This window comes from Dreissena polymorpha, chromosome 7 (assembly GCF_020536995.1).
Source record: "Dreissena polymorpha isolate Duluth1 chromosome 7, UMN_Dpol_1.0, whole genome shotgun sequence".
Lineage (NCBI taxonomy): Eukaryota > Metazoa > Mollusca > Bivalvia > Myida > Dreissenidae > Dreissena > Dreissena polymorpha.
In genome coordinates, this window is record NC_068361.1 from 99,324,926 (window position 1) to 99,397,014 (window position 72,089).

Consider the following 72,089-nt stretch of genomic DNA (forward strand, 5'->3'; position numbering starts at 1 on the left):
TGAAAACCATAAAATCGCACATAAAAAACTTCCTATCTGAAGAAAAATTTAAAAACTTACACTGTGTTGAAAAGTGTACGAGTACTTATGTGGAAATATGTGGCAAAAAACTGACGATAAAACAGACAGAAAATCATATATAATAACGAAACAACTAGAACTGAGGAAAATTATATGATAACTAATTAAGCGAAAGTAACCAGCTATTTAAACAACACAATTTCACAATGTTAATATCAAAATTAATAAAGTGCAATAAGTCAATAATGTGGAGGCTAATGACGATCGAGCACTGCACGTTCCCTTAATAAAATGTATATGCCAAAGATGTATCACCAAATCATTATTTTATTTTTGAAGTGAAGGGGTATAATAATGAGCTTAAAACAAATCTCAGAGGAACAATTTCGTCACGTTTACGGGCTCATTTATATCTGCGGAATCCATAATACATTGTAGTTAAACAGAATGCAACATTATAAACATGCATTTTTGTGGAATTCCAAGGTTGACTTAATTAAATCTAACTTAAATCAGGTTAGCACAACTATTGATTGCATTATTCAAATGTATGTCAACCTACCCACGCTGAAGGTAACACGTGTCGAAAAGGGACGCTATTCCCATTCTGACATTTACCGGAATATATCAATATAATAATGGCATGCTCATTTGCAATCTACGACAAAGATTAAGATTTCATACATAAGATAACATTACAAATAATGCAAACACCATATGAATTAGTAAATAATTTTTAATATTACCAACGCTACAGTTAATGTTAGTCCACCCATGACCACATTGCTCATCGGGACAGTTACCGGAGACATGGTTACAGTTGCACCGTGTAGGCAATAACATTCTGAGGAGCAGTTCAAACCAAATAACGCTTCTCCACATGCTGTAAAGCTGGAACAAGAGGAAGTAATATTAGTTGCTATACAGTAATAATTAACAAGGTTAATCTAAAATCATGTATCAAAAACAGTAAGAAGTATGCTTATTATTCAGGTTTTTCATGCAATTTTATAAACACCGTAGCAACGTTAAAATATAACGTTTAGCTGTCAGCTTTCAAAAATTTTACTCTTTCCAACGCTACAGTTACTATGAACATAAAGAACAGGCCTGAATCGCAAGCTGTAACATATTATTATATTATTAATATAGTTTAAATTAAGATTAAAACAGTAAAGGTCTACCCGGCATAACTAAACTACGATGCGAAATACAATTTCAAACTGTTGAAGTATAGACACTGTTTCCGACTTGAGAAAACATTATATTGAGAGACGACGAACCCCCACAAAAGTTAACGTCGTAATATTGATCGCGCGTTAAACACGACTTTAACAGAAACCTTTAATATTCCTTATCATAATTATATCTAAATTGCTCGCTAAAAAGTCGAACACGCTTGGTTTACTTGTTTTTACATATTACACAAACATTACTCCGACATTCGCTGAAATATAAATTATAATAATAAATAGTGCAAACATATTCACATTTAACCTTTAATATTTTTGACTTTACTAGTCTTAAAATAATACTTCATCGAGTAAATAAGATACGAAACCGCATGTTTTTACATACCTTCGCTACAGTTGCCATGCGTCCATCCAGCTCCACATGTGTTATTGGGGCAGGTACCATCAATATGATGGCAAGTTTCATTGTTGTAACAATGGCATATATATGAGCAGTTAACACAAAAAGTGCCAGGGTTGCAGGCTGTAGTCATAAAATGTCGATTCAGCTATACAAAATCAAAGCGTTGAACGCTGGAAGACTGAGACTTGCTTTAACTTTAGTTTTATATGAAGACAAGATGAAAGGAAGTTTTCAAGAAAAATGGTTCTTTATCAATAATAAAATACAGGTTATTTATATATGCAAAGTTGTTAACATTATTTCTGATAAACTTTGCATTTGTCAAGTTGATCGTCAACGGTTCTGAATTGCGTTGTGTTAATTTCTCTACCTAGATAAATGTTATATTGAAGACAGTGAAACAGAGGTGATCGCTTGGTAATTGACATATCGAATTCTATACATGTCTTTTTTCTTTACATAAGATAACATTTACAATTATACGAACACCATTTGAATGAGTAAAGCATCGTGGTAGGATAAATTTTGTTTGTAATCTTACCAACGCTACAGTTACTCTTAGTCCACCCAGGCTCACATTGCTCATCGTGACAGTTACCGGAGACATGGTCACAGCTAGCTCCGTGTAGGCAATGGCACTCTGAGGAGCAGTTCAAACCAAATAACCCTTGATCGCATATTGTAAAGGTCAAACAAGAGGAAGTAATATGAGTAGTTATACAGTAAGAGTTAACTAAGTTAACCTTAAATCATGTCTCGAAAACAGTAAGTAGTCTGTTTGTATGTTATTATACAGGTTTTCCACGCAACATTATTAACACCGTAGCAACGATAAAATATAACTTTTAGCTGCCAGCTTTAAAAAAAATGAACTCTTACCAACTCTACAATTACAGAACATGCCTGGATACAAGCTTTACAATATTATTTTATTATTAATATATTCTCAATTAAGGTTAAAACTGTAAATGTCTACCCGACATAACTAAACTACGATGCGAAATACAATTACAAACTATTGAAGTGTAGACACCGACTTGTGAAAACATTATATTGAGAGACGACGAAAACCCAAAATGCTATCGTCGTAATATTGATCGCGCGTTAAACACGACTTAAACAGACACCCTCAATATTCATTATTTTTATTATATCTAAATCGCTCGCTAAAAAGTCGAACACGCTTATTTTACTTGCTTTTCCATATGACACAAACATTACTCCGACAATCGCTGGAATACTAATTTTTCTAATAAATTGTGCATAGATATTCACATTTAACCTTTAATATTTTTAACTTTACTACTAAGTCTTAAAATGATACTTTGTCGAGTCAATTAGATACGGAACCGCATGTTTTTACATACCTTCGCTTCAGTTGCCATGCGTCCATCCAGCTGCACATGTGTTATTGGGGCAGGTACCATCAATATGATGGCAAGTTTCATTGTTGTAACAATGGCATATATAAGAGCAGTTAACACCAAAAGTTCCAGGGTTGCAGGCTGAAATCATGAAATGTCGATTCATCTATACAAAATCAAGTCTGCGACTTGCTTTAACTTCAGTTTTACGTCCAGACAAGAAAGAACGTTTTTAAGAAAAATGGTTCTTTATTAATAATGAAATACAGATAATTTATAAATGCAAAGTTGTGAACATTATTTCTGATAAAATTTTCATTTGTCAAGTTGATCTTCAACGGTTCTTATTGGCGTTGTGTTAAGTTCTCTCCTTGGAATGAAGTTTAATTGAAGACAGTGAAACAGAGGAGATCACTTGGTAATTGACATATCGAATACTATACATGTCTTTGTTCTTTACATAAGATAACATTTACAATTATACAATCACCATTTGATTGAGTAAAGCATCGTGGTAGGATTAATCTTGTGTTTAATCTTACCAACGCTACAGTTACTCTTGGTCCACCCATGCTCACATTGCTCATCGTGACAGTTACCGGAGACATGGTCACAGCTAGCATCGTGTAGGCAATGACACTCTGAGGAGCAGTTCAAACCAAATAACCCTTGATCGCATATTGTAAAGGTCAAACAAGAGGAAGTAATATGAGTAGTTATACAGTAAGAGTTAACTAAGTTAATATTTAATTATGTCACGAAAACAGTTTGAAGTATGTTTGTATGTTATTATACAGGTTTTTCATGCAATTTTATAAACACCGTAGCAACGATAAAATATAACGTTTGGCTTTCAGATATCAAAAAGGTCTTACCAACGCTACAATTACTATTAGTCCAGCCAGGAGCACATTGATCATCTGAACAGTGGCAAGAAACATGGTCACATCTTTCCCCATGTAGACAATGGCATGGGAAGGAGCAGTTGTTACCAAAAAAGCCTTGATCTCAGGCTTTGAAAGTCGAACAAAAGAAAATATCTTAGAGAAAATATCATATTGTAATAGGCATTTGCAAACACATTTGCTTTGCATTCAACATTTTAATACATTGCTTTCGTGCATACACATCATAATAGACTACATAATTAATCATCTAGCTGCAAAAGAGTGTCAATATCAAATCTTACCAATGCTACAGTTGCTTTCAGTCCATCCAGGTGCACACAGGTTACCAGGACAGTGACCAGAACTTTTGTCACAACTTGCTCCGAGCAAGCAATGACAACGGGAGGAGCAGTTCTTACCAAACATGTCTGTATCACACGCTGTGATAGTCGAAGTAAAGATATTATTATAATAGATTAGTTGAGGAAATGACAACTGTTGTACATGAGAAAGTATATTTGCATTCCTGATTTACCTGAACAATGAACGTAAACGGCTTTTTCTATAACACATGCTAATACATGCCCTTATTTATTCTTTAGCTGGCGCCAATCGTCAATTAAACTCTTACCTACGCTGCAGTTACTTTTAGTCCATCCAGGTTCACATAGACCATCAAGACAGTGGCCCAAAACATTGTCACAACTTGAACCGTTGTAACAATGGCATGCATATGAGCAGTTCTCACCAAAGAGCCCTCGATTGCAGGCTATAAAATATTATACTTAAAAATATTAGTAGCGATTAAGCAATAGTTGTTGATACAGTTTACCCTGAACTTTGAATAGAAGCAGAAAAAATGAGTATTTGTACCGTAAGAAAAACATGTATTGGTAGTACAACTATAATCAAACGAAATAATAGAGATTGGGCATTTTAAAGTTGTACCCACTGTAAGTACATGCATGAAGTTGAAATCTATAACAAAACTATTTACTCTCGCTACACACTATTATGAACACAAACATTTGCCCTAAAGACGACACATATCGCAAATTGCGATCTTATCTACGCTACAGTTAAATTGAATCCACCCAGGCGCACATATACCGTTGGGACAGCGGCCAAATACAGGGTCACAATCGTTCCCTTTTGGGCAATGACAGGGGAAGACACAGTTCAAACCGAACATGCTTGGATCACAAGCTGTGAAATATTATTTTAATATTAATATATTCTCAATTAAGGTTTAAACTGTACAAGTCTACTCGACATAACTTAACATCGATGCGAAATACAGTTAGAAGCTAATGTTGAAGTATAGACACTGTTTCGACGTGTGCAAAAATGATATTGAGAGACAACGAAACCCCCAAAAAGTTATCGTCGTAATATTGATCGCGCGTTAAACACGACTTTAACAGAGAACTTGAATGCCGTATTATTATTATATCTAAATCGCTCGTTAAACAGCCGAACACGCTTATTTTACTTGTTTTTGCATATTACACAAACATAACCCCGACATTCGCTGAAATATAAATCTTTCTAATAAATATTGCATAAATATTCACATTTAATATTTAATATGTTTGACTTTACTAGTCTTAAAATAATATTATATCGAGTCAATTAGATAAGATAGCGCATGTTTTTACATACCTTCGCTACAGTTGTCATGCTTCCATCCAGCTGCACATGTGTTATTGGGACAGATACCATCAATATGATGGCATGATTTATTGTTACAATGATATGTATATGAGCAGTTAACACCGAAAGTACCTGGGTTGCAGGCTGCAATCATAAAATGTCGATTCAGCTATACAAAATCAAAGCGTTGAACACTGGAAGATTGCGACTTGCTATAACTATAGTTGTACATCAAGACAATATATAAGGATATTTTCAAGAAAAATGGTTCTTCATAAATAATGAAATACATGTAATTTATAAATGCAAAGTTATTAACATTATTTCTGATAACTTGTCAAATTGATCATCAACGGTTCTGGTTGGCAGTGTATTAATTTCTCTCCCTGGATAGTAATATTGAAGACGGTTAAACAGAGGAGATCACTTTTTAATTGACATCGAATTCTATACATGTCTTTGATAGCTGTACTAATGACTCCGCTTGTCGCAGCAGTCTAAAACGATCAGTTTATCTTGTAATAACAGTTGCGAAATAGTTATGACCTATTTGGTATTATTTTATTTTTGGTAAACTGATTTTGATGAATTGATTTCAATCGATTATCTCATCGAAAATTCCATAAAACTAAATACATTTCAAGAGTCAATCAGTGTCAATCTGTGGCAATCTTTCTAATGATATCATTATTCTTACTTTCATTACAGGCAAATCCTTTCCAGCCGTTTTTACATACCGCAGTCATACATGTGCCAGTTACACTTTCACATGAACCCAAAAGGCAATTACACTTTTTGGAACAGTTTGTACTGCACTTTTCGGGTAGACAGTCTGGAAAAAAATGCATTTTGAATAGTTTAAACATGGTGTTAATAATAATTACTAAGAACACCATTATATTAAAATAACTATTGTGACATATGCGGCAAACGTCAAAAAACATAGCCCGACTATATGATTGTGATGAAAAATAATTGAATTTATAGTTGGACGCATAGAGCAAACAACAAAACAGTAGAATATAGAAATGTTTCATTAAGGAAGGAATAATCTCACGTTCCGCATTGCCTGAGATGTTGAAACAAGAAATGTCTTATTAGCAAGACCATTGGCGTATGCACACAAGGCCGGTAAATGAAGTTCAAACAATAATAAGTGAAATAGTAGCTAATGGTTGGTGAGATGTCTCTGAACTTACCAAATGCAAGTTAAGGATTTACTTATTCGGGTCCATTGGCGAAAAATATATTTAACATTCCATCAAATACTGATTAAGGTCAAACATGGTAATACAGAAATGCCGAAAAGCAGCATAAGGAGGTAAATTTACACGCCGGTTTATATGATTGTACAGTTTCAGCAACCTGACAGCAAATTGATATTAGTTATGCACGACACAATGGGTCATGGTGCGAACCAACAATTTAAATTTTTGCATTGCGCGACAGACGTAAAAATCACATAACATTGGGCAATAATTTCGATTGTGACGAAAATCGGCGAACCAAAATATGGCGATGTCCAAGTTCAAATGCTATTAAATTTGTTTTAAATTGATATAAAAATGGAATGGGCAGACGGAAGCGTCCCTATTCTTAAGGAAAAATCAATATGCCCCATCTAAGAGGGGGGGGGGTGGAAAGCAACGATGATAAGAAGTACACATTCAACCACCTTGAAGTTAACATTGCTTTAACATTTGAGAACAAAACACGTACAGAATAACGATGTCATGCTCAATCGAGTTACGGTTTGTTTCCTGTATTCAATATTTTTTCTATAATTAGCCTTTTACGACATGTATACGTATTCATACATTTTATTTCCTGGTTTATTTGTGTAAATAAAAATTAATATGCAATTCGAATATAAACCATATGATTTTGATTGCATTTATATGCGAATAGTATCCTAAGGGCAAAAGCCATGTTGACATTTGTGTACATAAACATATAATAGATTGCAAATTTAACAAGACCAAAATTGATATCGTATTCAGGAGACCTGTTTTAACGTTAACGTTCTTAAAAACGATAAAAAGCCTACTAAGCAAATGTATCCATAATACCCGCGTAGCTATGTTTTCAACGACTTGAAATAATCGCGAGTTAAGCAAAATATATCATTAAAATAAATGTAGGCAATCTTACCGTATCCTCATTTGACAATTCAAATTCAATATTATATAACCAGATATTAGAAAAAGATAACTATGCACTGTAATTGTTTCGGGATTATATCACTTCTTTGCAAGTCGGTATCAACGATAAAATTATCACGTTCCCGATCTCGACGTCACGTCAATTCACACCACATTTCGGTTATTGAAAAAAAGAAAGATAAAAAGGTTCCATTATTGATATCATTCGAAAACACTCAGCGTCGAAACACTTAACCTGCTTGTCGGTATATCATAATCGCGCATATTGTCGTATATGGATTTGATGTCATGCCACCCGAAACTCGTACAGCATATACTTCGCGTGGGGGAGCCAGTACCGGCATAACAAAAGACCGGTTTTGCAAATGGACGCTTTGGCCAGAAGTGATTGATCATGTCTTCCCAGTAACAATGTGATGTTTTTAAACTGACTAAAAGCTGCAAAAAATATATAAACGTACATGTGCGGCGTTTATGAAGGTTATCTTGATTTTATTAGATAATAATTAGTTGTTTAAATAATCTTTGTTTCTTGCTATAATCAAAATAACTTCATGTTATACAAAGCTCATATCATTATAAAATACCGTCGTTTAACAGTATCTATTAAACACGGAAAAGTAATTATTTTAGCTGGAAATAGTAACACAATCTAACATTTGATGTTACAATCGCCAGTTACCTAAAGCCGTTAGTGCTGATGTTAGGAAATAATTTATGCGATAAAACAACGTAATGGAGAAAAGCAAGGTGACGGACTTGTTTTTAATGGATCTCCATGTCTTGAATGTATTTTGAACACAATATTTCAAAATAATGCAATCCGACGGACGCTTCTCAATTCGATGGAATGTTACAAAAGCTGCAATTGGCGAAACTAAAAATGCAATTTACGAAATCATCATTGATCCGGACGTATTAGTAGAACAAACCATAGTGCAATCATGAAAACAAACGTTTACACGTAGAAATGCTAGTATTCCAGCTGATATTACGCATGAATATTTATGGCACAATCACTCTTGCCCAGCCAGTGTCCTGTTAGTACAAACACATGCTAAAAAGCGGATGTTTTCCAGGCAACATGAAATAGTGAATTTTTTTTTACAGAAATGCTGGAACGACAAGAAGGGCGACCAAAGCAGTTATTGATTAATTCAATGTATGAAAGTCCAGCTATTTAAATCTGTAAATGACCCAACTGTACCGCAGTAAAAGGTTAAATAGATTGAAAGTTTGTTTTCAGGACTAGCTCAGCTGTTTTATAACTAGTTTTGCGCTCCGCTAATATCATTATTTCGCACGATAAAACTCGGCTTCCTTTTACTTATGGTTAAGATTAGGGTTATGGATAGGCTCGACAAGCCTTATGTGACACGAAGGACTGTTTTATAAGCTATATCCATCAAATAACGACCTTATATAAATACTGTTGACAGCAATACGTCAATTAACGTACGCCATATTTACCGCAACACACAAAATCGTGTCGAATACCAAGAATTGTTTTCCGGTAAATTAGTGTTCTCGCCCGAGAGGAAAGAGGTCACCGCGCCGTTACCTCGCATACATCTATGGGCTTATAAGCGAGATTATGAAATGTTGAAATAGTATATATCTATTAAGTAAAATACTTGTGTGCTCCGACAGTTGCAGACAACATGGATCTTTAGGCATTTTGCAAAAAAAATAAACTAGATGAAATGCTTTATATTCGATTCAATTATTAAAAAGTGGCTTTTTTATAAAAGTCGAATCAACGTGCAGCCGTTGCGTGTTGTGAGCACGGCCATCAATTCAAACAGCCAACATTTACGATCCCGTACCTATAGCAGATAAAGTCACACACCTGTTTATACATGTAACAGTGTGTTTTCGAAAAAGGAGCTTGTACATGAGGCATGCAATAAGCTCCATAGGACAAACTGTGACTTGAGCATAGCAACAGATACTTTAAATGCCAAAACATAAATGACGATAATTATATAGATCATCCGCTCTACCCAAAGCCTGATATGAATGTGACCAATGCAGTAACTGCAGTACCAACGCTTTCTTAAAACAAGAAGCCGCGAATAGATTTATGCAGGAATTCAATACAAGTATATCAAAATATATCTGCCTGTGTACAGCGAACACCACTTCAATTGCAATGCTGGTGAAAAGTTAAAGTTCATTGGCCAGGTTTACTGATTTTTACCTTAGTATCAAGTAAAGGAACACTTTATTGCTTCAAGAATTCGGACAAAGTACATGTTTAGTTCCAGATGTTAAAAGATTATTACAATTTCTATGAATGTTTTAATGACTGCGTATTCTCGGGATTCTTTCCACCGAAGAAAACAAAGATCGTGGATAACGCAGACAGTGATAAATAAAAATTGTGGTGACTTCAGAGTCACAATCTCTTGTAAAGTTTAATATAATCACATAAATTCTCAACAGACGTAGGCTAAGTTAAAATCCAAGCCTTTGGTCTTTATAAGGGCAATACTTAATAACTTCAGAGTAAAGAAGTGTTCTCCATACAATTACTGCGAGATTAATATAACTGTGCGTTGCATTTGTTTCTGTTATTCTTATTAAGAAGCGCTCTGAAAGCTGTAATGGGAGGGTGTTTAAACATGCCTCTTCAGTTCTATCCGATTATAGTCATTGATTCATTGTAATCAACGCTTACGATAAAATCGTTATATTTCTTAATTGAGCTCAAGCAATAAGGATGCAGGTTTTGTTATATATATATATATATATATATATATATATATATATATATATATATATATATATATATATATATATATATATATATATATATATATATATATATATATATATATATATATATATATAACTTTGACATAATAATTACGATAAGAACTGATGAATGCATCCCGTTACATACTAGTATTAGTATCCCTATTTCAAACCGTTGAAGCTGCATGGTTACTGTAAGTGACATGCTTTGATTTTAATATGAATGCACTGTTTGGATTTGATCATTAAGTTAAATTAAAATATTTAATACATATAAATAGTTCAATTATTTTTTACTAATTATATATATATATATCCTCTTTTTTTACATTTGCTTATTATAAGCAATAAGTGTATGCTTGCACAAGTAATTATACATGTTTTAATTATTGTAAATCATTTATGTTAATATGTAATGCTTTCCTTGGAGGAAGTTTTAGTTTTAGACCAATGATGTTAAACTGTTATATTAACATTACTAAACCTAAATATGTTTGTATTGATTCAGCCTTTGTCTCTACGCACGTTGATCTGTACGTCCTAGAACTTCAATCTTTTCCACGAGATAAGTCTTGTCCAGTGTCAGTTGCACCCATGTTGGTCTTTCTAGAGCTGTGCAACATCTACAATCGGCCGCACTGCCATTGTTATTCACATTACCATCGTTGACCTTATCAGCAATCCAGTCATTGTAAAATGGAGCCCCGTTTGATGTCACCGCGATGTGTGAATTAAGGATCTGGATGGGATCTGAAGTATAAACAAACAGTTCTGATTATACAAATATAAGTGTGATTTAATGAATCATATATCTATCGTACACGGTATGTTTGTAGATGCCAAGAAATATTTATTTTATTGTAAGTATGTCGTTGTCTAAGAAAGCATATCTTAATGCTACGAATTTTTCTTTAAATGTTGTTCGCACACTTTATATGGAGTGATGTTATCGTTTGAAGAGGATCTGTATGTGTGGGTACTTATGTAGATAAACTTCATGCAATGTCTGCACAATAACGAGTGAATCTACGAATTCATGCCTTTTTTGTTTTGTTGATCTGAATTTCTGATACCTTAGTAGACCACATTATAAAATAAAAAGGTATATGAAGGTTCACCAAAACGGCTTATCGGCTTAAGAGATGCCATCAGCACTTACACAATTACGTTCGTTTGAAGATATTTAACGTATTTATGTCGAGCGAATCTATTTTAATTGGATATGCTGACCTATTCACGTTAAACATAAAATAAATAAACGGGATATTATGCTCAATTAACGAACACACATCATAAAAATAAATACAAATATAGTATACAATGTTTTTTATTTGGACCAGAGTTTAGTGTACGGTATATGTCGTAAGTGTAATAAGATACTCATATTCTCGTGTATTCATATCGTACAAGCCAACTCATACATGGTGGCATCTCGTTAAATTGACACTTACATCTCTAGAATATGAAATTAAAATATTGTTTGTTAAAATACTAGCCCGGGAATATGGCAAAAGTCGATAGATTAGTAGAAAGGCACGCATGCCTTATAATGATTGGTCCTCGCTTGGAAATTGCGGAAAATAATACAAAATTGTGATGGATAATCAAATCAAAAGTTAGTAACGCAAACATCAAGGAATATGTCTCATAAGACTCTAGAGCATAATTTTTATTTTTAGTCTGCATTCAGTTCATGAATATTCTTGAATACCATTAGATCGGCATCAACAATAAGTATTATCATTATTACTTGGCAATACATTCAATAAAATTATTTATGCGGTACGATCTACATTTGCAGATTAAATCAGTATATGTTTGTTAATGCACCCACTCTAAACACCTGACACGCCTTCTGCTGAGCAGTTTTGGGCCTTTTTCTATTGTTTTATGATATGACGCTACAGTTTTCACAAGCTGTACCATGCCTTATATGACATGTGATCTCTAATTATAACCATGACTCCTGAGTTAGAGACAAAGATCGATTATGACGCCTCAGCACAGTGAAATGAACGACTCAAAAACTTAACATTGAACTTAATTAAATTGTATGATGCCTTTCCTATAAACATATATTAACTGGCAATATTTTCTCTATATTTTACATCGTATAAATAAAAACATCAATGTGTACGTTGGAGCGGTCAATTATTAGCAAATAATAGTTCACCTCTTATTGCTAACAAATTAACCCGCTAACCTTGTTACTTTTTTGACAACTTGGGCATTTCAACCATGAGTAGTTATGCTAAACCTGATATTGGTTATGGTAATAGAATCAAACTACTCTCAGATGTCATTAACTTTAACGATTACGTCTTCATGGAATACTGATGCTTTTTTAACCGCATTACCAATGGAAAGCTAACAATAACATCAAAAACAAAAATGACTACTAAAACTTATAATAATACACCAAATACTGCGATAACTACTACAGGAAAAGTGAGTTGGCAAGTGTAAAAATACAACAGGAAAAACTGCATATCAAATATTGTAATGTAAACGCATCTTATTTAGTGTCTTATTAAAACTTTAAATAAGATTGTGATTGTTTTGCATTAACAGAAATAAAGGGCCATATCAAGTTTGTTCGATCCTAGAAATGTACACTATCAATCTAAATGTAATTGTTTTCTGATGCATGACATACATTATTAGGCTCATAAAGGATACATATTTTAGGCATTTAAAATCACGTTTCCTGCAAATATGAAAAGCCTGGTTATATCAATAGGATATGGCCGATAGGCTCGGGTTTTGTCGGGCGGCTTCAAGCAGATGGTTAATGGTAAAAACTTTGCATTTGCGTTGACCAATCTTGATGAATGATTGGGTCTAGCAGGCTAGGGAATTTACTTAAGGCTATTCGGGAGAAGGTCAAGATTTTTGGCCACTAACATTAAAAGAACATTTTCTGCCAATTTACTGGAGATTCGACAGAGATATTGCATTTACATCTGTGTTGTTGCTTACACTAAGATATAGCTTGAGATTGCTTTTGGGGCGAGAAGAATCGAGGGCTATGCAACTGCTACTATGACTAAAAAAATGCAATCATATAGTTTCCGATCCATAACTTTAATTTGTATTGACATGTCTTGATTAAACTTGACTTGCGGGGAGACATATCAATGCGATTTTATTTGACGTGTGTCGGCTTAACGTCAATGTTGCTGATTCTTAAATTTGAAATTTAGCGTTCACTCGATAACTATAGTTTTTATAGAGGTATTACATTAAAATGTATGTGTACTTAGCTAACATGCAGACCCAGTTTGTGATTACCTTTGGAGCAAGTATAGTCAAGGTCAATGTATATTGGGATTGCATTTGAGACTATGTGGATTAAGGTCAATGTCACTGCAACTTATAATCATTTTTATTTAGCTTCATAGTTTGAGTTCGGATGGAGCTATTGCGCTAAAAGGTGGGTATATCGCTTAAATGCAGACTAAGCTCGAGATTGCTTAAATTACATTTTTAACTAAAGCCATGTTGTTGTTGTTGTTTTTCCAATATATGTTCTTTTTTATTGTTAATTGAAATATTGATAGCATTTCCGTAACATGCAAAATATATACCATTGCTACCATTTACAATGGACTGATACGTAGAAAGTATATGTTTAGTTCGGTATTCTTATCTGATTCAAATAAACAAAAAATTATCTTCAGTCTCCGGAACGGCTATAGATTTTTTCCGCTTGTAACAGCAGTCAAATTTAAACGAAAAGTATGTTACAGCAATGCTACGGTCTTTATTATGATTTATCATATTGTTATTTTTTTCTTATTAAGCAAGTGCTCATATTTGAAAATACAAGTATGAAACGTTTATGTTAATGCTTTCCCTTTATTGTCTATGGTAATAGATCTGATGCCCTACAATAATGTGCAGCTTCAAATATGTATTTACGATTCCATACGTATTAACTTGAAGACTTCACCGGAAAAAATGTTGTTTTTTTTACAAAATTGCGCTTTAGCAAATAGAATAATTTACATCAAATCATTGTGTATCCCTCCGTGTTCCGAATTCGAAAGTAGTGCCTACTAATTCAGGCTTCTTTTCCTATTGTAGCCGGTATAAAAGCCATGGAACATTCGCAGATATACTTAAGTTATTATATCCTGAACCTAGTTGTGTCCACAAAATGTTGGTGTTTTTCGGGATAGCGTTTAAATCTGAATGTTTAGCGCTTGCTCATTGAGGGATTTGGCTTTTTGATATTTCACTAGCAAAAACATGAAGGAGTTTTCTGAAGGAGTTTGCATTCAGGCAATATCCCTTTTCTTAGAAGTAACATGACACACTGTTCATTGCAATTTTCAACAAGTTACATCGTTCTTTAAATTATTTTTTTGCACATTCATAAATAAACGAAAAGCAAGAAAACATTTACTTAGGCCGTGTTATGATGACTAGTATTATATTGAATTGATTGTAATCCAACCTAAAGCCTGACCAAGAAACTATCTCTCTCTCTCTCTCGATATTTTGTAAATTGCTTCAACAATCGCTCCCAGTTTGCATTAACACACGTCAATGTATTATTGCATTATATGATCACGTTCAAATTGTTTATTAATGTTGAGGAATTAGTAATCGGTTTTAAATCAAAATATATACATTATAGTTGCTTCCCATGTTTGCAAAATGGCGACGACACACCAAAATTAAATGTGAAAGACATTTTTTGTATTGATTCTTTAGAAAATGTAAATAATCGAGCTTTGAACAACTGGATATGATTTACAGAAGCCTGGTGATAAACACTGAAGTCAATATGGTATGAAAGGTACAATAGTAAAAGTTAATTGTATCAGGCATACATGATTGGAATAAGAATGATTGAAGCAAACGAACCAGTCTTATCTGAATTTCGCAAATACATGTAAACACATGAACATTATGTCTTTGCGTCCAGTGCGTTAATTATAATCTTAAAAGTAATGTCTAAGTAACTTAGTCGCAGAACAGCAGTCCTACCGATAATATTATCCGGTATCGTTTATGCAATATTTATATTTTAAGAACTTTAAATAATATGTGAACCTTTGAACGTTTTTTAAATAGACAATATTTACTGAAAGTTTAATACAGCGGAACTCACAATATACCTGAGCAGATATATAGACATTACAAATGTCTCGTCTCATGTTAAAACTAGATTTGTAACTGACCAATCTCAATGTAACTAAATGTATTAATTAAGATAAAGCAAAGCGTTAGATACGTTTTATTAAAAAAGAGTATATACACATATTGATGCATATTGCATCAGATTTTCGGATTATTTTTTAAGATATTTTTATTGTTTTAACATCAATAGTATATGAGATATTTAAACATATAGACCAGTTGAGTGTGTCAAAGATTTTTCAATCCTAATTCACAAATGAAACAATTTTCAAACAATCATTTTAAGACTTTATTCAAGTTTAAAATACCACTTTATGTTTTAATCTAAACACCTGTAGTGTTGGCTCAGTTAATTGTTCTAGGACGACACATGTTGTTATGCAACAAAAATGATAACGATATAAAGATATTTTGATCATAATTCATGATTTTTAGGATATTTTATCATTTTAAAGGAGTGTTGTGTGACTGTCTTGCATTGATTTGAATGAATTTGTTTTACGTTTGATAGAGTACTTAATCAAAAAGTCAAGCTTTATGGTAAATAAACTATTAAAGTCGCTTTATTTTTTAAGTCACACATGTTTGTATCGTTAAACGAATGGATTATGAACATGACACATTGACCACAGATATATTTACAAGGCGATGATTAGGTTAAATAATAACGAAAGTAATTCATACAAAATAAACTGTCAAACAAAGCAGGAACTATAACTGAAAATTTACAAACACTGTAAGCAAAGCAAACGCTAAACAAATTTTAAAGAGTTTTCAAATAATATTGAGTAAATTGATTAATCCAAATTGACAAAAATAAAAAAGCACGTATTACATTTTGCAACCTATAGTTGATAAAACGACATTTCATTGAGTATAGTTAAACATCAACACAATTTATATTCTTTGCATTAATAATACAAAATAAGTATACAGTAGTAAGCATGATAGTATATTTTCAGTACAAAGTCCTTTATTCATGCCAGGTGATCAATAGCCGAACTATAACTATATTGCATGGCAATATATGGAGATTGAATTAGATGTTTAGACCTAAACCATTACATCGCAACAAGGTATTAAATATAACCTACATCAGTGCATTCAATCGGAAGAAATTAAGTTTTATAGTATCGACACCAGGTCTATACACTTCAAAACTAGTTGCAACAATGTCTATACACACATATTTAGACAGTATGAATAAAACCCATATTATATGAATAATGCAACTCATGCAAACATCAGACGAAACAAATTCGTAACAAATTGATACATGTTCCTCATCGGAAGTAACAACGAGTCTATATACTGTAGCACATTATATGGCATTGTAACATTAATAGTTCTGATAAACCCCTTTTTGCTGAACATAGTCCAATATCACATCATAGCAGAACTTGAACTGCATCTGCAAAAGACAATATGTCATTGTAAAAGTAGAGCACGTTTCGTAAAGTGTATAAACATTCATTAATTAACTGGGTTTCAACTACTTTCTTAACTACACAAACAATCCGTGTACTTGCAAGTGTATCAAGTAAACATACCATGCTGCGGATGAGAAGGCTTTTTCCGTACATCATTGTCTTGACTGATTGTAAAATGTTGATCTGCCCATTCTGTTGTAATATGCGATAAATCTCGTTCAATAAAACAGCAACGACTCCGCATTTCTGGAATCCACCGCTGCAAGTCATCGATTATCGGAAATAACGTATACATTTGAACAATACGTGTTTCAAACGCTTAAGAGACAAAAGGAATGCATGTACACCTTAGTTTTTAATAATTAATATTTCGGGTTGGTATTCGAAAAATATTACATGTTTACCAGCATACAACATTAGAAATTTCCAATATATAACATTTCAATAGGTAGGTATACGAGCTTGTTTTAACAACAAAATATGTCAACTAGCTCTACGTACTTGTCTAGTATCACTATTGGGGTGTCGTCTGACATTTCAGGCTGCCAAGTTTGCACCGCCTCTATCATCTCAAGCACTTTTGTCCTGTCTGTCGGTATATCTACTCCTTTCCACGAAGACAGCACGAAGTGTTTTATGATTTTGTCGCGGCAAGTCTATTGTTTTGTATTTAAAGGAGAGAGTTATTTTCAAAGTAAATAATAGCAATAATAGAAAAAAAAATGTTATAATTGAAATAAGTTTTAAAAAAACACGATTAAATAATTATTATCTTCAATGTACCTCCTGTGTCATGGAATAAGTCATTTCAACAAATCCATTTTGTTTTTCCTCTTTCATAACATATGTGCCTTTTGTTGCATGTTCCCTGTCTTTTCTGTCTATTAGTATATGTTTCTAGCGATGTAAATAGAAAGGCTAATAAATATGTGTATGGAATAAATAACATCATTATATATATATAAGAAAATCATATTATTATTAATTACTCGGGCTCTTAGTGACGCCTTATGGTGTGATACAAGGTCAGTAAATTAATATTAGGCGAGAGCGTAGCTCGGCCATACATAAATACACTAACGTGTATCACATAGTTCGGAGATAAGAAGTCGCGTAACGAATTTAACTTTTTGTTTCAGTGAAAAGGTCCATTTTACCCCGAAACGAACACAAAAATAAATTCGATAATTATCAAGGCATGCTTAGTAATGCCAAAAGTTGTTTGTATAAAATGACTTTTTTTAAAAACAAAAATAAATATTACCAGTTCAATGTCATCCGATGAAAGATCAATCACCGTTATAGAGCCAAGCTGTTCAAGACGTGACCAAAACATTGCCAGCTGTTTCTCAGTTGGTTTGGGTAGCACAATCATACCCGTCTTTTCATTGAATGTCTGTGCAATATACGTACATTACTGTAAACGTTTCACATTTTATAAATAAGTTCATCAATCACATTAAAGCATTTTCCTTTCTATCGATACGCTTTATGAAAAATGAAACAACACCATAATGTAAATCTCTACCAAATATGACAACCTTAGATTAAATCGATAACAGTGTTTATTACCTCACCTGAGCACAACGTGCTCGTTTTGAGCTCTAGTGAACACTATAGAAGTCACTTTGTTTGTCCAATCTTCATGAAACTTCGTCAGAACATATGTGATCTTGTGATAACGGGATATAGTTCGAAAATGGTTTCAATCTGTTTCAAACATGGCCTCTGGGGGACTTTAAAATTGCCCTTTTGGCTTAAGTTAAACATTGGTATCACTTTAGAAGTCATATTTATTTTCTAATCTTCTTAAAACTTGGTCGGAACAGGTGTTGCAATGCTATCTCAGCTGTGATGTAAAATAGTTCCGGTTTATTTAAAACTAGTGTACTCATTGGGGCATTGAAGTTTTCCTAATATAACTAAAGTAAAACCTTCTTAACAATCTTGATGTTAGATGTATTGTCAAAGCGTCATGAAACTTGGTCAGAACAGTTTTTTATGATATTTAGCCAAGTTCGAAAATGATTCCAGTCTGTTAAAAACATGGCCACCAGGGGGCGGGGCGATTTTCCTTATATGGCTTTAGATAAACTTGTTAACGCTCTGTTGGCCAATGCAAGTGTCCAATCTTCATGTAACCTAGTCTGAACATTTGTCCCAATAAAATCTCGGCTAAGTATGGATCTGGGTCACGTGATTTAAAAAACTTGGTCACTAGATTAAATCTAAAAAAACATTTTATTGACACTCTTGAGGTCGCATTGTTTGTCCATTCATTCTGCAATTTGGTCAAACACGTGTTCTTATATTTGATACCTCAGATATCTCAAGTTCGAAAATAAAAATGTGATAAGAAATTATATATGTATGTGTTTATGAAGTACTTTTGTTATTCTCAGAATAGTTTGGTTCCTTCGGGTCTAAGGTGAGCACCTTACGGTCCATGACCCTTTTGTTAAACCACTTTCTCGTTTATTCAAATTCAATAGCATATTCTATTGAATAAGATGAATTAAACGTTTAATTTATGTGATGTTTAAATGCAAATAACAATAACTCGTATGTGTTGTTTCACATAAAATATCAAATATGCTACATTAAACGTTTTACATTTGGGATCCCTGAAAACAATAAAACTTAAACCAAAGAACCACATCATCAATTTACATCAACTTAAATAAATGAAAAGGTATGTAGAATTAACGTACCGGGAGATAGATTTCAGCTGGCGGTTCACTCCTCCTATAATGTTGGCGTCGATATGCATCTACTGCAAATTAAAAGAAAAATATGTATACTTCATAACACATCACATTATGTGGATATTTAAGAAAACATAGTGTGTGTTTTTGTTTCAAAAATACGAAACGCGTCTTACTTTCAGCCACGTGTGCCCCAATGTTGCCATATTCTGTCTCTTGGCTGGCCACTAGTTGCAAATGTCCCTCATTACTTTCAACACTACGCATACACAACTAAAATCAAAATTGTACAGCCCTTGTATTGAAAACAAATCCGGCAAAATACCTTATTAGCAGGCCGGCGACATGCAAGTTTAATTTGTACAAGTCCTTCATAGCCCGAAACACTTTCGCCTTTCAGTATTGTAATCATAAAACATCTGTACATTTATCCCATATGTTAGTTATTATTTTTCATTATAGTGTGTGTGTTGAAGTTTGTGCTATTAAGAAAAGTGTGCTCTTATTACATATAATTATATACGTCTTGTTTTGTAATAAGTCATTGTACTTGGAAAAAGGGCGGATGGAAAAGGGGTGGACAATGATTTTGAATAAAGGATACTCATTTATTTATATCTATTTTACTTCGAATTGTTTTTCCAGTCTTGTAGTTGTCAAAATACTGTCTTCTACAATCATGAACTGGTGGACACTTTCAAACTGTCTGGTCATCACGTGGTGTGTCCCAATCAGGAGAGCTTCCGCCAGGGCCTCGTGTAGGTAAGTGTATTGTTCCTGTATATAGACTAGTACAGTATTGGTGCAAAAAGTTGCAAAACTACAATACGGTTGTGAATGGGCCTTCATCAATGCGTATTTGTCATAAATATATATCAGGTACGTCCTTTATTTATTATAAACACTTTGAAGGCAACATATGTTCAACACCATCACAGGCGCAAATATTTGATAATAAGATATTGATCGTTTAAAAGTACATATCAATTTACCTTTGTCTGGACCATGCTAACCCTTTGTTCGCGCAACGCTTCGACAATCTGGAATGGTCTGACACAGTTTTCAAGTTGTGCTTGTGAAATAAGATTGTCGAGAGCAATAAATGTTCCTGTTCGCCCAACACCAGCGCTGTAAATACAATACGAAATCTTCAGCGCAGTTTATCGAATGTTAAATGTAGCATAATTTCGTTTACTTGCACACAACCCGGATCTATATCAATAAACATCAAAGATCGTATGTTTGAACTGATACTGGTTTACCTGCAGTGAACCAGAATGGGTGAAATGTGCTCTTCCTGAGTATCCACCGCTCTCCAGAAGTCTACAAGACACCAGGCCGTGTCGGGAACACCTTTGTCTGGCCACGATTTAAAATGAAACTGCTTGACCACCCTGGTATCACGTCCCTGTTGACCTCAATACAGTCAATACATACTTACAAATACCGAAAATATTAAAGTGAACGAAATCAAACAAAATAATGAATGATCAAATTAATGTTTTCAAATATTTAATACTCGTTTGATACAACAAGTTTGTGCAAATAAAAAATATAACCGCCTTTTGTAGACCGGGTGCGTTAACCATAACGAATTAAAACAGACCTTTGTGATTGTGAATGTCCTGATGTTGTAATCAAACATCTCCTCGACATCAACGTACTTGACGTCAATTCGTCCGTACCTGCACACACCGTTCAGTTCCTCGGGCCAATATTGCAAGCATTTCATCTGCATTATAATATGTTTTGTAAAGCACTCCTAACTTGTGTTTTATCGTACGAGATACAATATCAATGAGTCTCTAGCAGTCTTATACGTTTGTTATAATTGTCAACATGTATATCAACAATTATCACATATGAAGCACTATTTTTATGCTTATGTTTTTATTTTAAATTACATGAACTGTAAACAAAACATCAGGTATAAAGTAAATACCGTTCCTGTTTCAATCAAATTCGTCAGCATCACAATCTTGTCTAAACTCTGCTGCCATATCATACGCCATAAGTCCTCTAAATTTTTCTCCGTTGAACCTTTATTAACGAGACTTTAAAATATGTGAGTTATGCTAACCGGTGAGTTTAAATTGATACACTATAATTTGCAAAATGTTTTTTTACCGAAAAGCAGAAATTTGCTTTACTAAACAAACGAAAGATACGCGGAATATACTCTAGTATGATGTGTGTTTTGTTCAATAATTACGATGTTTTACTTACCCTGAGAAGCGATGAATTTCTTTGCCTTTTCAAAGCCCTATATTTAAAAAAAATCTAATTTAAGTATTCAATTACTTTAAGTGTTCTAATGTTCATATTTCAGATTATTTTGTATTAATAAAATTATCTTTTAATGTTATTGATCATGCGATGTCTTTAACAATTCAGATGAAAAGAAAATCATGAAAAGAAAATCATATCCATGTTTGTGATTACACTGATATAACCAAACTAAAACGTTTACGTGTATATAGCTAGCGTTGATGTATTCAGATTCTCCATCGAACTCTATTGTCAAGGGCACACGGTTATAGTCGTCTGAAAACAATTGAGCGAATGGTATATCATTAAGGACCGTTACGTAATAAGACGAATTTTTGGTCTAAAACTACACATATATGATTATTGTAAGTGCTGCTGAAACAATGACATTAAATGTATATGACGATAGTGTATTTTGATTAATTTACCTTTAAAATATTGAGTAACTGGACCTGACAAATTCCAAATAAAACTTAACGTACATGCATACATCTGCTTGTAGCGATTCCTGCCTTTGTTTTCTTCGGAAGTTGCTATGTCGTGCCTATGGATAAGCCCGCTTCTTAATTTCTTAAATATAATAATTTTATTGTTACGATGAGGTTTAATAATGAAACATATAACTGATTATTAAAAGTTTATATTTGGACTTTTTCTTACTTTAAATTCTTCTTCAAAGAATGTTGAACCACTTCGCAATTTATCGTGGATGTAGTCCCAGAGTTCATGAATTTTTATTCCACGGCTAAGTGTCTTAAAGCTGTAGTAATCATGGTCATCACTTTGGACGGGATTCTCTTTACCAGACAATAAACTGCTGGCATCTACAATTTCAGTAGAAATTTTTAAAACATTTTGCAAAGAACAAATGTTATGCTCTATATAACATATTCACATGCTTGTTTATGAAAATTAAACGTTTATTTGCATATTCGTGTACGCCCTATTGTGCTTTTTGATAGTATGTGCCACCTTATATGCGCAATTCGGCGTTCATCGTTTATTTTCCGAAATGTTAATGATGATTTCCACTGATCGATACGTATTCTTAGTTTCGCTTATACATTTATTCATCTTAAATGAAACATATAAAGTTATGCGCAGTTATATTTCAAAAATATGTTCACGTATACTTGTTGAAGCGACTTTCGCTTTGTCTTCTACGGAGACGTTTTTACCATCATTAGCCCGATCGAGATGATCAAATCTCGTATAGAAACTTGTCTCTATCTTTGCCGATGTAGATATTTTAGTATGACATTCTTTACTGAAATTAAATCAATAATAAGATCTGACAGGAATGATATTATTATTTAACAATGGACTAAATAAAAGTCCGCGACTAGATATTACTTTGTATTGTAATATTATAATATTGTTACATGCAAAAGTAACTTACGCATGTAGCTTTTGCCGCCTGCAATATAAGGTTAATAAAGTCATTCCTATTATAATAACAACAGCTGCGACGCAACCGCCAACTATTCCAGCCACGTTTACGGTACTACTTTCTCCTATCTGTTTGTGTTCTGAAATTGAACAATATATTTATAAATTGGTACTTAACATATGAAACCTGCTTTATATTTCCTCTCTTGTATGCATGCGCGAGTTCTGTGAAGGTAAGGAGAAGTTTCGTGAAGCATTCACGGTTAATATTGAAACAATACTTTCTTACGTGTACAGAAACCATTTTCCATCTTGAATCCATCGTGGCATTGAAGAGACATTAAGCAGGATCCATTGACGTGATGGCACGTGTCGCAGTGACAGTTCATAGAGCAGCTTTGCCCGTAGAAGCCAGATTTACAGGCAACAATAAAAGGAATATAATGCAAATAGTAGTATGCGATAAAAATTATCTACACACCATGGATTGTCACAGGAGTGAGGATTATTCCTCGACGCCGAAGGTCGTTATATAGTTGTAACATTTAATTTGGGGCATGTTTCGACCTAAAGGGGAATGGGGTATAATATATTATTACATACAAATATATGCTGTATATTTCTGCTCTTTGCCCAGGCGGGAGTTTTCTGCGGGGAAAAAGACAAGCTTCGCGGAGCATTCACAGTTAATCCTTTAACAATACTTTCTTACGTGTACAGAAACCATTGTCCATCCTGAATCCATCGTGGCATTGAAGAGACCCTACGCACGATCCATTGACGTGATGACACTTGTCGCAGTGACAGTCCATAGAGCAGCTTTGTCCGTAGAAGCCGGGTGTACAGGCTGTGTAACAACAATAACAGGAATATAATTTGAATAGTAGTATACGATAACAATTTTCTGCACACAATGGATTGTCACAGGACTAAGGATTATCCCACGACGCCGCAGGTCGTTATATTGTTGTAACATTTAATTTTGGGGCATGTTTTGACCTAATGGGGCATGAAGCACAGTATATTATTACATAAAAATGTAATTAATCTTGTGGACAGAAGTTTTCAGAAGGACAGGATTTGTCAGGTATTTGCTATATAAGTCTATATAAAATACATTACGCTTAAGGTTTTCAGAGTATTTGTTTTACTGAAGTTAAATGATTTAATGATAAATTGTACGATTATACAATGTTACATATCGAATATACCTTGGTCGAGCTTTAATTTTCAGAGATGTTTATTTTTCAAATAATATCTAGATTCATTCATAACTAATCATCATATAACAGAGTTTCTAAATGGAAAAAGGGGGCATAATGTATGTTGTTGTTGTTTTTTTAACCATAAAATCGCACATAAACAACTTCCTATCTGAAGAAAAATTAAAAAAAAACACTGTGTTGAAAAGTGAGCGAGTTTTTATGCAGAAACATGTGGCAAAGAACTGACGGTAAGACAGACAGAAACACAGATATTATAACGAAACAACTAGATCAAAATCAAATATGACAACAAATTAAGCAAAAAGCAGCCAGCTGTTTAAACAACACAATTTCACAATTTCAAAATTAAAATTAACTAAGTGCTATAACTCTATAATGTGGAGGCAATAGCAATGACAATTGAGCACTGAACGTCCCCTTAATGAAATGTATATGCAAAAGATGTATCACCAAATAATTATTTTTTCTTTGGAGTGAAGGGGTATAATAATAAGCTTAAAACAAATCTCAGAGAAACAAAGATTTTTCGTCACGTTTACAGGTTCATCTATATCTGCGATTTCCACAATACATTATATTTTAACAGACTGCAACATCATAAACATGCATTTGTGGGGAATTCCAGGGCAAACGTAATTAAATCAAACTTACAATCAGGTAAGTGTTCATTTCAAAATAAGTAATTAGAGCAAAACTGTTGATTGCATTATTCAAATGTATGTCAACCTACCCACGCTGACGTTAAAACGTGTCCAAAAGGGAGGCAAGTCCCATTCGGACATTGACCGGAATATAGCAATATAACAATGACAAGCTCATTTGTAATGTACGAAAAAGATCAAGATCTCTTGCTCTGAAAGCTGATCAAGTACACACATTGCTATGAAATCTAACAGCAGTAAACACATACCTTTTAAGTGATAATTTATTATGCATGTATTCTGTAAATTTGCATGCAAGTGACTTTTGAGATTTTCTTTACATAAGATAACATTAAAAATAATACGAGCACCATATGAATGAGTAAAAATGTTTTAATCTTACCAACGCTGCAGTTACTATCAGTCCACCCAGGCTCACACAGCTCATCGGAGCAGTTACCAGAGACATGGTTACAGTTGGCACCGTGTAGGCAATGACACTCTGAGGAGCAGTTCAAACCAAATAACCCTTGATCGCATGCTGTAGAGGAGAAACAAAAGGAAGTAATATAAGTAGCTATACAGCATTAGTAAACTAGATTAATCTAAAATCATGTCTCGAAAACAGTAAGATTGATGCTAATATGTTACTATACAGGTTTTTCATGCAATTTTATAAGACCGTAGCAACGTTAAAATATAACGTTTAAGCTGGGCTCCCACTGCCGATCAGATCAACTCGATCAAGCCCGACCAAGCGGTCGGGTACTGGTCTGGTTCGGTCGGCATGAGTGGTCGGGGGCGGTCGGGTAGGTCGGCATTGGTCGGGTTTCCTTCCCGATATTTTTGATATGTCAAAAAATATCGAGTAGCGGTCGAGAAGGAAATAGATCGAGAAGCGCTCAAGAAGTGGTCGTGTATTAGTCGTGTAGAAGATCGAGTTGATCGTGAAGCAATCGTATGGCGATCGGATTGACATCTTTTACACGATCTGTACCCGATCCGCTCGACCTCTACCCGAGTTATTTTAGATCGCAACACGATCCACTCGACCTTTATTCGATTTGATGTACAGATTTACTAGACTGCTACCCGAAGGCTACTCGACCGTACACGATTACTTCGCGATTGCTATTCGACCATACACGAGCTCATGTCACTAGCACAAAACCCACGTGCAAAACGTCGTGCTTGTCTCTCATCACGATCTGGTCGTGTGAAGATCTGGTGGCGATCGAGCTGAGTTCCACTTGGTCGAGCTAACATCGTATAGGACTCGCGTATAGGTCGAGATGATCGAGCGGAAATCGGAAAGATGGTTGAGTAGACGTCGTGAATGAGTCGTGTTTGGGTCGTGTGTTATCGACAAGAGGTCGAGAAGAAGTCGTGTATACCCTTTTTACTCGAGCTTGGTCGGGTTTGGTCGGGAAATTTCGGTGATCGGGATGATCGAGTTGATCGGATCGGCAGTGGGAACCCACCTTTAGCTGTCAGCTTTCAAAAAATGATCTCTTACCAACGCTACAGTTACTATGAACATACAGAACATGCCTGGATCACAAGCTATAAAATATTATTTTATTATTAATATATTCTAAATTAAGGTTTAAACTGTAAATGTCTATCCGACATAACTTAACTACAATGCGAAATACAATTACAAACTGTTGAAGTATAGACACTGTTTTCCGATTGGTGAAAACATGATATTTAGAGGCGGCGAATACCCAAACATAAGTTATCGTCGTAATATTGATCTCGCAATAAACAGAAACCTTTAATATTCCTTATTACAATTATATCTAATTCGCTCGCTAAAACGTCGAACACGCTTGTTGTACTTTTTTGCATATTTCAAAAAACATTACTCCGACATTCGCTGAAATATAAATCTGTCTAATAATAGTGCATAAATATTCACATTTAACCTTTTATATTTTTGACTTTACTAGTCTTAAAAGATACTTCATCGAGTCAATAAGATGAAAAACCACATGTTGTTACATACCTACGCTGCAGTTGTCATGCGTCCATCCATCTGCACATTGGTTAACGGGACAGGTACCATCAATATGATGGCATGTTTCATTGTTGTAACAATGACATATATAGGAGCAGTTAACACCAAAAGTGCCAGGGTTGCAGGCTGTAATCATAAAATGTCGATTCAGCTATACCAAATCAAAGCGTTGAACCCTGGAAAACTGCGACTTTCTTTAACTTAAGTTTTACATCAAGACAAGATATAAGAAAGTTTTAAAGAAAAATGGTTCTTTATAAATAATAAAATACAGGTAATTTATAAATTCAAAGTTGTTAAAATTATTTCTGATAAACTTTGCATTTGTCTAGTTGATCTTCAACAGTTCAGATTTGCGTTGCATTAATTTCTCTCCCTGGATAAAAGTTATATTGAAGACAGTGAAACAGAGCAAATCCCTTGGTAATTGACATATTGAATTATATACATGTCTTTTTTCTTTATATAAGATAACATTTAAAAATAAACGAACACCATTTGAATGAAGCACCGTGCTAGGATGAATCTTGTTTTTAATCTTACCAACGCTACAGTTACTGTTAGTCCAGCCAGGCTCACATTGTTCATCGGAGCAGTTACCGGAGACATGGTTACAGTTGGCACCGTGTAGGCAATGACACAATGAGGAGCAGTTCAAACCAAATAACCCTTGATTGCATGCTGCAAAGCAGAACAAAGAGGAAGTTATATGATTAGCTATACAGTATTAGTTAACTAAGTTAATCTTAAATCATGTCTCGAAAACCGAAAGAAGTATGCTTGTATGTTATTATACAGGTTGTTCATGCAACATAATAAACACCGTAGCAACGATAAAATATAGCGTTTGGTTGTCAGCTAACGTTTTAATCTTACCAACGCTACAGTTACTATTACTCCACCCAGGACCACATTGATCATCTGAACAGTGGCCAGAAATGTGGTCGCAGCTTACTCCGGGTAGACAATTACACTTTGAGGAGCAGTTTAAACCAAACATGCCTTGACCGCATTCTTTTGAAAGGAGAAAGATTGTTAAAATTATTTCTGATAAACTTTGCATTTGTCTAGTTGATCTTCAACAGTTCAGATTTGCGTTGCATTAATTTCTCTCCCTGGATAAAAGTTATATTAAAGACAGTGAAACAGAGCAGATCCCTTGGTAATTGACATATTGAATTATATACATGACTTTATTCTTTACATAAGATAACATTTAAAAATATACGAACACCATTTGAATGAAGCACCGTGCTAGGATGAATCTTGTTTTTAATCTTACCAACGCTACAGTTACTGTTAGTCCACCCAGGCTCACATTGTTCATCGGAGCAGTTACCGGAGACATGGTTACAGTTGGCACCGTTTAGGCAATGACACAATGAGGAGCAGTTCAAACCAAATAACCCTTGATTGCATGCTGCAAAGGAGAACAAAGAGGAAGTTATATGATTAGCTATACAGTAATAGTTAACTAAGTTAATCTTAAATCATGTCTCGAAAACAGAAAGAAGTATGCTTGTATGTTATTATACAGGTTGTTCATGCAATATTATAAACAACGTAGCAACGATAAAATATAACGTTTGGTTGTCAACTAACGTTTAAATCTTACCAACGCTACAGTTACTATTACTCCACCCAGGGGCACATTGATCATCTGAACAGTGGCCAGAAATGTGGTCACAGCTTACTCCGGGTAGACAATTACACTTGGAGGAGCAGTTTAAACCAAACATGCCTTGACCGCATTCTTTTGAAAGGAAAAAGATACGGAATAATTGTAATTTATAGTAGAGTGAGTATCATTGGTAACAAAAAGTAATAGTAAACGTAGTAGTGTGTCAATAATACATGTGATAGACCGTTCAGAGGTATACTTGTAAGTACAATTTGATTTAATTAGAGAGGTTTTTGCATGCATGCAAAATTGCATTAATATCATAATAAGCGTTAAACACGTCATATTCAATTGCTAATTTTATATCTTACCAGCGCTACAGTTACGAAGAGTCCATCCAGGCGCACATTGGTCATAAGGACAGTGGCCAGAAACATGGTCGCATCTTTCTCCATGTAGACAATGACATGGGAAGGAGCAGTTGTTTCCGAAAATGCCATGATCGCAGGCTTTGATATTGGAACAAAAAAAGTAATATTTAGAGCAAATGTAATATGTTATATGCATATGCGAAACGTTTTGCATTGCATTCCACATTATAATATATCGCCGCTTTCATGCATACACATCATTACAGACTACAGAATTAATCATATAGCTGCCATAAAGTGTCACTATCAAATCTTACAAACACTACAGTTGCTCTCAGTCCACCCAGGTGCACATAGTTTACCCGGACAGTGACCAGAACTTTTGTCACAACTTGCTCCGAGCAGGCAATGACAACTGGAGAAGCAGTTTTTACCAAACATGCCTGGATCGCACGCTGTGGTAGTCGAACCAATGAGATTATTATAATACATGAGTAGAGAAAATGACAATATATGTATATGAGAAAGTATATTTGCACTCATTATTTACCTGAACAATAAACTTAACGGCTTTGTCTCTTACACTTGCTAATAAATGCCCTACTTAATAATATAGCTAGCACCAATCATCAGTAAAAATCTTACCTTCGCTGCAGTTACTTTTCGTCCATCCAGGTTCACATTGACCATCAGGACAATACCCCGAAACATGGTCACAATTTGAACCGTTGTTACAATGGCATGCATAGGAGCAGTTCTCACCAAAGAGCCATTGATCGCAGGCTATAAAGTAATATATTAACAAATATTAGTAGCGCTTTATCCATTGTTGTTGATATAGTTTACCCTGAACTTTACATAGAAGCTGCAAAATGAGTATTTTTCAATATTTTTAATAAAAGCAGAAAAAAGAATTGTTAACTGATGAACAACATGTCTTGGTAGTACTACCATGGTCTAACGAAATAATGTAGAATGAGCATTTAAAGGTGAACCCAATGTTAATCGATGTTTTAACAAATTGCAATCTATAAGAAAACTATTTACCTACGTTACACACTATTATGAACACCAATAACAAACATAAAGCTGAGTTATATCGTAAATTGCGATCTTACCAACACTACAGTTATGTTTTGTCCACCCAGGCGCACATATACCGTCTGGACATTGGCCAGAAACATGGTCACAATCTTTCCCTTGTGAGCAATGACAGGGGAAGACACAGTTCAAACCAAACATGCCTGGATCACAAGCTGTAAAATATTATTGTAATATTAATAACTGCTCAATAAAGGTTAACCCTGTTAAAGTCTTTCCGACATAAATAAACTACGATGCGAAATACAATTACAAACTTATGGTGATGTATAGACACTGTTTTCTGACTTGTGAAGACATGATATTAAGAGAGAACGCAAACCCCAAAAAGCTATCATAGTAATTTTGATCGCTCGTTAAACACGACTTTAACAGAAAACATGCATTTCTATATATTATTACATCTAAATCACTCCCTAAAAAGTCGAACACGCTTATTATAGTAATTTTTACATATTACATTAATCATTACTAAGACATTTTTAAATAAAAAACATTATAATGAATATTGCATAAATATTCACATGAAATCTTTAATGTTTGACTATACACGTTTACATGTAAGATGAGAAACCGCATGTTGTTACATACCTACGCTACAGTTGTCATGCGTCCATCCAGCTGCACATTGGTTAACGGGACAGGTACCATTAATATGATGGCATGTTGCATTGTCGTAACAATGACAGTTATAGGAGCAATTAGCACCAAATGTGCCAGGGTTGCAGACTGTAATCATAAAATGTCGATTCAGCTATATAGAATCTAAGCGTTGAACGTAAGAAGACTGTGGCTTGCTATAGCTTTAGTTTTACGTAAAGACAAGATATAAGGAACTTTTCAAGAAAACTGTTTCTTCATGAAAAATGAAAGTGCATTTAATGTATACATAAAAAGTTGTTAACATATTATTTGTGATTCAATTTGCATGTATCAAGTAGATGTTCAATGGTTCTGATTGGCGTTGTGTTTATTTCTCTCCCTGGATAGTTATATTGAAATAGTGAAACAGGTAGATCACTTGGTAATTGACATATAGAATTTCATTTCGAATTCTATATATGTTTTTGATAGCAGTACTAAAGACTCCGCCTGTCGGCGCAGTCTAAAACGATCCGTATATTTTGTTATAACTTCGAAGAAAATAGTTATGACCTATTTGGTGTTATTGTATTTTTGGTCAACTGATTATTGGTGAATTGATTTAAATCGCTTAACTCATCAATAATTCCATAAAACTGCAATACATTTCAAGAATAAATTGTATTCCATTAGTGTAAATCGTTCGCAATCTTTCTAATGATATAATTAATCTTACTTTCATTACAGGCGAGTCCTCTCCAGCCGTCTTTACATACCGCAGGCAAACATGTGCCCGTGACACTTTCACATGGTCCAGAAAGACAATGGCACTCTTTGGAACAGTTTGCACTGTACTTTCCGGGTACACAGTCTGTAAAAGGGCATTTTCGAATCGGCGAATAGTTCAGTGCTTAGAATTAGCTATTATTGTAGCTTAATTAGCCGTTTTAAAGCAATGCAGCACAAACTATTAGGACTTTATTATTAGCTCTAATAAGAATACGAATTGCAATGTGGTTGTATACGCTATTTTTAGACGCGTATTCTAGCGGTAGTATTCCATCACAGTCACTGTACTTAACAACCTATTTTATAACGTGATATAAATAATAATATATCATAAAAGACCCAAGCACTTCCGCACTTAAAGGGGCCTTTTCACAGATTTTGGCATTTTTTAACTTATTCATTAAATGCTTTATATTGATAAATGTAAACATTGGATCGTAAAAGCTCCAGTAAAAAATCAAGAATAAAATTAAAAAAAGGAAAAGAACATTGCCCGGAGCAGGTTTCGAACCAGTGACCCCTGGAGTCCTGCCAGAGTCCTGAAGTAAAAACGCTTTAGCCTACTGAGCTATTCCGCCGAGTACACATACTATATTAGACCATGGTAAATGTTCAGTATTACTGTTTCCTTACAAATATCATAACTAAAACGAAAATGTGCGAATCTGAAACAACTTTTTTCAATTTTGTCAATTTACCAAAGCGTGAAAAGATCCCTTTAATGTGCAACTGAGGGGCCGAGTAGTTTTTAAAGCGAAGTACACCGGATGTTAAACGAACGAACCGGGTTCGAATTATGATTGTTATTTTAATAACTTAAACATGGTGTTCATATACATAACTAAGAACAACAAATAGCCTGACTATGTGAGTGTGATGACAAATAATGTTATGCTTTGTTAGAAGCATAGAAGCATAGAACAAACATCAAAACCGTAGGATATAGAATTGTTTCAGTAAGGAAGGAATAACCCCACATTCCGCATTTGCCTGCGACTCCACATATGTTGAAAGAAGAAATGTCTTATTAACAAGAAAATTATCGTCATTTAAATTATAATGCACACTAGACCGGTGAATGAGGTTAAAATAATATTTTAAAAAGTATAATAACATCCATTACTCAAACACTTATAAAATACCATTATATAGCGGTAAATATAAGGTGCCAAATATATGCGTGTTCAACATTATATATACCATCCACGGTTTATGTAATAAGAATAATTTTAATATGTGTTCTTCATGATCGCAATAATTCACGATAACTCGAGTCATATAGCTGTCCACGACCATAAAAATAAACAAAACGCAATATTGAACAAATATATAAGAAAACAGTCAAACGTATACACTTGGTAACAATAAAATGATGAGTTTAAAGTTAACAATTCATCACAAAAACGAGCATACAATACACCAGGAATATTTACCAACCATTCTTGTACATTGCTACATTTTGAACTCATACATATACATCACTTCACATATTATCTCCGAGTGTTAAAGTCATTGAGCATTTTCTATTAAAAACCAGATTAACGGCATTCAAATCATCTGCCTCGCCGTAATAAAAATGTCGATGAGCAATGGTAAATCAGAGATCTGTTGGTGATTAGTGAAGGAAGATATTTTGGTGCATGACTGCATTAAATGAATCAAAGCGCTGGAGGCACTGAAGTTGTTCGCGTTTGCATAATTTTAGACGAAACTCATTTTTCAAAATTATCGTATAGCCTGTTAAATCGCAAGTTTGAAATGAACACAACCAATTCACATTTATAAAGAGTGTGTCTTAACGCACAGGTCGAGATGTGTGTGCACTGTTTATCATCACATTTATGTAATAGAGATAACTTAAACACAATAAAAACTACATGTCTCTTTTTTAAACGTTCTGAAAGCATTAAAAATATAATGAAAATGGTATAATGAGAAGCAGTAAATATAAAATAGAATTTTAGATCACCATTATATCAAATGAAAATTGTGGGAATATCGAATACCTATCACACTAAGAATATAAGTTCGTTATGGAAATTCCCTTTTCAAAACTTTTGACACCATATACAATTCAAAATAAACAATAAGATAATTGATAAAAATACAAAAATCAATTAATCTGTGAGCAGTACTTTTTACTCACGAATTAGGTATTTATAAAGACAGCGCTGTTGACTTGTATTTTGTTGTTTATGCTTTACTTGTTACCATAGTAGTTCACACGGTGTCAACCAGTCGCTGACCTTAACATCGGTATTGAATGAACACTCATGCGCTTTTTCGGCGTAGTTGTTTAACCCAGCTTTTCACCTTAAATGATCTATACATAATGTCAACAGGCACGAATTAATACATTCGAATATGTTATTGGCTGATTCGAGAGAAATCCCCTGAAATTTGGCTGCATCACTGTGTCTGTGCACAGCGTAAAGGATTAACACTGTTCAATGTACGGAAATCCGGACTACTCTCTGCATGTTCAAACGACACATAGACACAAATTGTGGTCCAGTTACAATTACGCGTTAAAATCCATCTCGCAGAATTTTAAGGTCTGTACTCGATCACTAAATCGTCAGGAAAAGACATAATTGACTAACAATAAACACAGTTTTGCTTTCAAAATGAGAAAAAACACTACCAAAATAGTAGTGTCACGTTAAGAGGAAAATCGTTTAATTATCTAACCAAAAATGTGTGTCGTACTCGGTCAGCACGTCTGAAAATCGTTCCTGAACGCCTGAATAGGCTACCCTTATTTGCCAATTTGCTGTATTTGCTTTTTGAATTCGATTTTATATCGAAATGCTTTGTGCTAAAATATACCATTTACAACTCGCAATGAGATTTAAAAAGACCCGCGTTATGCGAAAATGGGTCTTATGCAATATGCGCCCATCATAGCTATAGCCCATCCAGCCTGCGCATGTCTCAGTCTGGTCAGAAGAAACATTATGAGACAATAAAACCTTGAGTGATTTTATAGCGGACAGCATCACCTCTTACCAGACTACTCAAATACACAGGCTGGGCTTTAGCTACGCTGGCCGAAACGCCATAAGACCCATGTTCGCCTGACGCGGTTATGAAGTGTGATTTGAATTTTTCGAAAGAAAACTGTGTGTTACATATTAACGAACGATATATTTCGATGATGGAGGAATAAACTCTTTAAAAGCGATGTGATGACACATATGATGTGAACTCCTGTAGTATAATTTGTAATCTACAGACCCTTATGTGTGGTTTGACTCTAATGACACACATTTTATACGGTGAATATGCGACTAACAAGTGAAAAAAACACACAATTGTGTAACTTTTTTGTTTTTCAATTTAATTATTTAGAAACATAAATTTCAAACTTTATTTTAAAGTCAGCATGTTCGCCGAATATCATTTTAAAAGATATTTCTTATTATATTTAGTTGTTTTTTAATTCGTTTTAGCGATCATAAAGCATTTTTGTCGTTATACCGGTAGTTACTGGAGAAATCCATGTGACTATGACGTCGTATTTGTATTATGCAAAAATATACACTTCCGCGAGACGTATTATTCGCACAAACTTCTATGAAGCCTATGTAAACTTCTATTAATAACCAACTAATGAAACTTTACATATCCAGAAAGAGTTTACCCGTCGCTTGGCTTGAGTCTACCAAAGAATGAACCACAACATAATTATAATAATAATAATACATGTATTGGTATTAACCAGAATTGCAAAGTCTCAAGCAAACCAAATTAAAGCTTAAGATACGCTGGCCAAAAGACCATAAGATTCATTTTCGCATGACGCGGCTATGAAAGTGTGATTTAAATGTTTGGAAAGAAAACTGCGTGTTCAAGCATTCAAGCAAACCACATTAATTTTCTTTATAATATTTTCGCAAGAAATTAAATGCTTCATTTAATTTCTTTCCATTTCATCTTTATTAATTTTCATTTATTGACATTAACGTGTAACTCCTCTACCCCTATCCCGTCACCAACATAAGTACTAAAATTACGTTTTTTAATAATTTAATTTATAAAAAGGTTGAAATTGTTGTTGTTGTTGTTGTCACTTGTTTGTCGCATATTCACCGCATGAAATGTGTGTCATTATGGAAAATATATTTCCGATTGTTAAGAATTTTTCCATTAACAGCGTATTACGCATCATTATGAAGCATAATGAAATATAATTTATATGCATATTACAATAAAACATTTTCCTTTAAACATTTTGCTTTACATAATGAAATAATGGTTCTATTGATCACTTAGTAAAATGGTATTGAGTTTTTCCGTTTTTCTTCTCGTTGATCAGAAAAGGAATCGGCTGTGTGTGTGTTTATAATCCTTTAAAAAACACACACCGTATCAACCGCTATTATTTAAATCAAGCTTTAATTTGTTGATATAATGGACCGGCGTTGTTTGTACCGGGGTGATAAGTGAGGTTTTCTAAACTCGCGCGAATTCCGGGATCAGTCTATTGCGAACCTCCGAACATTTCCCAGCCATATCAGATCCCCCCCCCCCCCTCCCGCTCTACTACCAGAAATCAGTCAAGCACTAGCAAAGAGTTTACACAAAAGACGCATGCTAGTGTATTGCAATCTCGACATCACATTGTTATTTAGCAGTCGTCTTTTAATAGCCTCAGATTTGGAATGAACTGTGCTGCGCAAAAATATCACTTGCCTTACGTAGCACGTAGTGGACTATTTTAACCATTCAAAAACTTACTCTTCCGCGACACGTATAGCTAAACAATTGTTTTCTGCCTTTATATATAAACGATCATTTCAAAATTATTTTATTTAACACGATATTCATATAATGTTTCAATTTGTAACTGATTGTAGTTAAAGAACTGAAACAACGCCGCGAGTTATTTCTCGGCGCGTATTCAGGCAGTGATCAGCTTTCGGGTCATGATCAAATCTGGCTTGCAAAACTTGCTCTTAACCTTAGTTGTTCGCAAGAGAAAATGTGTCTTTCAAAGAATAAACATTTAAAAAAATAAGATATATATATCTGACTTCCAAGTGGTTCCTCATTCTTCCGAAAAAAGAGAAAGGTAGCCAATGGTTGGTGACATGTCTCTCAACTTACCAAATGCAAGTTTAGGATTTACTTTTTCGGGTCCACTGGCGGAAAAACTTATTTAGCATTATATCAAATATTGATTAAGGTCAAACATGCTTAGACAGCAATGTTAAAAAACTTAAAAATCCCAAGATAACGAGGCACATTTACAGGCCGGTTAATATAAGTGTACAGTTTCATCAACCTGGCGGCAAACGTATATTAGTTATGCGCGACACAAAGGGGCCCTGACATCGGTCCGTACCAACCACATTTTTTTACGTAGCGCGACAGTAAAAAAAAATCACACAACATTGGGCTTAAATCTCGATTTTGTCGAAAATCGGTGAACCAAAATAGGGTGGTGCCCAAGTATTCAGGAATGTATACATTTTATATCCTAATTTATTTGTGTAAAACAAATTTTTAATTTAAACCATATGAGTTCGATCGCATTAATGTGCGCATAGTATACTAAGTGCAAAAGCCCAGTTTACATTTGTTTACATATACATATAATAGATTACAAATTTAACAAGACGAAAATTGATATATTATACAACAACAACAACAACATTTATTTCAGCAAATAAAGCTTATACAAGCTTAGCCTACACATATACATTTTATATATACAAGTAATACAAGTCATGGCAGATGTGGATTAAGTGTTAAATTGAACACATGTTGTTAGTGCAAAAAATATATAATATATTCGTTTGAAAAAACTATATTCACATTGACAAGAATGTAATGTTAAGAAGTACAGTATTCATTCACTGAAAATTAAGTTTGTATCCAGCAACAAGTTATAGAAATAATTAAAAATCAAATTACATTGTATTTCAATACGAGGATTATGGTTATAGTTATTTAAAAAAAAAATACAATTTCTGAAAGTTGCTATAATATCATAAATTATTAAGCCATTAAAAAAAACTTCAAAATGAAACAACAAGTTGAGCTGAAACAAATTAGCATTGTTTATAATGCTATTCAAATTTATAAGGAATGAGAAATTGACTTTGAGTTAAGGTATGTTGTGCGTGAAATAAAAGATGGAATAATGTTAAAGGGTTGTTACGTTCTAAAAGACTAATTACGTATCTAGTAGGCGTCGTAAATTTGAAGCTTCGTATATAAACTTTGCTAGACTAATAAGCATAGTTTTATTTTCACTGGAGATCAGACTTAGAAACTTTGAAATTGTTGGCCATCTTCAGTACTGTGACTTTAAAAGTTTTCTTCTTAGGTGCGTATATATGGGGCAAACAAGTAAGAAATGGTACTCAGTTTCTACAGTATTCATATTGCATAATTTGCACTTACGGTTTTCTTTTTCAATATTATTGTATCGCCCCCTTTCTATTTCTAGGTTATGCGATGATAAACGGAATCTGCTTAGGGCAATTTTATATTTTGGTTCATTAATTTTTTCTAAATAACTTTCTAACGATAAACTATGTTTGAATAAACAGTACGTAGAGAGCTGTTAATATCGGCGTGCCATGTTTGGGTATAAGTGTCTAATATTCGTTGTTTGCATTGTATAAATTGAGATTCGGTTATGTTTTGGTTTATCCATAATTCGGACATGCCGATGCTGTCGAGAATGGATTTAACATGATATGCCCAGTTTTGATTGTTGTATGTGTGTCCATTGTCCGTATCGTGTTTTAGCATATTGTATGTAATTTTGATCAAGCTACTCTCATTTGATGATATTTTTAAACCAGTATTTAATAATGTTTATTTTTCGTATTTCATTAAAGGGTATTCTTCCTAATTCTCCATACAACGCGCTAAGGTTGGTTGATTTATTTACACAGAGTAATTTCCTTAAAAATTTCGTGTGTACGGCTTCAATATCTTTCGCCTGTGTAGTACCCCATATTTCAGACGAGTAATTCAAAATTGATGCTACTAAGATATCAAAGAGTTTGAGTTTGCTTTTTGTGCTGAATTCATACATGTTTACCACTGAGAAAAGTCGGTGCATTGATTTTGACGCATGGTCTGCTATGCATTTTTGCGTTCTGTTAAAGTTACCGTTTTTAAATAAGTATACCCCCAGATATTTAAAGGAAGTAACGACTTCTAGTTTTTCGCCATACAGAAAGATATCGATGTTTGTGTAATGTGTTCCTTTTTCGAAGATAAGCACTTTTGTTTTAGCTGTATTTATTTTTAATTTCGATGCATTACAGTATGCTTCTATGTCTGTTAGCTTGTGTTGTAGTGAGTTAGGTGACGTTGCGAATAAAATTTGGTCATCAGCATATAAAATAAGAAATAATTTCAACTCGTCTATATTGAATAAACCATCTAAATATGTATTTATGTTCTCCAACATGTCATTAACGAATATCATGAAGAGCAGAGATGAACTGGAATCACCTTGTTTCACTCCTTGGTGTATCGAGAATGGGTCAGACAAGTTATGATTGAATTTAATTACTGATTTTACGATACTATACATCGCTTTTAGAGCGTTTATCATTTTTTAACTCACATTTTCCGATATCAATTTTTGCCAAAGTAGTGTGTGATTGATTTTATCATAGCACTGTTGATAGTCGATAAAAATGGTGTATAATTTTTGACCTGAGTTTATTATTTTTGATATAATTGCGTTTAGTATAAATATACAATCTGTTGTGCTTTTGCCATTTTGATAACCAAACTGGCAGTTTATGATTTGTTGGTGTTTGTTTGTCCAGTTTGTTAAACGGGTGAGTAGCAATTGTGAGTATATTTTGGCTAGGATATTATTTAAGGTTATACCCCTATAGTTTTTTGTTTCATTTGATTTCCCGCCCTTATATATAGGGACAATGTATCCGATGCCCCAGTCCTCCGGGTATTTGGCATGGTTGAAAAGTTTGTTGTATATTGCTAAAGGGTGTGGTCCTAATACACTAAACGATGATTTAATTAGTTCTGAAGATATATTATCAGGCCCACAAAACTTGTTATTTTTTTATGGAAGACGGCTGCCTTGAGTGCATGCAATGTGAATTCTTTATCTAAATCAATATCCGTAGATTCGGTGGTGGCAACATTTTCATTTATTTGTTCGGGTTGTTCGCCTAATAAGTTTTTAAAGTGCGTATAAAAGTCTGCTACTGTTATACTGTCATCCTTGTTTGGTGCTTGTTTATAGCATTTTTTAAGGATTTCAAGAAATGTTTTGGATCTGATTTTGCTATGTCTTCAAGTTTTTTTCCTTCTGATTTTTTGTATTTTGCTTTAGATTTCTTTCGTATTTTGTTGTACTTTGTTTTCATATTTACAAAAAGTGTTTTGTTTTCATCTGTTTTTAATTTATTGAATTTGTTTCGTGCGCGTTTGAATTCTTTTTTAGCTGTGTTGCATTAATTATACCTAAGACATGTTTAAACAAGTTGAAATAATCGCGATTTAAGGAAAATAATTATCTTAATAAAATAAATGTACGCAATCTTACTATAACCCTTGTTGGCAATGCAGATTCAAATTATTATATTACCAGTTTTTAGAAATAGCTCTGCACGGTAATTGTTTCGGGATTATATTACTCCTTTACAAGTACGTATCAACGATGAAAAAAATCACATCACTGATCTCGACGTCACGCAAATCCACAAAACATTTCGGTGATTGAAAGAAATCAAAACAAAAAGGTTCAATTCTGAAAATAATTCGAAAACAGTAAGCTTCAAAGCACTTTACCTGCTTGTCGGTATATCATAATCTCGCATATAGTCCAGTGTTCAACTTTTGTCATCCAATTGTGTGCCTTTCCACCCGAAACGCGTACAAGATCTACTTCGCGTGGAGGGGAGAGTATCGTCATCGCAAAAGACTGGTTTTTCAAAGTGAACGTTTCGTTCTTAAGTGATTGATCCTGTCTTCCCAGTGACAATGTGATGTTGTTAAACTGCTCAAAATCTGCAAAAATTTGATACATAGAGAATAACATGGAGAATGACAGGGTACTGTCTGACCTTTTTGTAATATATCAGGCTAGGCTTACAATAATATAAAGGCGAGGCTTGCGTTATTTTATTCGTGCCGAGCCTGATATATTACAAAAAGATAAGACAGTAGCCTGTTTTTCTGTTTATCATACCGCTACGTCCCCGATTTAAAGAAATAATGAAACAAATCGCTAAAAAGATGCAGTTTAAGCGGGAAAGAATAGGACTCTTGTCGTTTGACGTGTTAATAATGACGTCATGAACACGCGCGCTTAATATTTGTTTAAAATGTTTTTTGCTGTTTGTGTTGCATTTTGTGTTAAAAATATATTACATCTTGGTATCACATCTGATTTGATTTACTAAACAGTATTACTTTATAGTTGATTCCGAGTAATATGACTATCCTACACACATGACTGATATAAGAACTTCCTGTTGACCATGATATAAAAAATATCAGGCAACGCTATATCAGGAAGATATCAATGCGGTGGTATGATAAATACGTGTACGGTGTATATGAAGGTTATCTTGACTTTATTAGATAATAATAAAATGTTTGAATAATATTTGCTCTTTTATATAAGCAAATAACTTAATGTGAGACGAAGTTCATATCATTATAAAATACCTTCGTTCAATTGTATCAATTAAACACTATATAGTAATTCTTTAAGTTGGAAATAGAAACATAATTTAAAATTGGACGTTTGCCGGTAACCTAAAGCCGTTAGTGATGATGGGACTATACGTTAGCATCGCTCATCCCGACAATTAGCGGTGTTAACGTTTCCAAACAGTAGACATTCATTCTGCTGATGAAGTCCGTAGTACACGGACGGAAGCTTCAGGTATAGCTTTCAATAACTAGTGTGTGTAATTTCACAGTTTAAAACCTATTGGATTGTTAGTGATGATGTTAAACAACTATGAAGTTTGGCGAAATGTTCGATCATTTTGTGACATTATGGAAAAGTTTGCAAAAAGTTCGGTAACGAAATAGGACACCGTGTTCTTCTGGAAAATGAGTAATGCGAGAAAACAGCGTAACGGAGCAAAGCAAGGTGACGGACTTGTGTTTAATAGATCTTCATGACGGAAAGAAATTGGGAACACGATGAGGACGATATATTTCAGAACAGTACAATCCGCACGCTTCTCAATGAAATGTTAAAAGAAGCTGCAATGGGCGAAGCAAAAAATGACTTTGACGAAATCATCCTTGATCCAGACGTTCTAGTAGAAACAACCTTATAACAACTATGCACAGAAACGTTAAACAGTTAAAAGGTTAGTTGGCCACCTAATACTAATACTTGTTGCATGGCATAATCACTCTAGCCAAACCAATGTCATTTAAGTCCAAACACATGCTGAGAAGCGGATGTAGTCTCGGCAACATGAGAATAGTGGAAAAATATAAAAGTACATAATTATTGGAACAAAACGAAGGGTGATCAAAGTAATTATTGATTAATTCACTTTATGAGAGTCCTGCTTATTTTAACTATATGAAATGACCCTACAGTACCGCGGTGTATAGTTAAATATTCAGCAATGTGGTTTTCAGGATTAACTCCTAGTAAAGTCTTTTTTTTTCGTTTCAGCTTATTTGTTTAACAGAGAATTTTAAAAATGCTTAAATGCAACATTTTAATATCTGTTTTGAACAATTATTAAGTGTAAAAATGTTGTATGTTCCGATTCTACAAAATCGATATGCAAATAAATCAAGTATGAATAAAGAGGTATTTTCATTTTAATTCGATCGATGTCCACAGTACACATTTGTAGACTTACTTGAACAGGTGTAAATACAAATATGTAACTTCTTAAACTACAGATCTGAAAATGAAGATAGTGCAAATATATCATGTCTACATCTTAATATACCTAATAGTGTAGTCATAATAATAAATAAAAGATAATAGATCAATCTGAAAGTATTAGTTGATGAAAAACTACATAAGCATGTTGAATAATTTCTTAGTTGTGCGATCGGTTTTAGTAATCTGCTACAAGTCAGCATCTAACAAGTGTACACTATGCAATTGTAGAGAATACAAGTTGACGAATCACAATTCAACATTTTACAACGCATTTTCATATTAAGCAGTGAACCGGTGTTAGGGTACAAAGTGCCATTAGTAGTAGCCTGTCTTCTGTTTATGCCGTACCATTTGGGTCAAAAGTACAATACGCCAACAGCTAAAAATAGATATCACCGCTGTGACAAAATTGTTACCGCGGTGACAATTTTGTCACTGCGGTAACAATTATGTCAACGCGTAAGATATCTTTTTTGTTACTGCGGTAACAATTTTGTCACAGCGGTGACAAATTATGACTGTTGGTATATGTTTATGCCTGCTGTTAAATTTATTTGTTAGGGTCAGATTTCAACCAATCATTTTCCCCCAAAACAAACCTACTCTCATATATCAAAATCATGTAAACCTTTATTTTGTTGTAGAGTGTGGTCTACACATGTATAATTACTCATACATGGCTCTTTAAAGCAAAAAATAAATAAACAAATACTTGATTAGTTAAGTTGATATAGATTTATTCTTAGTAAACCAGCAAATTTTTAAAGAGTGTTATAAAGATCGCCAGCTGTTTGTCACACTTATCGGTTTGAGTAAATAAATGGTTAGTGAATCGTACATTTTATTTGTGAAACTACACGTATCGGCATATCATCTGCTTTATTGCAATTAGATCGTAGGGAGTAAATTGTTAAAGACTTGTGCCAATTAATCCATTATCGCTTGTTTAACGGTCCAATGCCTTCACGGTATACCTGGTTTAATGACACTAATCCGGCTGTAAATACACGCACAGACGTTGAGGCAACGGAAAATAATAAGCTTTCTGAAATTGTCACCTAGATTATTAATTCTTTATGAAGTTATTATTATATAAACATAAAGTGACAATTCTTAAGTTACAACGAATAAAGCTTCAAATAAAATATTCACCGCTTTGCCGTTTTGCAAGACGTTATTTCATTGGTCAGTTTGATTTAGCTCTTTTCTAACTGTTTGGGTCAGACAAAGTATCACCGAAGTTACAAATATATCACCACAGTGACAAATTTATTACCGCAGTGACAAAATTGTCACCGCGGTGATATCTATTTTTAGCTGTTGGCGTATATGTACTTTCGGCCCAAAGGGTACGTCATATCTGTTATCGTGGAAAAATTTACTGTCCAGCTGAACTGCTTAGTCTTGATAGGTCCGAGGTAAGGACTTATTAAGATTTCAATATACCATCATCATCATTGTTATATTCATGGATGCAGATAGGTGTTAGGCTCATTGGATCACACAATTAGAAGTTCTCGACAACCTGCTCGGCGTAACATGCTGTAAACAATTTACCTGGTAACAAAATGTAAATGAACAATTCACATGATATTTATAAATAAAGATTTTGTTCTTTAACGTTTCAAGTTTAAAAATTAATTCTGATTTTAGATGGAAGTCTGCCCCAATTATCTATTGAACACAGACCAGTCTCAGCTTGTTTACATCCGTTGGCTTGACATTCCCATTTAATGCGATATTCATGCCCTTTGTATTTTCACCATCTAACCTAGTTTAATTGTCTTAACTCTTACCAAAGACGTAAAATGGCGACAGGGCTATCATCTTGTATGAGAGTACATGGGACCCCTGGACGGAGATTTTGTGTGATACATTGGTTCAAAGAGGAATCATGTATTGGTCCCCTTTTCAATGTTTATTTTATAAAATAGGCTGTGTGGCATATGTGTGATATATTTTTTAATCTATTTAATGGTTAGATTATAGTAATTTATTTGAGGTCGATTCTGAAACAAGTTTTGGCAACTTATATAAATCACACTCGACACCTTATTCATGATGGAATCCACCACCACGAGGTTCTCATTTCATTTTTGAGAAGAAGCCAGTGCTTTCCTGCATAGTGGTACGCGTTAACCACAGGCATCAACTGGTACCGTTTCTGTACGTCTTTGGTATGATGTAGATGAGGATTGAACCCACAACCTAATGCACTCGAGGCAAACGCTCTACCACTGAGCTGTTGAGGCAGTTTTAAACTGTGGTTTCTTTGTTATAAGCTTGGTTTGTTAACAATATTACAGATAATAGACATGTATATTACCTAAACATTACCTTTATTTTTACAGGTCGACGCTATCCCCAACAGATCAGATAATGCTCCAGAAGGATCCTGGATGCGTAGAAATTTTCAAAAATCGACTGATAAGGCTGAATGGTTTGCTGCAATCGTTCACATGTCAATCCATCGTTTAGGTAATAATATCAATTATCATTTAAAATTATTAAATATAATTGTTGTATGTGTTTCATAACCTTTTTTAATATGTATAATATATTTCCTTTGATGCCTTGTCAGCCGTATAAACAAGTTTTTTTAATACACAAAAAATGTTTATGGTGAGTGGGGTTAAGTGTATTGATTTATTGAAAAATAGAACTGTGAGAAGAATTTAACTACTATAGCAATACAACATCACAATGCATTATTAAGTATTTGATGATTGTTTTTGAGGAATTTATTATATTTGAAATGCTAGGTTATATTGTATGGTAAACAACACTGGACATATACTGGACATAAAATGTAATCATTGTCACTGTGCAGCTGAACTTGTATTTACTTAAGGACACGTGTGCAGTAAGATAATTATACCAAAGATTAAAATTCATATGACTACACTGTAATAAGTAGGTTTTATTTATATAAGATAATTGTCTATTTTAAGATATTGGATGCCATATCGACCATGGATGGAGTGCGATCTACTACGAAACCTAAAAAATGGAAGATTCAACATATCAGACCGGCCTTAACTTGCGCACCACAACGTAGAACAGCGAATGACTAAAAGAGTCCGATAACAGTCATAAACAGTCAATGAACTTCGAGGAGATGCGTAGCCTAAAAAACATCTTTTGCTGGACATGATTTTATATGGTGTGATAAGCAAGCTTGAAAAGACTGTGCCTTTCCTTCCAAAGCTTAGTTTGTGAGGCTACTCAACATATTTGGTTTGAGGTGTTTACTCATATTCTCTATTTGTTTCTTTACACATGGTCATCATCTATATCACAATCATATATTTTCTAACACATTTTATTTGAATATATATGATTATGCAAATTATCTGTGCAACATGCAAACCATTTAAAACCAGAATATTATTAAGGTCATTCAAAATTAGTTGTTTATTTTTATCTTTTTTTTACCATCAAATAATTGTATGGTTGTAACGATATACATGAAATCTTAATGTAAACATTTATTTTACTGGTTGTCAGTAATGTGTGTAATGTGTATTTACTTAATTATTTTTAATGGTTTACACTGATTTTGCCTCCATATGTATTTTGTTCTTTTAAGGGAGGAGATGAAAGTATCTTTATATCTTGATAAATAAATAATCAACATAAAAAGTACAGGTTCAAAATTGTCATGGTCGGAGTAATGTTTTTTTAACTCTCTTTCATTGACCAGTCTTGAAAAAACAGAAAACTGTTCTGTTAAATAACCTGATAATGCAAGAATTGCAGTGAAAGAAACAATTCAAAGTAAACATTGAATAAAAATGAAATCACAAATTCTGACAATTCAACAAATCCGACAACATTTCATGTGTATTACTTGGTGCAGTGGTAGTAAGATCTTGCAGCCCATTTACATGACTGGGGCTATTGAGTACTTTCATTAAGTATTTTCAGCTATTTAGATTTCATATGAAATTTAGTTCATTTATAGTACAATTCAATATGTTTGTTGGTATAGTGAACCCCAAAGTCAAAAGATTTTGATGATTAAAATTTGTTAAGTGTCAAATGGTGCTTGTATATGTTTGTATAGCAAGATTTGCAAATTCATAAATTGACAGATTAAACTCTGTAAATACTGCTGTACTTCTTTATGAAGTTGATAATGAATTACTGCTGTCTTTAACATGTAAGATTTGTATGCTTATTAAAGTGTAATGTTATTATTAATGTAGTATTTATTTAGATATACTAAAGAAACCCATGTGGGTATACAGGGCTTTGTTTCTCATTCTTTAACAAGGGTCTATAACGCCCCTTCCACCAAGAGAAAGGCCCCTTCCCCTAAGAAAATTTCTTTAAAATGATGCAATCTTCCCCAAATGTAAAGCTTACCAGTACTATTGGAAATTTCTTTCCTTTTTTCAGTTTTGTCGATATTTTTCTCCAAAAAATTGAAAGGCCAGGCCCTTTACCCAAATCAAGAAAAAAAGCAATGTCATAATATTGCTCGATTGGTCATTGTCGGCTCGGGTACTACTTACATGTTCCCCGGGTACTTTTAAGTATACTTACATGTACCCCGGGTACGGTAAATATACATAACTAAATATATAAAGTACCAGGTGGTATTTGACTGTACCAAAGTTGTATATCCGCCTGAAATCCGATGTCGTAAACGCGCTACCGATTATCGTAAAACGATATTGTTTTACTTTAAACAAACTTCTCTTTTAGAAAAAATCTGCATAAACATGCGTTTTGAGTACGAGTTTCGATAATATATAGGCCATTAAAAGAAAATTGACATAAATGTGAATTAATTTTTACAAAATAGCCGACAACAACCGATGTAGCGTTAAAATGCCCTGGTACATTTTAGTATATTTACCGTACCCAGGGTACATGTAAGTATACTTAAGAGAGGGGTACATGTAAGTAGTACCCAAGCCGACATTGACCAATTGAATAATATTGGAAACTAAAGAAACGTTAATAGACCACAAACAAGCATAATTGGGTTTATATTGTTATTTGTTGTGAAACCACTGTTTTATTAATATGCATAGTCAGAGTTCATATGCATCTAATCAATCTCAATAATAACATAGAAACAAAAAATCATAAATATATACCTCTACTATTACAAACACTTTGTATTGATTATGCAAAAATAAATATGTAATGGTTTGTTTATATAGTTCCTTAAGAGAAAAAGCTTTCCATAGGCCCTGTCTATCACTGCAAATATTAAACGTGTATACAACTTATGTGTAGTTCTATAGTGTTCATGTATTTCTTACACAGCTTCTTCCACAAATCTTTTTCAAGTCTGAAAAACAACAAATGAATAACACATTTTAACTTAAGTACTTTTACTTTCTTTGTCTTTTATCCATACAAAAAGTGTGTACAAATAATTAAGCAAAAGTATGAATCATGATATTAAAACAAGACAAGTTAATAGGAAAAAAATATCTTATATTTTAACAAAACATGTTTGTTAAAAAGATAATAGATAAAACTTCAACCGTGTGGTTTATTTAATGTGTTCAGTTTAATTAAATAAGCTTGAACTATACACAATTAATTCAGTATTCCATCATGTAAATTGGTTTAATTGATATATCATCAGTACAGACTAAAACATATGTTCTAGAAACTTATAATAATTTGTTCAGGTTAATTGCTGGATGTTATCTTAGTAAACACTTGCCTTGGACATTTATCACTTTCATGCACACAAAAAGTTTTGGTGAACAGGACCATCATTATCATGCCATTCTGCCATGACAGTTAGGCATATTTGAAGGATACCAATATGGAAACTGAAACATAACATTTTTCAATTGAGTCAATTGTTGTCCTGATATTTAAGAAAAAACTAATGAAATCTGCTAGATCTCCATGAAAATATGTTATTTCACCCCACCCACTAATTAAGTCAAAATCAGCTGAAAACCCATATGAAGACAATTACTTGAGTGCATACACACCGAATTTAATATAATTTCGGTAAAATATCCCACAGTTTCTGATACAAAAACATTTTTGATACATACATTATTCACCGAAGTTGAAAATTTTCGTTCTTGCACCAGAAGAATCAATGTTAACATATAACCGGGCGGTAGTTATCAGTTTGTTACCCAGACATTTTATCCGGGATAAAAATTTCGAGCGAGTCATGTCACAACGGTTCCCGGCCTGTACGCGTAGCATTGGTTCCTGGCTAAGACGAAACATAATTTTGTCGCTTTCACCGTGTGTAGATTACAGACTTTACAACTGTGCAAATGTGAACTTGAAACATTGCAAGATGTAAAAATACGCGTTGACCGATCTAAACATGTATTCATGCTCACAGTGGAAAAATGCAGTTCGTTAAAATTACTGTTGCAAATTTGTATTCTTTAGCATTCACCTTTGTAAAGAAGCGTTAGAGTTGTGACAAAGTTGTGTGCGTTGTGTATGTGATTTAAAAATACAAGTAGAGCTAAATGTATATTTTATATTTTGAACATTTAAAAAGTTTTATTCATTGAACAGTTTTAATTGGACAATGCACAAGACTAACACTTGAGATGTCTTCACCTTAAAAATTAACATTGTTGAAAATTGAAACATAAAATATAAAACCATGTTTATTTGAACGGATATTATTTGACACGTATGTATAGTCTATAATTGGAACATTGAACATATCAGCTGAATATTCAACACGCGCAACATTTCTTGTGATAAATAATATTGGCGGTCTACCCCTTCCATATTTAACAAGATATAACCATCGAATATTGACCTTAACGAAAAACCGTTGACAGCAATACGCCAATCAATCTACGCAAAATTTACAGCAACACACACAATCTTGTAAAATACCACGGATTGTTTTTTTTGAGAGCTTTTCCGGTATTTCAGGAAAGAGTTCAACGCTCACTTTCCTTGTGTGCATCGATAGGCCGATAAGCGAGCTAATGAACAGAAATAATTGAATATTTCTATTAAGCATCAGCATGTGTGTTCCGACGACATGGAGCTTTAAGCATGCTGCAATAAATAGACTAGACAAAATTCTTAATATTCGTTTACAATACTTAAAGCTTGATTATTTATGGAATAAATGTGCAGCCGTTGTGTATTATGAGCACGTCCTTCAACTCAACAGCCAGGTTAACATTGTTTATTTAAGCATTAACTGTATGCTTGCACGTGTAATTATACCAGTATTAATTATTGATAATAATTTTTGTGAATATGTTATGCATGTCTTGGAAGAAACACACACACACACACACATACAAACACACACACACACACACACACACATATATATATATATATATATATATATATATATATATATATATATATATATATATATATATATATATATATATATATATATATATTCACACATATGGCCAGTTACGGGGTCTCTGATTTAGAAATAGGTTATGGGGTTCCCACTTTAAATACATGTATCTCCATACCCTTTTTTATCCGATATAAACACGAATTAAGGTATATAGGGGTACCTACTATATTATTGTATATAAATACGTCATTTATTTAACGTCTTATACAAGGAAATATATAGCGAACTTATTTGCGAGGTATATACAATTTCAATTTCAGACGTGATTGTGGTTTTCGATTTAAGACCTTATTGTGAGATTTGATTGCATTACCTCCCCTACACCCCCCTCATAGTAATTAAAGGAGCCTAGAATGCGGGGTTGTATATAGACCCCGTTTTTTATATTGACCTCGTAAGTACAGTCTGAAAACTACCGAGACCGCGTAACTGGCACTATATATTGGTATATATATATATATATATATATATATATATATATATATATATATATATATATATATATATATATATATATATATATATATATATATATATATATATATATATAGTTTTAGACCAATACTGTTAATCTGTAACATTAACATCACAAAAGCGTTTATCTATACGCACTTCGATCTGTACGTCCTAGAACAAGAATCTTTTCCACGAGATAAGTCTTGTCCAGTGTCAGTTGCACCAATGAAGGTCTTTCTAGAGCTGCGCAACATCTACAATCATCAGCCCAGCCTCGGTTATTCACAATACCATCGTTGACTTTATCCGCAGTCATGTCACTGTATGGAACCCCGTCTGATGTCACCGCGATGTGTGAATTAAGGATCTGGATGGGGTCTGAGGAATAAAAAAAACATTTCTGATTATACAAAGATAAGTGTAATTTCATGAAGCATTTGTCGATCGTGCATCGTGTGTGTGTGTGTAGAGGTCGAGTATTATTTTTGTATAGTATGTTGTTGTCTTAGGAAGCATATGTTTATGTAACGAATGTCTCCTGTAAGCTATGGAGCGATTTTATCATGTGTAGAAGATTTGAATGTGTAGATACTTAAGCAGATAAACTTCATGCTTTTTCTGCACTATAACTTGTAAATCTACAGAGGAATACTTTCATGCATTGTAAATCTAAATTTCAGATACTTAGTATAACAAATTCATTAACGTTAAATATATATGAAGGTTCGCAAATCGGCTTAACGGCTAAGACAATGTAGTTCGTTCGAAGGCATTAAAATTATGTATAAAAAGCGAATCTCTTTTTATATAGCATGCTGTCGTATTTATATTTTAAAAATATTAAACATGAAATAAATAAAGTGGATGCAGTGTTCCATTAACCCACAAACATCATTTAAATGCACATTTAAATCCCGATCAGGATGTATTATAAGATACAATTTCGTTGCTTTGTACCAGAGTATTGTACGGTATCTGTCATCAATGTAATAAGATACGCATGTTCTTGTATATTCATTTCAAATTTATGATAACTTCCCGTCAAATTGACACTTTAAACTCTAAAAAGTGAATTTTCAAAAAAGTTAAAAATTACTATAAAATAAAACCAACCCAGCGATATGGCAATTGTCGATTGATTAGTAGATAGGTTCGCATGCCTCAAAATAAAAGGCACTCGGCTGAAACTAGCGGTAACTAATCCAAAAGTGTGATGTATAATTAAATCTTGGGTTAGTAGGCTATGTAATAAAACAGAAATGTTATCCATTTGTTCTTTTCATGGAGCATCACATTCAGTTACGAGATTAATATAGTGTCAGTTGTTTTCCATTTAGGAGCAGTTCTCTATTAGCATTGAAGAAAATTAATTTTAGTTGTTTATTAATCAAATAATAAATAAAACGTGTCTCGTTTTCCATACTTTAAAAGTCAAGATCACAATTTTGGATCAAATACTTTATTCGGGAGGATTTGGAACTTGCAATAACCGCATTTTTAATATATTTTCCGAGAAATATTATATACCTATACGTGTTTCGGGCACTTATTAGTAATACTTTAAAAATCTAGACGTAATATCGGCCACTTATGATGTTTGTCTTTTGAATTGATATGCAATAACTATAAATTATCGTTCATTCTAGAATTACATGTTGTACTTAGACATTAATACTCGAACGAGCTGGGCAAGACGTCTGCCATCGACACGTTATCTATTTAAGAACAGTTGATATACTAGAACATGTCAATTTCATACAGTTCAATTTGATTAAGCGATAAATGTTCGTTTGTGCCACCGCGTGTTTTAAGCAAACCCTTACTTTTTGCCCCACGTCTATTTGGAACTGTTCAGATGTGTAAACCGAGCGTAAGAGCGCTTTTCTGAATTTCTATTAACATGTATTGAACATATAGATCTAAATGGGTTGAATAATATAATGACAAAAAAGATATGACATTACTATTAAGCAGCAATTAATTATGATGAGAAAATGTGATGCAATACAGCTTAAGAGAGAAATACTTTAAAATTTAGCATGTTACATAAACAAATATCTTGAGCGTAACAAGCGTTTTGGATTTGATTTATGCAATAAGATAAGAATATTTATCTAAACATCTTCTTACGTTTCGATTGTGAAAAATTAAACTCACTTAAAATATTAAATTATGGTTTCATTTAAAACAATGAACTTGTATCTACGTACTAAACCGCCCCTGATAAATGCATGCATTCCAAAACACGGATCAGTTCAGCATGTAGGCTCATCGTATCTCTTTACGTAGGTTTAACCTTTCCTTAATATTGTTCCGTTATAGAAGTATAGGAACCGGAAACCCAACAGTCGCGATTTATTTGACGCAGTCGCTGTATATGGTTTCCTTTCCGTTCGACACGCTCCAAAACCAGGCTTTTTTTTTTATTAAATCAGTATTAATAAACAACTTTATGTTATAATATAGTTTTCATAAAATGCCCAACAACGAATTAAATCTAACGAATATATTATATATATATTAAACATTGCCTCTTTTGATGACGTTTAATAACAGAGTTCCTGTTCATAAATGTGGAATTTCACATATCAAATGTACTCTGTTTACCACATTTGAAGTTTTTCAAAACATTTCGATAACAAGGACACGCCAACATCCGTTGTTCTGCGCATGCGCTTTAAACGGTTCCCATAGACTTCACATAACAGCTAATTAATTCGTTGGCAGCTAATTAATTCGTCAAGTGCATGAATAAATCAGTTTGCATCCGTGTAGTAACTAGACACATACATATGAATTTTGGCATTTCTGCTATCACAAGGCTAAACAGTCATATAAAAACTATTTGCAATTATACGCTGTAATTTCAGCAAAATCATAATCCCATAACTTTGTTGATTATTGCTAGGCGTCGACAATAGGGAAACAATGGCGGCGGTCGCAATTCCTTTTTTTTTTGCAAGTGATCATCATATGAAAATTCTGCCGCTCCTTCCATAAAACATGGACCTATACAAACAAACGGCATAAAGTTGGACACTTAAACACCCATGTTGTTTAACGTAAGTCAACCTTCGCTACTTTAATGATCAGCCATATTGCTGGCTCATAATCCGCGGCAATCAGCAACACATGTGTCATAAAACAACTTATGATCATAAAATAAAAAGATCTGATTCACTTTTAGAGATTAATTATTTGAGGCAATGCGGTCAAAGAAAACGTGTATGCAATACATTTATGCAAAATATCATTTTGTTGACAATCTTACAATGTGAAAAAGGGGGATGATGATGATGATGATGATGATGATGATGATGATGATGATGATGATGATGATGATGATGATGATGATGATGATGATGATGATGATGATGATGATGATGATGATGATGATGATGATGATGATGAGAAGGCGAAGGAGTCGGATGATGATAAAGTTACCTGTTCTCACTTCCAATAAATATCCAATTATAAGCAAAGTAAGCATTCCTTGTTTAGACATAATGACATTAAATTTTTCTTCAGTCACAACTAATACCATCAAAATTAAGTATAATACATGTACGTCCTGTTCAGTTTAAGCGTTTGCGAAAACTTCCTTCTATAAATATTAAGATACTAAAATATTTTCATTTGAGTCACTTGATCGTATAGAAATCTTCCTTGTTACATGTACCTCCTTTATGATAATCAAAGCGCTGAAGGCTCAACAATTGTTCATACTTTCTGGACGTTGTCTATACTTAGAGTACTTATTATTGGACTAATGTTTAATGTTAACATTAAATTATGTTAATTAACAAGTGCGAAGAAGAAAAAGCACTAATGTGCACTATACAATATTAGTCTGATTACTCGCACATTTGCTGATGATTAGAAGAATTGAGTCAACTCTGCCTAAAACTATACCACAGCGTCTTCCCAAAGTTGTTAGCCTAAATGCTGTAGGGTTGAGTTTTCAAAAATCAAAACCTTAACAAAAGCTCAACATCGACAAATGCTCAAAGCCTCATCCTTGGGAATAGATTGATGGATCTGTGAAATTCCTGACAGATATGCAAGAGATATCAGATTTTAAGACAGGGTTACTAGCCAGAACTTAGTCAAACACTTATAACTAGATTACGGAACAGACACGAGATAGTGTATAGGAAATTCAACAACTCACTAAATTTTGGTATGATTGTGTTTGTAATATATTTAGTTAAATTGAAAAATACAATGCAGCTACAAGATAAGAGCATCCTTTTTTTGATGACGAAATCCTTTCCTTATATCCCAAAACAGGGCTTACACAATTACAAAACGTAGCATCGTTGTCTAATTTCTGAACAATACCTATTGTATGCCTTCAATCGTGATCAATGTTAACATTAATAAGAGAAAGATATTAAATATTTAAAGAAATGCAGATCGTGTTTTAAGGATGATTAAGAAATCTGTAATTTATATATTTTCGCAACCTAACAACTCTGTCAATAAAACTGACACAAATATGTAAACGCGTTGCAATACGTGTTGCAAAATAATATAACGATAATAAAAAACAGTAAGTTTGTTAGATTTAAATCACCTTACTGCAGACCTGCTAAATCATGGTGAAAAAAATCATCTTTATTTACACTCTTGAACGGTTTCCATATAATTTTTGTAAGGGAAACACGATATCTCCAAGTTTGTACCAGTTTTATAGGCCTTATTTCAAGAAACGTGGTAAAAGACCAAAATACGAAGTTATTCGCTAAATATTACACCTCTTGGTCTATTTCTTTTAGTGAAAATTCGTTAAAATCTGGCTGGAAGAAAAAGTCGTTCGAAGAAAAAGTAAAAGAGGTACCTCACGCATAAACGTACGATGGACATCTCGAAATGATAGAGGCTCCCCATGAGCCTTATTTGCTCAAGAGAGCTTAACACTTTTGTGGCGCTAAACGGTAAAATCATACATCGATTGGCAAATGAATATTCTATAACACACTGGATTACGTAACGGAAATATGGTCAGATAAAATATTGATTAAAAATGGGATCCAAGGACTATTTGAGATATTTTCAACATTGTGAAATAATAAATCATGATATAAACGGACGTGCATTTTAACGGACAAATAAAACTGGTAAACAAACATTGGCAAATATCCAATCGCAAAAGAATGCGAACTTTGTAAAAACATATCACATTTCTTTAACTTTACTCGCATTTTTGTGTATACAAGTCTAATTTGGAACCCTTGTAAAAACAAAGCTTACCAATTTACAATAACAAGGAATATAGTTACACATTGGTATGCACCTTAACAATAGTAAATGTAATATGCTACCCCGATACGGAGAGCAATGTGGCAAACACGTAATCATAGAAGTTACATTCAAAGTATTAACTTAAGTTGTACTTCAATAACGATTTAACAAACAGTGCGGTTTGAATGTGCTATTGCACAGTTTCAGACAACATATACCAACACGAACACGTAATACTTCATTCTTTCTAGAATTCCAGATTCAACATATTTTGGCCAATCCTGCCTCTGTATCCTTAAGACAATTTGTATAAATTTTATTCGAAGAATCAGGGCTTTTTTTCAAAATTTAGACATTTTGGCCACTCTAAGTATCAAACACTGAAAATTAATGCGGGAAAAATAATCAGAACAAAGTTTGATGTATTACTGTATTAATGTCATACTTGAGTCCCCTACCAATTTAATTCTGATAAAATCGAGTTCATGCACAATACCAATATTTACCTTTTTATGTACACACCGTTTCATTATAAAATACAAGTAGACAATATGGTTTGTTATAAGACATATGAAGAAAATTGTAACAGAATACCTATTTGAACCAAATAATTGTACTGGTGTTAATTTCCTGTATAAATTTGTATCACTATTTACCAAAGAAGCTAACTTATCTAAGCAAGTATCTTTTCTATATTTTCTAATTATCATCTTACTGAAATACTTATTTAAAAAGTTTGCTCAATTGCCCTAGACATATTATTAAACACATTTAAAAGAATCAATTAATGGATTTACTATCTGTAGTTAAATGTTGCATCACAATAACTTCCATCGACTTTTGTATTGGCCTGCACTGTAATCTCGTCGGGACGCAAATTGACACTTAACTTTCAAACGATGCTGATACCCTCCAATATGCAAATTATCTAAACTATTATTGTGTTTAATTTTTTTAAGTACTGAAGACGTATTGAGAATAGGATGTGATTAAACAAATGTCCGACTGTTCATGAACAATGAAATAACAAAATATCTTCAGTAAAAAGTAAGTATAAACAATTATGTACGTATTAATTACCAAAATTACCAACACTCAGCTTAGAATCATATCTCTATATCGCTTCTGGTGACATTGACACGCCTAAATGGGGATAATGGATGTATCGTCAAACAAAGTAAATTAATATAAAGAATAAAAAGAAAACTTGTTTTTATGTGTACTGACTTGATAATTTTAAGACGAGTGTGTCTACTACATAACGATATTTCGAACAATAAGCCTATTTGATGAAGGTTTTCAAAAAATAGCACTAGATGTCAAAAAACATTAAAAGTGGTTTGTGGGCTAGAAAAATATAATCCATTCAGGTCAATGTCATATATACAGGCTTTTATAGGGATTCTGTTTTGTAAAACGTTACCATACATTCATTGATTTCAAAACAAATTAGCACAAATGCTCATTTAAAATACGGATTTTTGATCAATAACCTTTAATTCTTTTCATGAAGGTTGATACGTTAATGTCACCTAACAAATCGCTTTTGGTTTTCGAAATGTCCTTTGAATTTAAACATCACGTTTTAACGAAAATTCGTGTATTACAGACGGTTTATCAGTCGTTAAAGTGCTACTTTGATAACCAAACGTGGAGATCAAAGGTTTATCACTCAGTGTTGCATTTAATCTCACCAAGGTCATTGTCACTTTTAAATCCCAGACTTGGTAATTTAGTAAGTGTAGTGTATTCTATGCTGATCAATTATTAAAAATATTTTGGGGAAAAACACCAACAACTTTAGAAACACACATGTATTACCACATTAATAGATTTCTTCTGGAAAAATATTTGAAAGTTGCATTATATATGAAAATTATCTAAATGAAAGAAATTCCGATGATCGCATGATATGTATAATAATATAAGTTTGATTAAGCATGTCGATTGCTTGTTAAACAAAATGAGTAGATCTAACAGTTTGATGAATGTATTATTATACGGAATGCCGGTGATAAACAGATATGTGTTTGAGTTGGATCTTTTCAGGTCATTAGCATGACTATTTCAATTTAATCTGAGTCGATCTTAATACTCAGATAAGTGCTTAGGACTGTCATAGTCCGCTTTATATTATCCGTACTCTCTGATATGAAATAAGTCTGCATGGTAGAATGTGCATCTTCGTCCATTACACGGTGGTAGGGTGCTTCGTCCCATGGAATTATTTACGTTTTATTTTGGCAGTGTTGAAAGACAGGCCATCCTCACGAAACAGATTCGTATGAAAAGATTTTAAGTAAAGTTAAACGAAAGTAAATCAATACTAAAATGTTGGTCTTCAACATTATTTCTTGTTATGGGAATACCATGGGCTTTCATGAAAAATTAAATAAATGTTTGTTGATATAAATTGGAGGCCAAGTTCAACTAATTGCACAAAATACAAAACAAAATCGCCGTTTCTGTTCTTTAACTCGTGCAATTTCATAGAAAATTCACAACACTTTCTGAAGTCGAACAAGACACTTCAGAGTTATTCAGCTTTGTATATCCATAAACAATGTAAAATTCGCCGTTTTCGCTAGTGAACATGTAGTTTTCATAGGATCTTCACCAAACTGTATATTACCATCCAAATCGCACTATGCTTTTTAAAGTAATTGCCATTTGTTTATACAAAAAAATGCGAAATTCGCCTTTTACTATTTTGTACACAAATATTTTGCACTGAATCTTCATTAAACTGTCTGCAAAAGTTTGTTGGCATGAAATGTGGACCAAGTTCGATTACCAGCCAATTCGCACCAGGCACTTTATAGTTATCGCCTTTTATTTATAAAAAATGCGCATTTGGCATTTCCGTTTTCCGCTTTTTACTCGAATCTTTACCAAACCTTCTGCAAATGATCGTCGCCATACAATTGTACAGTTTCACGTTCTACTTCCAGAAGAATACATTACGAGCTCTGCAGCTGGATGAGCGTATGGTCACCATGGGACTATTGGACACTTAATAACCGGGCACCACAACAAGAATGGTTACTAAATTTAAACTGTATCCAACACTTTGAACATATATTGGTAAATGTTCTGTTGTTATTGTGTTGAATAGAATAATTAATTGTTTAAACAATCAAACTTGTGTGTAATCATGCGTATGAATTCCCCCATTTTCATAATATATATGATTCACAAATATTTGTTTAATTATTTAACTAAAACATCACGTCGGGCAAAATAGCGGCTATGTTAAAGGCCACACACGGAGATCCAGCAGCTTTTAAAATATACTTGTGTTAAACAAGAATACGTCGTATTTTATATTATATATCTAGTGAGATATATTATTAATATGCCTCTTTTATCGATTTCAATTTTCAGCACGAGGAATATAGTGTTGAGATTGGTTCGAAAATTAAGTCTTCAACCAATTTATACCCTAGACGAATGTCTGAACAGCGTAAGTAAACATGTCTTCAAAATACGCTACGAAAAATGTCATTGTCTGTGTTTCAGTACTAGTTTGTATGATTTTTTATTACTCATATTATCCATCATTAAATCAACTAGCAAGTCGCAGTTTATATTGTTCGATCAGTGTTGCGTCGTGTGTCAATGGTTTGAAAGGCGTATTGTAAATGTTATGATATTCTGAATCGGCTCTTAAAATTATATGCCCCAGTCAACTGTTAACAGCTAAATATGTTGCATAATTACTTGAATATTTAAGTTAAATGCCCATGCATGTTCGGATTCTTTTGAGCTGAGCAGTATGGTAAACATCATGAGATAATGTTTAATTAATTATACAGAAGAATCAGCATTTTGAGACGGTGCCAAACGATAAAGAGATGCAACACACGGTTTAATTGCCATTATCAAAAAACCAGTACACACTCCGGAGAATGAATGCTCATCGACTACGATATGAATCGATGTTCCTCGTCTGTCCTTTATAAAACGTACGGACTATTTTTGCCCTGCATCAACATATATGGAAATTGTTCAGCAGGAAATGGAACCTGAATGAGTATGTGAGTGGGCGACCATGGTAGCTACCAATTTGGTTACGGATATATGTGTGTGTAAAGGGGTAAGTAGGGATTGATGGGTTCAAAAATGATGAGGGTGTGTGTGGTTGATTGAGTACTTCGGTTCGGTGTATATGTATGCGGGTGTGTTTGGAATCATGTCTGTTTGATTAAACTGACCACAAGAGTTAACCAGATTTCGTTTAAAATGTTCAATGTCAAAAATGCCGATTTTGCTCATGTGACTTACTTATATGTAACGAAACTTTTTTTAAGATGATCATTCCCGTTGCGTTTCATCAATGTTTGCATTATGTTTAGGAGAAATCATTTAAGATTTTCACACCCTAACTCCATTTTTCTCACATGTGCAACGGAGCGAAACAATTGTATTTTGAACTCTTTAACAACGTTTTTACCTCAAGGTGTTTTTCGAAAGATCGGACGAATTTATGATGTTTTATAAGCCAACTTAATAATGTTTTCTATGAAGTTTCGTACAAATTGGTGCAGTAGTTAAATAGATGTCGTTTTAAAAATATGTTAATGCACAACGATTGAAACCAGACAAAGGTCGATTACAAAAAAGTACCACAGACATTAAATACAGTGGGCGCTAATAACGCATTTTCAATTCGCTCTCAAAAAGCAGTTTTACGTGTGATCATGAACAATATTCTGGTAAGATGTTATCCATCAGAAACACAGTTATAAACAAAATTTAACGATATTCCGATTTAACTTTTTAGTCTTATTATCCCTCGCCATAGGCAGAGAGATATTGTTTTGGCGTTGTCCGTCCGTCTGTCCGTCTTTCCGTCCATCCGTCTTTCCGTCCGTCCGTCCGGAGCCATATCTAGGAAGTGCTTTGGCGGATTTCATTGAAACTTGGTATGAGTATATATATGGATAAGAGGATGCACGCAAAATGGCATTGCACACCATCTGTTAATAACGGAGTTATGGCCATTTGTATCTTGAATGCTTTTTTTGAGTGTCAAATATATCACTTTTGTGTCCATAAGCATATTGGCGGGGGATATCAATTCAACGAATTTGCTTGTTTTAAACGTATTTACACATCGTCTGCTCGCTCTTTGCTGATCAATCGTGATACATCGGCTATCTCGGATTCCTCCGTAAGATAGGCCTCGTGGCTAACGGTCGCAATATTGCCTTGTATTACTACTTTACTACCCAAAAGGTTGTCAGTCTATTGTTATGAGGCTGTAGACGATGCGCGTTGAACTAGCGCCAAACTTTTTACCGAAACTTTGATATTAAGAGCACTATTAACGTTCATTTGTGTTGCATTTTGACCTATTATCCAAGTGATTTACTTTTCCATTATTATTTAATTACCCTATCATCCAATTTTTAAGATGAAATTACGGTGTTTACAAAACCAACCAAACCGAAAGTGAAACTAGATGCATTACGTTTCGCGATGTAAACATTAAATATTTGTTCAGTTTGAGGAAGCGAATCGATAATAGACAGTGGAATATGTATGCAATACAGACTATCATTGCCGATTGTAGTACTAGCTAAAAAATACCTGTTATGACAGGTCATGTATAGAACGTTAATCAAAATAGTGACCATAAATCACTACAAATGTCTGGGTTGATCATTAATATAATTAATGCACGTTTCTGATCTAATTGCCTGTATCTACTTGTAATTACCATGATATTGATAAAATTAAAACGTTTTTTTTCATAAATTAACATAACATGTTTTATTTTTATCATTTAGGTTATACATTATTGTATCATTATCATCATTAAATATTCTGAAAATAATCTAAATTATCATGATTACTTTAAAGTAGAATTTTTAAATTTTTCTCATTATTTTTAATGAATTTCCACATTTGCTTGATTCAAAATAAAATGTATTTATAAGGGTTTCAGTTTTTAATTTTTATCCAATTTTTAGTTCGATTAAATTTAAAGTACTAACTACATACATGTATGTGAAATGCTCTTGAGTTCGTTTCCTGGGCCCAGAACCAGTACTTGGGTGTCTCTTGGAGATTTCTTAAGAATGCTCCCACACTGGGGATCAAACCAGTGACCTCCAGATCATTAGGTGGACACCACATCCATTACACATCAGCGACCTTTAATTAGTAAATTAATTTAGTATTGCAGCATTATATAATATAATGTTGCTACATATTTTTGGAAAATGATTAATGTGCAGTACTAAATAAATCTAAATGCATACAATTTTAATTGTGTATATTGTGTGATTATTAGTTACAAATTCACTTTTTACAGATATACTGGATTATGAAAGACTGATAAACATAAAATTGACAACTCATCTCCCCAACGATACTTTGTGTGGCTCATTCTCAGACAAAACCCATAGTCAGTGAGAAAACTACAGTGTAAAAAGACCACTTGATTGTGACAATTATGGCTAACCAAGCAAATGTTATCATTTAAAATAAAGAAAACTTCCAGTTCAATATACATTTTATACCAGTTATGACATTGATCAACACAGAAAATAATTATAAGGTTGATTTTCCCAAATTGACTGTTACAATTGGATACTGTTTCAAGCTTCACTCTACTTTGTCTGAAAATAAAAGTCCTAAATGATGTAATAGAAACGTACATATTTAATTTTTAGTTTTACAAGTATATATATATCTATATATATACATATATTATTATATCTTTTTATCGATGGTCAATCAATTTAAGTTTAACTAATATATATATATATATATATATATATATATATATATATATATATATATATATATATATATATATATATATATATATATATATATATATATATATATATATACATACACATTATATACATGTGTATGCTTTGATTTTTTTCTATTGAAGCCAAATTAATATCCCATTAGATAGATAGATAATATCACAGCAGTATTCCTAGTTTGTCTGCAATTACTGCAGAAATCATGGATTATTATTTTACTGAGTCAGCCTTAATCTTTATATTATAATTGTTAAAACAGATTAAGATGTGCATAATACAATTGAGGATGCATCAAGATTAAAAAATGGTACATGTATAAATTTATAAAAAATCAATAACAATCAGAAACTGTGCATTTTTTCAGTATTGTGTGAAAGTATTTGAAGTATTTGAAGTAATTATGTGTTTTTGGTATATGATTTATGTGAATTTAAATAAATATATAAAATTTAGTGATTTTCTCAGACAAAACTGTTAATTACATACCAAAGTATTCAGAATGTATTATTGTAATATTCATTCGAATTTTTTAGTACAAAAAGCACTTTTCCCTGGGATTTGTATTTATAGTAATTGCATATTTTATTATTCTGACAGCATTTATAAACTGTGTTCATGCAAGCATGAACACGGTTTCATTGTTTGAGTATTTAAACAAGAGGGCCATGATGGCCCTGTATCGCCCCACTGCTGAAAAAAAGGCTGAAACAAATTTCTCTGCATGTGCAAATACTTAAATATAGGCCCTATTTAAGCACATGTACACTTTTGTGACCTTCTGGGCTGGGTCAAATTTAACCCCAGGGGCATAATTTGAGCAAACTTTGTAGAGGACTACTATATCTCACTTCATACAAAATGTGGTAGCCCTAGGTCCTAGAGTTAAGGACTAGAATATTTTTAAAGTTTTCACAAAATAAGCAAGATATAAGCGTATATAATGTTCAATTTTGTGACCCGCGGGTCAGGATCAAATTTGACCCAAAGGGCATAATTTGAACAAACTTGGTAGAGGACTTTACAATGTTATTGCATACCAAATTTGGTAGCCATAGTCCGAATGGTTTTCGACAAGAAGATTTTTAAAGATTTCACAAAATAGGTGCTTTATAAGCGTTTATTCAGTTTTGTGACCTCCTGGGGCAGGGTCAAAGTTGACCCCAAAGGCATTATTTGAACAAATTTGGTAGAGGTTTATTAGATGTCACTACATACCAAATTTGTTAGCCCTAGGCCCAATGGTTATGGACAACAAGATTTTTAAAGTTTTCACAAAATAGGTCCCATATAAGCGTATGTTCAGTTTTGTGACCCCGGGCAGAATCAAATTTGACCCAAGGGGCATAATTTGAACAAACTTGGTAGAGAACTATTACATGTCACTTCATACCAAATTTGGTAGCCCTATGCCTTATGGTTAAGGACAAGAAGAGTTTTAAAATTTTCACAAAATAGGCACTATATAAGCATATAATTGATTTTGTGGCTCCCGGGGCAGGGTCAAATTTGACCGCTGGGGCATAATTTGAACAAACTAAGTAGAGGACTATACAATGTCACTACATACCAAATTGTGTAGCCCTAGGCCTAATGGTTATGGACAAGAATTTTTTTTAAGTTTTCACAAAATAGGCATTATATAAGCATATGTTCAATTTTGTGACCCCCGGGGAAGGGTCAAATTCGACCCTAGGGATTAAATTTGAACAAATTTGGTAGAGGACTATTAGATGTAACTATATACCAAATGTGATAGCCCTAGGCCAGATGGTTATGGACAAGAAGATTTTTGAAGTTTTCACAAAATAGGCCTTATATAAGCATATGTTCAATTTTGTGACCCTCGGGGCATAATTCGAAAAAACTTGGTAGAGGACTATAAGATGCCACTACATACCAAATTTGGTAGCCCTAGGCCCAATAGTTATGGACGAGAAGATTTGTAAAGTTTTCACAAAATATACCCTATATAAGCATATGTTCAATTTTGTGACCCCCGGGGCAGGGTCAAATTTGACCCCAGGGGCATAATTTGAACAAATTTGGTAGAGGACTATTAGATGTCTCTACATACCAAATTTGATAGCTCTAGGCCCAATGGTTATGGACGGGAGATTTTGAAAGTTTTCACAAAATAGGCCTTATATAAGCAAATTTTCAATTTTGTGACCCCCGGGGCAGAGTCAAATTTGGCCCCAGGGGCATAATTTGAACAAATTTGAAAGAGGTTCACCCCAGGAACATTCCTAAGAAATTTCATCAGAATTGGACCAGTAGTTTAGGAGAAGATGTTTAAAGGAAAAGTTAATGCACGGACGCACGATGGACACAGGACATTTGGCCAGTGGAGCTAAAAATCAAATTAAACATTTAGTTTTGATGTAAATCAGTTTATGTTGATGTAAATCTTTCAGTTTTTATATGTAAGTGTCTATTTCACTTATAAATTAAAACAGCATATTATACATTATTGAAAAGATTATTCCAAGCTTGATGTCATATTTCAACTTTGCATAGTGTAGTTAATTGAACATTGTATTGAACTGTATGGGCAGCTATATTTTTTAATTTATGTATGTTGTATTATACAAAATGCATTATTTCTACCACAAGTAGACCATATAAGGCCTACTGCTACTAAATAGGCACTGGTATGAATTTGAAACTGTTTTTGATGCTCATACAAAACTTTAATTATTACTTCACTTTAGTATATTAAATATTTTCAAGTTTTTGTTCAACATTTTTTGCAAAAGAGTGTCTTAATGCATTTGAAAATTTACTTAAAACAAACTAAAAATGCATTTTAACATACCTTTTTCCTGGTAAAGTGTATTTGGGATGATAAAAAATACACTTGAAGAGTATTAATGCTGGAAAAATGCAGAAAAAATTACATTTGTTTCTGTTAGAAGTGTGTCTGGTCTGCATTTTTAAGTGTATTAAAAGCACATCAAATGCAGATAAATACAATGCCAATACTGTTACATGTATTGTAATGGACATAAAATGCACTTGCTCTTGTAATTAAATGCTTTAGTGAATTGAAATAACCTTTTATAACGTTTTAACAATTAATAATACCTTTTTATATAAATTTTCTTTTGAAATGTGACACTTAATTGATTTTTGCACCACTAGTAAGAGATATAATTTGTGCTCATAATGCTTTATCATTACACTATATAATATCATTTGTTGTATGAAAATTACCCGTAAAATTCATGTGAAAGCTCAAGAGATCAATAGCAGCGTGCTATACCCTGCTCCTTTTTACATGACTTGATGGTATTTAGTCAATAATTCTACATGGCCAAGGGCAAATGAATGTGCAGATTTGACAAATAAGTCATAACTGGGATCCAATAGGCAGACTTTCATATTACTTGTATTTAATTTAAATCATGATCTGAATTGCTCTTTGGCAAATCTTCGTTGGTCACAGTATTCAACTGAATTTTGTTCACGTTGTAGTGATTATATTTTCAATATTTATCAGACAACAACTTTCTTCAAAAGTTTAACATGATTGCTTGGTTAATTTAGAAACAAGATCAATGCATCATAACATAAAATGAAAAAATGTGTAATAGTAAAAATGGCAGCAAAAAGCACTAGATTATCTGCCTTAAATCTGAGACGTTATGTTGATGTATTGGAATTTCTCATAAATAATGTGTTCCATAGTTGTACAATTGTATAGTCGCATGCATGAGTGTTGTCAATGTCACAATACCAATTAAAGCCTATAATTTACTAAAACAATTTGAAGTTTGATGTGTGTTTTTTTCAAGATCTGTTATATACATGTATAATTCAAAACCTAAACGCCGACCCTAAGTTCAAGCTCAAAGGGGTCAAAATTTGTGTGTGTATGGGAAGGCCTTGTCCATATACACATGCATGAAGCGACATAGACGTTATGAGCATTTTTTCGAAACCTAAATGCAAAGTGTGACGGATAGACAAACGGACAGTGCGATCACTATATGCCCTCCTTTGGGAGCATAAAAATGTGTTTCACATTGTTTTGGTAAATTAGTAATGTAGTTAAAAGAACAGAATCATCAATTATAAAGTTATTGATTATAAAGTGTTGCTGGCATATTTGATGCATTCATCTAGCTATAAGAAGGTCCCTGTTTTATCCCCACTGGCACTGAGCGAGGGTTCTCAAAATCTTTAAACAATATGAATAAGTACATATATGGTCAAGAAAGCCTTGTTGATATGGGGGCTAAACACCTGAAATCAAAGCGACCCAGGTTAAAGGCCGAGGCCAAATAAATAAACCAGAGGCCGCATGAGCCTGCTATACTCTGAACAAGTATTGTTTCTTCTCAGAAAACTGGCTTAAGTGTCTTACTAAGCTTTAGACTTTGAGTTTCAGTGCAATCTATCTAAAATAAATTGGTTAAATTAAATAATAATTTGTAAAAAATAAACATTCTGCACAAATTCAATTATTTACTTTACCTGTGTGCATGAATCATTTCAGTCTTGATGTTTAGTGAACTATGTCAAAAGCACCATAGCTATGAAACACTTGTATTTTGAATATTGCAATGTTCCACAGAAATGATGCTGATGATAATTCTACACGATCATGACATGAAAAATGATGAATTATTAGATATATTTCTCAATTCCATTTCCACCAACAATTCGGTTATTCCACTACCAGTTCACATGCTTCGTACACAGTTGAAAATAACACTATTCCACTCAACAACCGTGACACATGTACTCAATTTTTCAACTTTTCGCAATTAAAATTGTCTTCTACTGTTATTGTTGTTGTTGTACTTTTGAAAGTAGTTCGAAAGATGGCGACTATTAACCCAGAGATTGATTTATGAAATAAATCGTCTGCTGATCCAGAGTGTTTGCTGATATCCCGAAAGGTTACATATCACTATATAAAGTTTAGGCCAAAACCACAAAATCTAATACCGTTGGATTTTCGTACCAAGATATTTCGTAACAAATATTCCAAATTCGAAATCAACAAAAAAGGACATTTATAAATTGTCTGCATCATTTATCAAATTTTAAGATATTTGTTGGTTTTCCGTTTTTAGAAGCTGTTTGCCAAGGCAAGAGCTGGGCATCACACAAGCCATTCTATCGAACAAAACTGACAGTTTTGGTTACCAGAAATCAACAGAGGAGGGATTCCTGAACTATCAAAGTTGCCAAGCTATACACACAGTTATTAGCTGTGGTGATCTTATTTATTGATTCTGTTGTTTAACTTGGATGGAACATGTTTGAACTTTTATAGAACTTTGAAATGTCTATATCTGTCTATCTATAAAAAAAACATCAATTATGGCAAATATAAGATCAGATGTGCAAACATTGTCAAAGGGCTGTTAAATTAACAATTTGAAGTCAATTATGCTAAAGAAATATGAAGGTTCCCATGCAAATTTAGTCTGTATATCGACAAGTGTCTGCCAATAAATGTCAAACTAGTAATGCAAAACTTACCAAAAGTATGTAAAAGCACTACGTACCTGTTGTAATCATTTTAGTAAGATAGTGTAATTCTTAACATAAGCAAATAACTTGTTTAGTTAATGCATAATGCCATTAATATGATTTCCTTTCTATTGTGTAATTAATAAAGTGGTAGTTACTTGTTGTTCCATGATAAATGTTTTATGCGCTAGTACAAAACCAGCGTTGTTAATTTTGTAAAAGATAATAAAATGTTACTTCATTTGTTCCACAGTTTTTCAAAAGATAACATCACTTTATAATGTCATATACGTAAATATTCTTGTAAGTTGATGACAGTGTTTTAGTATTACTTATTGTGTAATTATTATTTTATGTGCAATAAATGATGTGAAGTGTTTTGTATCTCCACACAATACCACATAACTTTTTATATGTGTACTGAATATATATATATATATATATATATATATATATATATATATATATATATATACATGCTTCTGCTAGCGGCTTAGCCAAGAAAGACAATGACTGACAAATAAATAAGCTCATATGGATGATATAACATTATGTTTATTTGCATTAAAATTGTAACTACACTATATACTAAGTGTATGCAGTTTAGACTATGATTTATGAATTGCTACAAAATGGCTAGATTTTTGGTGGCGACAAAATTTAAAAACTATTCGACAATAGTTAGCGAAAGAAAATTAGAACTCTGCAAGGTACCTGTATTTATAAAATATTTTAATTGCAAAACAAGTATTCTGCCATTCTGTTCCACATAATTATACATTGATACATTTTCTTAACCCAAATCGCATAAAGCTCCCCTTCCCGATTGTTAAGTTTGTTTCTTAATTAATACGCATTGTGTATAACTGTCTGAATAAAGTGCTTATTGATATTATAAGTAATTGAATGGAGCTGATTTGAGTAAGGTCGGCTATCCGCTTAGCGCAGTGTTTGTTTCGCGCACTTCTCACCTAGGCGGCCCGGATTCAATGCCAGTCGACTGTCCGCTTAGCGCAGTGGTTGTTTCACGCACTTCTCACCTCGGCGGCCCGGATTCAATACCCGCTCCTGGCAGTTGTGAGCTTGGAAAGTGGTCACCATACCAGACAGGTCGGGTTAAGACTGGACACCCCTCCCCCTTCAGCACAAGACCAAACACAATTTGAATATCTTTCTACAAAAACTAATTAGATCTAGAAATTGCAGCTTTAATTCAAAATTCATCACAACTTTCGTGCGTCCAGTTAGTGAATTAGGTAGGAGTGCTGGGACACACTCCGGGTCTTAACATATTTCAGCTTCTGGCGCGGCAGGACCACATTAACTTTAAAATACACACACAGATTGAAGCCAGGTCTTAATACAATTCAATTTGACATGACTAGATGGGCGCATTCTTAAGGCTTGTTTTATCCATCTACCAAACGTGTATGAAATGGCATTCCCTTGCGTAATCACGAGTGTTGTACCCCTGTTTACATCTATCCTTAAGGACGTACGCGGCAGTTTAGTTTCACGCAAATATTTTTTTACTGAAACACCGGTTGCGAACTAACTGCAATATATTTCGGATATTCTGATATAAAAGAATGTAAACAATGTTAGAACGAAAGAACAACAAAACATGCTTAAAATGAACGCAAGGTAAAAAAATGGACAGTTTTTGTCCATGAAAATTAAATACCTTTGATATGACCCTTTAAAGGGGCCGTCCAACAGATAAAGCGTCGTATTGACGCGAAACGATATTTTGGGAAACTACGAGGATTGCTTATATAGCTAAAAAATACATCCGATCTAAATATCACGTGGATGGTAGAGTGGTCTAGGCGGGATGCTTTTTTACTCCAGGAATCCAGCGGTCAGTGGTTCCAGCCCTGTTGAGGGTTACTTTTTTTTACTTTTTTTTAAATTGTATTCTTGTTTTTTTACTGGAGATTTTTAGTTCAAATGTTTAAATTTACCAATATAAAGCATTTTAAGTATTTAATGACAAGCTTCACTACATGCCTAAATCTGTTGGACGGCCTTTTTAATATATTGTATACATCTTGTTTTCAGTTATTTACTGTATTAATCTTCTTTTACTCATATTGCTACGCATAATTTGTGTTTTCATTTACATTTAAATCTAATCTAATGCCAATTCGCACCAGGCACTTTATAGTTATCGCCTTTTATTTATAAAAAATGCGCATTTGGCATTTCCGTTTTCCGCTTTTTACTCGAATCTTTACCAAACCTTCTGCAAATGATCGTCGCCATACAATTGTACAGTTTCACGTTCTACTTCCAGAAGAATACATTACGAGCTCTGCAGCTGGATGAGCGTATGGTCACCATGGGACTATTGGACACTTAATAACCGGGCACCACAACAAGAATGGTTACTAAATTTAAACTGTATCCAACACTTTGAACATATATTGGTAAATGTTCTGTTGTTATTGTGTTGAATAGAATAATTAATTGTTTAAACAATCAAACTTGTGTGTAATCATGCGTATGAATTCCCCCATTTTCATAATATATATGATTCACAAATATTTGTTTAATTATTTAACTAAAACATCACGTCGGGCAAAATAGCGGCTATGTTAAAGGCCACACACGGAGATCCAGCAGCTTTTAAAATATACTTGTGTTAAACAAGAATACGTCGTATTTTATATTATATATCTAGTGAGATATATTATTAATATGCCTCTTTTATCGATTTCAATTTTCAGCACGAGGAATATAGTGTTGAGATTGGTTCGAAAATTAAGTCTTCAACCAATTTATACCCTAGACGAATGTCTGAACAGCGTAAGTAAACATGTCTTCAAAATACGCTACGAAAAATGTCATTGTCTGTGTTTCAGTACTAGTTTGTATGATTTTTTATTACTCATATTATCCATCATTAAATCAACTAGCAAGTCGCAGTTTATATTGTTCGATCAGTGTTGCGTCGTGTGTCAATGGTTTGAAAGGCGTATTGTAAATGTTATGATATTCTGAATCGGCTCTTAAAATTATATGCCCCAGTCAACTGTTAACAGCTAAATATGTTGCATAATTACTTGAATATTTAAGTTAAATGCCCATGCATGTTCGGATTCTTTTGAGCTGAGCAGTATGGTAAACATCATGAGATAATGTTTAATTAATTATACAGAAGAATCAGCATTTTGAGACGGTGCCAAACGATAAAGAGATGCAACACACGGTTTAATTGCCATTATCAAAAAACCAGTACACACTCCGGAGAATGAATGCTCATCGACTACGATATGAATCGATGTTCCTCGTCTGTCCTTTATAAAACGTACGGACTATTTTTGCCCTGCATCAACATATATGGAAATTGTTCAGCAGGAAATGGAACCTGAATGAGTATGTGAGTGGGCGACCATGGTAGCTACCAATTTGGTTACGGATATATGTGTGTGTAAAGGGGTAAGTAGGGATTGATGGGTTCAAAAATGATGAGGGTGTGTGTGGTTGATTGAGTACTTCGGTTCGGTGTATATGTATGCGGGTGTGTTTGGAATCATGTCTGTTTGATTAAACTGACCACAAGAGTTAACCAGATTTCGTTTAAAATGTTCAATGTCAAAAATGCCGATTTTGCTCATGTGACTTACTTATATGTAACGAAACTTTTTTTAAGATGATCATTCCCGTTGCGTTTCATCAATGTTTGCATTATGTTTAGGAGAAATCATTTAAGATTTTCACACCCTAACTCCATTTTTCTCACATGTGCAACGGAGCGAAACAATTGTATTTTGAACTCTTTAACAACGTTTTTACCTCAAGGTGTTTTTCGAAAGATCGGACGAATTTATGATGTTTTATAAGCCAACTTAATAATGTTTTCTATGAAGTTTCGTACAAATTGGTGCAGTAGTTAAATAGATGTCGTTTTAAAAATATGTTAATGCACAACGATTGAAACCAGACAAAGGTCGATTACAAAAAAGTACCACAGACATTAAATACAGTGGGCGCTAATAACGCATTTTCAATTCGCTCTCAAAAAGCAGTTTTACGTGTGATCATGAACAATATTCTGGTAAGATGTTATCCATCAGAAACACAGTTATAAACAAAATTTAACGATATTCCGATTTAACTTTTTAGTCTTATTATCCCTCGCCATAGGCAGAGAGATATTGTT

General features: G+C 33.5%; 3 protein-coding genes and 1 long non-coding RNA gene across 4 annotated transcripts; all 4 read right to left on the reverse strand.

Annotated features, from left to right (window-relative positions):
• Window positions 1-15,864: 15,864 nt before the first annotated feature.
• On the reverse strand, window positions 15,865-22,264 carry LOC127837959 (receptor-type tyrosine-protein phosphatase epsilon-like). Its single transcript, XM_052365434.1, has 14 exons — window positions 22,194-22,264; window positions 21,950-21,986; window positions 21,666-21,763; window positions 21,330-21,455; window positions 20,986-21,131; window positions 20,716-20,851; window positions 20,351-20,500; window positions 19,900-19,996; window positions 19,730-19,791; window positions 18,283-18,414; window positions 17,802-17,915; window positions 17,520-17,674; window positions 17,139-17,277; window positions 15,865-16,999 (listed from the first exon to the last, which is right to left on the reverse strand). Exons 3-14 carry the CDS (start codon window positions 21,726-21,728, stop codon window positions 16,928-16,930), a joined length of 1,392 nt encoding a protein of 463 aa, XP_052221394.1. The 5' UTR covers window positions 21,729-21,763; window positions 21,950-21,986; window positions 22,194-22,264; the 3' UTR covers window positions 15,865-16,927.
• An 860-nt stretch (window positions 22,265-23,124) lies between these two features.
• On the reverse strand, window positions 23,125-23,855 carry LOC127837984 (uncharacterized). Its single transcript, XR_008029579.1, has 3 exons — window positions 23,670-23,855; window positions 23,391-23,520; window positions 23,125-23,258 (listed from the first exon to the last, which is right to left on the reverse strand). It is a non-coding gene; the product is annotated as an uncharacterized LOC127837984 (long non-coding RNA).
• A 30-nt stretch (window positions 23,856-23,885) lies between these two features.
• LOC127839955 (multiple epidermal growth factor-like domains protein 11) lies at window positions 23,886-44,431 on the reverse strand. Its single transcript, XM_052368347.1, has 11 exons — window positions 44,401-44,431; window positions 40,525-40,743; window positions 29,905-30,042; window positions 29,577-29,714; window positions 29,260-29,397; window positions 28,883-29,020; window positions 27,811-27,948; window positions 27,256-27,393; window positions 25,651-25,788; window positions 24,093-24,227; window positions 23,886-23,947 (listed from the first exon to the last, which is right to left on the reverse strand). Exons 1-11 carry the CDS (start codon window positions 44,429-44,431, stop codon window positions 23,886-23,888), a joined length of 1,413 nt encoding a protein of 470 aa, XP_052224307.1.
• Window positions 44,432-50,492: 6,061 nt separating this feature from the next.
• Window positions 50,493-54,000, reverse strand: LOC127837974 (uncharacterized). Its single transcript, XM_052365450.1, has 2 exons — window positions 53,856-54,000; window positions 50,493-50,789 (listed from the first exon to the last, which is right to left on the reverse strand). The coding sequence occupies exons 1-2, from the start codon at window positions 53,953-53,955 to the stop codon at window positions 50,554-50,556; spliced, it is 336 nt and encodes a 111-aa protein (XP_052221410.1). The 5' UTR covers window positions 53,956-54,000; the 3' UTR covers window positions 50,493-50,553.
• Window positions 54,001-72,089: the final 18,089 nt, after the last annotated feature.

Bases quoted from the DNA above. Each gene is read 5' to 3' on its own strand.
- LOC127837974 (XM_052365450.1), bottom strand. From the start codon at position 53,955: ATGGTATTAGTTGTGACTGAAGAAAAATTTAATGTCATTATGTCTAAA. The intron at 50,790-53,855 runs GTAACTTTATCA...TTTATTCCTCAG, and splicing joins TTTATTGGAAGTGAGAACAG to ACCCCATCCAGATCCTTAAT.
- LOC127837959 (XM_052365434.1), bottom strand. From the start codon at position 21,728: ATGATATGGCAGCAGAGTTTAGACAAGATTGTGATGCTGACGAATTTG. The intron at 20,852-20,985 runs GTAAACCAGTAT...TTGTATTTACAG, and splicing joins CCCATTCTGGTTCACTGCAG to CGCTGGTGTTGGGCGAACAG. The intron at 17,916-18,282 runs GTAATATTTATT...TTACATCGCTAG, and splicing joins CATCGGATGACATTGAACTG to AAACATATACTAATAGACAG.
- LOC127839955 (XM_052368347.1), bottom strand. From the start codon at position 44,431: ATGATAGCCCTGTCGCCATTTTACGTCTTTG. The intron at 29,398-29,576 runs GTAAGATTTGAT...CCAATATCAAAG, and splicing joins TGAGAGCAACTGTAGTGTTT to CCTGCGATCATGGCATTTTC. The intron at 27,949-28,882 runs GTAAGATTTAAA...TCTGCTTTGCAG, and splicing joins TAATAGTAACTGTAGCGTTG to CATGCAATCAAGGGTTATTT.